The 71148-nt window shown below is 51.9% G+C and overlaps 3 protein-coding genes across 3 annotated transcripts; 2 read left to right on the forward strand and 1 right to left on the reverse strand.

Moving 5' to 3' along the window:
• The first annotated feature begins 19723 nt into the window (after positions 1-19723).
• On the forward strand, positions 19724-23749 carry LOC119092809 (uncharacterized). Its single transcript, XM_037215727.1, has 5 exons — positions 19724-19735; positions 20234-20240; positions 21302-21468; positions 23048-23382; positions 23742-23749. Exons 3-5 carry the CDS (start codon positions 21308-21310, stop codon positions 23747-23749), a joined length of 504 nt encoding a protein of 167 aa, XP_037071622.1. The 5' UTR covers positions 19724-19735; positions 20234-20240; positions 21302-21307.
• Positions 23750-30700: 6951 nt separating this feature from the next.
• On the forward strand, positions 30701-35163 carry LOC119092811 (solute carrier family 22 member 1-like). Its single transcript, XM_037215728.1, has 9 exons — positions 30701-30709; positions 32033-32107; positions 32156-32458; positions 33361-33464; positions 33651-33672; positions 33781-34005; positions 34042-34533; positions 34684-34731; positions 35023-35163. The coding sequence occupies exons 1-9, from the start codon at positions 30701-30703 to the stop codon at positions 35161-35163; spliced, it is 1419 nt and encodes a 472-aa protein (XP_037071623.1).
• Positions 35164-45939: 10776 nt separating this feature from the next.
• Positions 45940-53654, reverse strand: LOC119092812 (uncharacterized). The gene is made up of 4 exons (XM_037215729.1): positions 52895-53654; positions 50650-50828; positions 47128-47215; positions 45940-46082 (listed from the first exon to the last, which is right to left on the reverse strand). The coding sequence occupies exons 1-4, from the start codon at positions 53652-53654 to the stop codon at positions 45940-45942; spliced, it is 1170 nt and encodes a 389-aa protein (XP_037071624.1).
• Between the last annotated feature and the right edge of the window lie 17494 nt (positions 53655-71148).

The raw sequence follows: 71148 nt of genomic DNA on the forward strand, positions 1-71148 counted from the left end.
TGAAAGTTATACGAACGTGTCAACTGTCTCATTCTGGGCATACTGGCATCTAGTTTGGTGTGCCTTGAGCGTATATGTCCAGGGTAGGGCTTTGTTACTGTGATAGTTGACGTCCCCGCTGTCGCGAACGAAAGAACGTTTCAAAAAGTTGGGGGTCAAATTCAGGGTGTATTTCAGGAACTCCTCTGGAAAGCGAGCCCGGGGCGCCGGTAGTGTAGTGGTTAACGCCTTTGCGTTAACCACTGCACATCTGGGAAACCAGAGGTATGGGGTTCGATTCCCCGCGGTGCCCGCCCCTCCTGCCAGGGTGAGAGGCAGGCGACGCCATATAGCCTCAGCAGGTGAGTACGTCGTAAAGCCCCAATGACACACAAAGCGAGCCGGATGGCCGTGGTGGGGGAGTGGGACTAAAAGACGGAGACTGTTATCGTCCTTTATTCAGATGTCATGGCAGCTATGCTAGATATGCATCTGGAGCTGTTTTTCACTGGTACACAATCTTGCTTATTCGACTCATGTATGTCATTCGGCAAGTAAGCCTAGCCAGTTTCCCAAGATTTGTCGTCCATTTTAACACCGTCTTTCGCGGGGAGGCGAATTTCCACGGAGGGGTAGGCATTCTAGATCATTGAAGAGGCGTATGCCTTTACAGAGTAGGTACTAAAATACGGCCTGGACATAGTCTGATGAGAATTTTGAAAATGAATCGATGGCTCACAGTGCGACCGATTTGTCATGCGTCTTCATTTCGCTGGCTGCCTTCCAAGGGATAAGACTTGTCGCAGCATTTTAGGCGGAAGCAAATTTGGAAGCTTGAAGCTACCAAAAACAGTGTGACAAAAGCCATTAAACTGAAGATTCTCTTTTAAAAATCAAGTCACATAATGAAGGCCCGTCTGTTATATGTTCTTTATCTTGGCCCTGCTCCCTTCCGCCGTCGGTGGCCACTGCCCAGGTGCAGCTATCTCCCGCATGACTGACTGCGAACTGATCGCATAGCTGCTTTGTTGAGTGTTTCTGGATCAGCATTACTACTTATTGGTGTGTGAAACATATGCTGGACACCTGCAAGAGCATCTTTTTCCAAATATTTTCCCTTTCACACCACACAACCGCAGAAAAAAAACCTTCAGGAAGTTGCCCGCCTTAGGTATGAATTGGTCCCACTGACATAACATTACCTATCATTCCACACAGACGACTTGATCAGTTTTTGTGCAGGCAGGGGCTTACCAGAGCGTTGCCAAGGGGAAACACAGGGTTGGCAAAAGCCCCTCTTATGGTAAACCCCCAAGAAATCCCCGGATATAGCTCACTTGTTAACGAGGGACACGATTTTCTTCGTTTTATTGCTATTTCTAACTTGTAACCAGAACAGAAACCAGAAACTGCTGTGAGCTCAATTCTGTTTGTATTTTGAGGTCAATAAACTGTAGAATTCAGGCGATGAACGACTGCATGGAATAAATCACCAGCACCCTTAATTTACAATGGTTTGGTGAACTCTTTCTAAACCGATAGAATTCCGAAGCTTTGTCAGAATTTGTTTTTATCTGGGTTCTGAAGACATTATTAAGGACATCGCGAAAGTAGATTGTAGATCGATATGTTTGATCTAAATTCGAAGATGAAAATTGATTACAGATCAAGTAATCAACAAGGTGTATTACCATCGACAAGGCATGTTTGTCCGGAAATGTTCAACATTCAGTCAGAACCTATTAGTGATACAATTTACGTAACGCGGTTTTTTAACATGCGCGCTCGCAAATTTTAGCAACAAAAACCTCTACAGGCATAACCAGACGTTGCAGTCTCCATAGTTCGCGGAGCGTTAGCACAGTGGCTGACTTTTAGTCGTGGCCCGCCGGTGGACGGAAATGATAACGCCTCTGAAATTTAGTAAGACAAGTTATGTGACGTAGTTTTAAGTATGCGCACTCGAAAATCTTGAAACAAAACCTCAACGCCGGGCGTTGCAGTCTCCATGGGCCGGGCAGCCTCTACCCAGCAGCTAATACTGAGCCACGGTCAACGGGTGGACGAAAATGATAACGCTTCTGAAAGAAGTATCTTTGAACGCCTCATGACATCGAATCTTACATTTAGAAAGCGGTCTAGGCGCATTTGTCACGTGTGCGATTTTTGCACTGTTGATTGGAACAAATTAGCCCTTAAAGCACCGCGGAGTGGGGCTGGAATTTGGTGGCTGAACTGTAAGCGTAAAGATAGAATTTCTATATTTCTATCTATCTCATACGGAAACTGCAGCCCAGGCCATCGTTGTCATTGCTCTCTGGATTGCGGGCGGGTATGTTCAAACCTTTTGATATAATTTGTTTCACTAATCCATTCTCAAAAGATAAACGTCTCAGGGCTGCCTCCGATCTGTCGTCAGTACGTTTGTCAGCACAAATCACGCCCCAGTATTTGCACCACATCACGTCACGTCACCAAAAAGTCACGTGGCCTGTTACGTCACGCGCTGGCGGACGTTCATGGTATAATTTTTGTCAGCCTGTCAGCATGGGGAGAAAGCACTATCAGTTTAAAATCGCTTTGACCGAAGCGGGGGTTTCATTTCGTAGCTCTCGCATTGGCGAGTACGTTGGGTGTGGTGGGGCACTTGTCTCTAATTCTGGGTGAAATGCGGCGTGAGATAGCTATACTAAATTGAATTGAAATGCTATGGGTAACCGTAGAAAGATTAGTGACAGTGATTGGTGTGGTGTGTGGTTGTGTTGCCCAGTAAATTAGTACCGTTATAAGTAAACATTTGAAATGAGAGGGAAAAAATTGAAATGAATCGAAAATGGGAAGAAGCACGCAACATTCGGATGAGATAGATGATGGTTATACCGGAGCAGAAGCCACACCTCCCAACACCACTTGGTACGTAGTTTGTTGGTTGTCAGCCAGAGTTAGTGCGAGGCCTGAAGTAAAAGGTAAAGGAAGAAGGGAAAGTAAAGTTAAAAAACTTTCCTGTCAGCCCACTCATCGAACGCACCGTCAGGACGCGGACGTCACGCATTCCAGCTGACAAACGTGCTGACAACAGACGGAACGCGGCCCAGGCAAACATGGGATGACCTTGTTCGCTTAGCTCATTTCGACCCAGTCTACTCAACAATAATGAGATCTCTTATTTTCTTCCGGGCAAGGGGCTCCTTAATTTCCAACGTCCACCAATTTCATTTCACTTTTTCAGGATTAGGCTGTCGACATTAATGCTCAAATGGGGCACTGCGTCGATTTCTTTCATTGAATAAAGTAAGGTGTCCATTTTATGCAAGGTGGCATTTTTACATGAGTTTCGAGCGTATCCTGGTTCATCATATCTATCCTGCATGTTTCCGTTATGTGCATTTGTATGATAACGGAGTCATAATAGCCATGCATGATGTGTATTGCCTGCGATTAAGCACTACTAGCTACTACCACTGTTGATGAAAGGCGTGGGCAACCGATCCTTTGAAAACGCGTAAGGTCGTAAACGCCCTGAAAGTGCATCTCATGAAAGAAGAGCTGTTTTTAGAAACAAATGTATCCCTGGACGTTGTAAGTGTACCCGAGCATCGAGTCCACGACGATTTGTTTTTCCAAAACCAATTTTTTGAGCAGTGGTATGAAGCAGTATGCCCTGCAGCCCGGCTCAAAAGAAATGCCACGCGGGTAGCAATGGCTTATTTGATACCCATGCAAGATGTTTTCAAGGGTATGAGCTCCGGGAGTGCAGCGCCACCTCAACCGCCTCAGAATGCTCAGTATAAGTGCAAGTGACAACACAGAAAGATATTCGCCTCCGAGATTGGTTTTGCCTCCCTCCCAACGACGCATACACGAACCTTTATACATATACACATAGCTCGTTAAAACTTGTTTTCATGAGACGTGAAAATAAGTTATAACTTTGTTATGAATACCTGCGCTGGCAAGTTCTGAAACAGAAAAGACATCTGGTGTTGCAGTCTCCGTGAGGCCGCGCCGTGCTGGCCCGCTGATATTAGGCGGCGGTCGATGGATTGACGAAAGTGATGACGCGTCTGAAAAAGTAGCTCTGAACGCTGAAACACATCAGTTGTATTCTTGAAAGGAAGCCAAGGCATGTATCTTGCTATTACGATTTTTAGATTGATAAAAGGAACGGATGAGCTTCACAGCACCGCAAACTGGTATTAGGCTCTAGTGGTGAAACTGGTAACCAAAGGTAAAATCTTCCTTTTCGTGCTCATTGGACCTTTCAACTTTTTACACCCTCCAAATTATGCAGGTGAAATAACCGTCACAGTCTGATCATTAAATGGTAAGAATTGAGTTTGAAAGAGTTTTGGAAGCAGTATTTCCAGACGGCCGGTATGAGCTAGGACGACGGTATGTGGCGCATGGCGCCCGTCGCTCGGTGTTAGGTTTACCAGACAACGCCAACGGGTTTGATGGAAACCGCAACCCCGGCAATGGATGTCACTGCTCCTAAGGTTTGCAAACGGATTGGCTCACAGCCCTGCCATGTAACCTGTTTCTATAGTCGATTCTGTAAAGAGATGAGCGTCCTCGGCCAAACAAAGATCTTTTCCATTACTGGTATTTTTCTTAGCCAGAGACCTCATGTGTAGAACACTAGGGAGGCATTATCTTCCCTTATCAGGGACTGAATAGTTATTCCGTCCCATGGGGGGGTGCCTATCGATTACCATTCTGGCAACACGTGAAGGAGCAACCTGGTCACCCGGAGGCGCTAGAGGGATCCATTGGTCCTCCCCCCCCCCCCCCCCCTGATGCGGGAGACCCTCTCAGCCGAGAAATTGGCCTTGGATCAACCCAGGGGATTTATTGGCGTAAAAGTATCACTAATTGCCGCAGGGGTTCAATGATTGGAAAAAAACACTCAACTTCAGCCCGGGCTTTAGGCTTCAGCCTTCAGCTCAACACACGCCCGGGTGGCCGGCTAGATACCCTTCGCTCGGGTGGGGGGTCAATTTGACCCCCCCCCCCTCCCTGAGATCTGGGGAACTAAGAAAGTTTAGAAACACCAAATTTACAGGGTGTATTGACCTGTACGTGAACTCACTTAGGTCGAAGTTTCAGGTTCTAAGGTCATGACCTTCAGGTCAAAAAGGTCAAACAAGATGAAGTTTCAGGCTGGTCTCCAAAATGCCTCCAGAACCTAGATAACCATTTCTAGGCAAAGGGTTGCATGCTCCTTCAAGGTCAGTGACCTTGTTTGACCAGTTTGACCAAGGTCAGTGACCTTGTTTTGTTCCTGCTATCAGTAAATTCGAGATGAGCACCAGAAACTATCCCACACAAGCAAGCCCTTGAGAAACAAAACAGGTTAGTTTTGACCTTGGTGAGACCTTTATACCTGACCTTAGGTCAATGTTATTTGCTCATTAAACTGTTGTGTTGCCTAAGAAGGCATCTCAGAGATGTATGGCTTCGTCTAACATCTTGTTGTCGGATCAGATTAAATGATTCCCTACAAATTGCCTACGCTGAAACCATGGCCTGACTTTGACCTGCCATAGGTCAATGATCTTGCAAGCTACACCTAAATTGTGATGCCAAACTATCCGCTATTTAATTGTGTACAGCTGTGCAACATTTGGCGTGGCTACGGTGCGCCGTTCGGAAACCATTTGGGAAAAACCTTCGGGGGATCAATTCGACCCCGCCCACCCGAGCGCGTGTTAACGAACCTTGGTTGAAATGGGTGGGGGGGGGGCATTCAGCGCTGGAGCTCCTGGCTAACACGATGTCTTGCCATTGTCTCATTATGCAGCCCCGTCGTGCATTCTCATATCCCCACAATTTGAGGCTGATTTGAGGCCCTGAAGGGCCAGCGATGCTGGCCGGATGTCGTATCAGGGTTCCCAGTGCTGCGGTCCGGGCCCTCAAATAACATAATAGCACGCGAGATGCCCTCTGGCATTCGGGGCCTGGTCCGTGTCCCTGTTCTGTTCTCTGGCCGACATAGGAGCGTCTGAATGTTTAAGCGGCCCGACCGATGAAAATCCTGGGAAACGGCTTTGTCCCTACTTGGAAAGTAGGGCCCAAGGGCTCGGACCAACACTGAACCGACTTGTTTGGTTCTGACGAAACCTAACCGAATTGAATGCCCTTATCGCCCCACAGGGTCTCGATCGGCGAAGGGGATACAACCTCTGGTCAGCCCTTCGGACCCTCAAATCGGGCCCCTCATCGTCGGTCCCGGGAGCCTTTTACACTTCTTTTCGGGTACCTCGAACAAACACTCTCGTAGGCAAATCGGGGCTCCTTTTTAGAACAGGACCTCCTGTCAGGCACCGTGGGCCCCTGTCCAGCACAGAGGGGCTCCTTATTGATTGTTTCAGCGGCCGCGACCAGTCTAAATCGCGGACTGCATCATTGTCCCTGCTTGGAAAGTGGGCCCTGAGGCTCGGACCGACACGGAGCCGACTGTTCGGTACTGATGGTGACTGACCGACATAGGGACCCCATCGACTCAAGGGGCCCCAATCGGCATAAAGAGCACCCTGACTAGCATTGCAGGGCCCGTCCCGCAGGACTGTGAACCCTAATACGACATCCGGCCAACCCTGCTGCCCCTTTCAGGGCCTCAGAGCGGACCCACGTGTCCCCCCCCCCCCCCCCCACGCCACCGAGAAGATGCCCAAACTCCACTCGCCTACGCCCCTTTTCTCGAGCATAAAGGGAGTTGGAATTTAGTCACGCCGTGTCAAATAGGTTCTTAAGAAAATGGGTCATGTTCAGACTGCTGGACTTCGGACCTTAAGTGCTTGAAAGAACCTGTCAGTATGCACCAGCATGATAGTAGATGTCAGGTGAAGAGTGATTCGAGACGGCACCCTTAACATGTGTGGAAGCACGGCTCTGTTGTAGGAAGTCTTTGCTTTTGCAAATTGCGCCCAAATTCCAACACAAGACTTGAGACATACCGTTCTGACCTAGGGCGGACGATTGACGGTTGAAATGACGGGACTGAACTGACGGTACTGGATTGATGGTACTGGATTGCCGGCACTGGGCGGTGTCGGTGCAGTTATGTGAAGCGAGCTACATCGGGGTGGCCTAGCGTACCTCATCAGGCAAAGGGCGCCTCCAGTATTGTGGCTTAGGGCTCTGGTGCACCGTCGCAATACCTATGGGGTTATTCTCTGTCTGATATATCTACTTCTATTCAGCCTTAATATGAACCTTTTTGTAATCGACGAGGGTCCGTTTCCGCCCATCCCATTTTGCGGGGGATGAGCACAAATAAACAAACATGGATAGGACTAGTGAGAAATATACATTTCATCCGCTCAGCAGAAAGCTGTCCGCCTTTCCATAAGCCGGACCACATCCTGCCAGTAACTAGCATGAGCTACAGGATTGTGACGCGGTATTCATGGCATGGCGTTACGGTGATTGGAATCGAAAGTTGCTGCGTTTAGCTGGACTTTATCAGTTGTGCATCGTTGGGACTGGAAAGATGCTTTCGGGGTTCACAATCGTCCACTCGTTCTGAAACAATGGAGTTGGAGAAGGCTCCCGACAATCCGGACCAATAAATTCGATAACCCTTGCCACGATGTCACGCTCGGATTGTCAGCATCGACTTCGCGTGACCGCTGTGTCCTTCAAGCGACAAGCGGCACGATCTCATATTGCATGATGTGCGACTTATCGCACATGGGTGCAGCTAACACTGGGACGCGTGGCCTGGACGCCAGTGACAGTTGGGAAGCTGGGACATTCCTGAGATTCGACAATATAACACGGCCTTAAGGTAGACTGGACTCTCGCAGCCTCGAAGGTGTAGTTACGTTACGGTATACCAATTGGGGCAAAGGTCTTGTGGGAGGCTTCTCGCGGCAAAGTAAACTCAAGCAATACGCCCTCATCACGTTTCCAGATGTGCTGTCCAGGCTTCAGTATAAGGCCAAATGTCTCTCTTCGCGAGCCCCGAATCTGGAATATCCGCCTCGGACCCCGTGCTGCCCTGATGAGACAATGGCAGGCAGCTCTAGAGCAAAGCCACTGGTCACCAACTTCGCGCCTTGCAAATGCCGCTAGAAAACCGAGGTTTTTCTCCCAGTCGGAGCAATCAATCCTGAAGCTCTACATGCCGAGCGAGGTCCGCGCCCAGACACTTTGTCTACCAAGATTATGGCGGCTGTTTCCACACCGGCGTTAGATGGGGAATCCGGAGCCATCTTCTCGAACGACGTAGTAGCTCTGTAATATGCCCAGTCGAGTCCCAAGGGCCACAGCCATGGCGGTCCGATCTCAGCGCTCCCAATGTTCAAATAAACACCCAGTGCGGGCATGGCCGTCGAACTAGTGCACGACGGAATGAAAGATCCAGTGCCAGCGGCTCACGACCGGCACTGAATCTAGCTGGGTGAATTTAGCGGATGTGACGATGGGTATTTCACGGGCGGATGTCAGCACAGCTCAGACCGTGCTCGCGACTATTTCCACCCTACCAATCTGCTGAAGTGCAACACTTGTTTGGCTGGGATTATCGTACAAGTGCTCGGTGGCTGCCACGCATGTCGCGTCCACAGGCAACACCGGTCGTGACATGACCTGCAGTGAGACGGACACGCCGTTTCCGACGCGCAACAGGAAGCGCGCGAGCCGGCCGTGCGACCCACGTGGCCGCTGAAGAGGTCTTCCCTGTTCCAGCCGCCACCAGCCGTCACATGTCGCTGGATGGTGCCGAGTCGCTGTCCGAGCCGGATGCGTCCGAGGTCGGCAGCGCGACGCCGCCCGCCGCCACCCTGCGGCGCGCCCAGGAGCCTCGTCGGAGGAGGCGGCCGGCGCCGGCGCCGCCTCGACAGGTGGAGATGCTGTGGAGTTGACTGTCTGTTCTGACTCTGGAGGTGACTGTGGAGTTGACTGTCTGTTCTGACTCTGGAGGTGACTGTGGAGTTGACTGTATGTTCTGACTCTGGAGGTGACTGTGGAGTTGACCGTCTGTTCTGACTCTGGAGGTGACTGTGGAGTTGACTGTCTGTTCTGACTCTGGAGGTGACTGTGGAGTTGACTGTCTGTTCTGACTCTGGAGGTGACTGTGGAGTTGACTGTCTGTTGCGCCGGGCTGCGTTCGGGCTCCGCCGGCACGCTCTTTTCGCGACTGCTGCTTATTTATCCGTGGCCAATGTGCGGTTTGACCCTGGCGGTGCTTCGAGCCTCGCTTCGTTTCGGGCTCTGGCTTTCAATGCGTCATCGTTTCGGGTACTTTGCTGTACTAACCATCGTGGACATGAGGGCATGCACTGGTGGAAAATTGTTTGAAGTGCGAGGGATAACCCTAGCATGCCCCTTGGAGTCCTGTCCGATGACCTCCCACGCGTTACAGGTGTCGAAACATGTTGCGGCCAAAACTGCCAGAACACAGAACCAGAACCAGAACCAAAGAAGCACCCTCCGTGTTTATGGCCGTGTCTGCAGCAGTAACAGCTCGTGCGTTCACACGTCACACCCACTGTGACTCGCACTCTGCCCAAGGTTCCCAGACTCGGCAAGGATGTGTGCCAGCCCCTGATCCTCCGGTCGTGCTATCCGTCACCAGCAAAGCCGCTTACGCCGACAGCGGTCAGGTCAGCCAGGGGGAGGCTGCCGGAGCGAGCTTGCGACCGACGCCTACGACGGCGGGGGCCCGCACCACGCGGATGCGCCCGTGTCGGCTCGGCCCCGGCTCTCCGGCGGTGCCTCGGAGGGCTCCCGCAGGAGTTCAGACAGCGCCAGCCTCTACGACCTGGGCTCCAGCGGCCGTCCCGGCAGGTCGGTGACGTCATGCGTGCCGTGGCCGGGTGGCTGGCGCCGCTGGAGCCGGAGGCGGGCCCCAGGATCGGCCGCCGCGCTGCCACGGCGCGCTGCCTACGGCGCTATCGGCGGACTAGTGGTCAGAATGCACTCCGGACGAGCAGCAGATAGCGTGGACGGCATGCGACGGTTCACCGTGCGCTGACCTCTGAACCCGTGACAGGTGCACCCGGCGGCTCATGATGACGGTTGCAGGGATTAGAGCCCTCCGCTGCGGTGGGTAACTTAGCATTTCTTGTCCTCCGAGCTAGATGATTGACCCCGATCAAAAACGCTCGGTTTTTTACCGTGACGGCATGCTATGAATCGTTTCTGACGGCCCCGCAGCCAATGACCCGAGCAAGATACTCAACCAGATTCTTGATGCCGGCGAGGCCCTACTTCACGGTTTAACAGCGGCGATGTCACGCTCTGGACCGGACCCATCGGTGTTCAAGCCGATAAATATCGGTGCTGTTCATCAGATTATAGTGTGAGAAAAGAAAACCAATCATGTTTGTTGTTTTTGTGACAGGAATAGGGCTTACAGTTTAGAAAAAGTTGCATTTGATCACATGAATTCCTGTTTAGTGGTTTGGGACCGAGCAGACCATCGGCCACCTGAACGTTCGGTTTTCAACGTGTGCAACTATGGGCCCTGCCTCTGCCTTTCCGTCGACAAGGAGATTTCCTGGGAGTCGGCCGATCCACATGAAGGTGGGCAGAGCGTAGGATGGCGTGGAGCAATCCAGGCTGGATTCACGGACCTTCACGGACCTCCGAAACTGCGGAAAGCTGGTCTGCCCCTCGTACACGGTCGACGTCCTCTCCCAAGGACAATTCCACACTTATAAATGGCTGGTCAATGGCAGCATCATTCAATACGGCTTGCTTGGCTCCGCCAAGACCGAAAGCGCCTTCCAGGTCATGAAACCCTCCGAAGGGGGACGACTTGACCTTTTGACTTTTCATACGAAGACCGTAAAAACTTCTCAGGCATAGCGTTCAAGGACGATGGCTGGCGCGTTGTTCAGTTTCATCGCAGCAACCAAAGCAATGCAGTGAGGTACGCAGCGAGGGAAACAGTGAGGGCATCAGCGTCGTGACTGACGGCAGGACGCGAGCAGGAGGCGTGAGCTAACCGCTCGTCGGGAGGAAACGATGGGATGACAATCACGTGGCTTAACTGTCGGTGAGCATTTTGATCATTGTGTTTGGGTTACCTTAGTTCCGAATGTTCTATAAAGGATACTGAAATCTGTGAAATTAGTTGGTATCGGCGCATTTAAGTAGTGTCGATCAATGTGCTATGTTGTAGCCTAAGGTGGTAAACGGTCTTAAAGAATCATCAGAGCAGTATCTCCACACGACTGACATTCACCGTTTAAAATGTAAAGATTGTTGATACCTAAATGCTGAGACGCAGTGTATTTCGAATTGTTATATTATGTCTAGTAATCAAGCAAGTCTGCTACAGCGTCAAGCTAAATATTCATGTCGAATTGCTATCAAACATTTATCATAGTACCTAGAGACCAAAAATTATTCTTATTAATGGCTGCACGTTCCTGCCTTTCGTAAAAGCCGAGAGGCAGCAGTCAAAAATTTTAGTTCACATCGCGGGACTAGCAGGTTTTCAGTTTCCTCTTCAGTTCAAGAGCATGCAGCCTCCCCCCCCCCCCCCTACTTGGGCTCAAGCCCACTCCCCAAACTTTGGGAAGAAGTGATCCAAATCCGTAGAGTACCCTGTATGTTGACGTATTTCAGGGAATGTTTTGGCATTATTTTCTGCTCAGCCCTCCCGGCTCATTTCCCGATTCTACACCCCTTAATGGTTTATATGACAAATTACAAAAAGCAAAAATGTGGTGGCCCAATGGCGCCGTCGATTCCACCGAAGCGCATTTTTCAAGGCATCATACCCGTAATGCAAACTCATGACGTGCGTGATAATTGTGTCGTTGTCTTGCTTGGTTGGTGGGTAAATGTCGATGAACTTTGAAAACCCTTTTGCCTATCCGGGTTCTCCGTGCATCACGGCCAACCTCGCGTGCCAAAGCCAGAAGTGGAGCAATCTATGCCCGTAATGATCTCAGTATGAGTAATAGCACAGGCCTGTCACCGGGGGCAGCGGAAAAGGGAGGGGGGGGGGGGGAACAAAGCAGGCAGTTGCCACTTCTCCACCCTCCAGGAGCGACGCCACAGATTTCGGTTTTTTTGGCGGGGGGCAGTGAAATCCAGGGTCTGAGGCAAAAACGGGCTTTCTCACGAATACCGGTCTGGGTAGGATTTTTAAATTAGTCTCCTGGCCTAGATGGAAGGGAACAAGTGGATCCCACAGAACCCTTTTCTTATTCCGCATACTTAATCGGCCGTGCCTCCCGAACTGGGAGAGAGTAAACGGTTGGCATTTCTCAGAACGATTTGTAATCCTGGGAGGTAAAGATAGTTCATTTCTTTGGTCATTAGGGGGAATGAGAACTCATTACGATGACTACTTTGAGACGAAGATGATACTGACATGTAAAAGTGTTACGTTGATTAAAACAAACTATTTTTCGTCAGTTTAAAAGCTCTAGGTCATCAAAAGTAGGAGAGACGTTAAAAGTGAGTCTGGTTGTTATTAGCTGCTGAGATTGATAGCCGTTTAAAAGCCGTTTGATAGCCGATATCTGTCTGAGTCGTTTGATAACTACGACCACCGGAACGGATTTCTGTTTAGGGCGTGCATATTCAATCCCTGCCTCATCAGTTTCATTGAAGGTCGTACTTTTTCAAAATAGGGGCCCGGCTGCTTGGATGAATACAGGCCATCTGGTTTGCACCGCCCTCGACCTATGGTAAGGGGCGAGCCCGTTGATATGCTGGCTTATGGCCGTCTGGCACGCATTACGTAAAGCTATTTTAATAACGTAAAACACCACTTTACTTTTTAAAACCGGTTACGGACAAAAGTACAAGTGGAAAGCTTCGCGTGGGGTCAGGTACGTAGTGTGAGACGCTTGCCACGTCAAAAGTTCGCATTGAAGAAGGTTCGTTAAACATAAAGTTTGCATGTTTAATTATTTTTTGGGAGAAAGCATGTAACGAAAATGATTGTGCACGTAAAGGTCCGTGGGCAGATTCTCGTAAATAAGTGTTCTTCAGTGACAAATTTCGTACGGAAAGTACGTGCGCATAAGATAGCATGTAGAAGTTTATTAGCCCGATCATTTTTGAACGTTTTGTCGGAGAGCCCCACTCCATACGTCTTATATGGCCAACTTTTGTGCGTTGATTCGGAAATAGAGGTTTATTGTCCAGGGTCCCAGAGGCTGACTGCCCCAGGGGTACCCAATCCGTGCAGGAGGCCTTCTGAGTGAAGTTTAAGATCACGGCTCTACGGTTGGGGGGGGGGCCTCAATATGGCTACAGTCAGCCCCTGGAGCCCTTCAGTCTTCCAGTCTGGCCCTTGATTGTCACTCCCGAACACACGGGGACACTGGCCCTAGCGGCCGCTCTTCAGGCCTTCTCCAACACCGACCCCGTCTGACTCGGTCTCCTTTGTTAACACGGGACCCCCCTGTTTGGCACCGTGGGCCTTTGGATAGCATAGGGAGCACCACTGACTCATTGGCTCCGACAAATCACTGTCCGACAAATCGCTGTCAATCGGCAGTCACGTATCCCGGCCTTGTCCTCGCTTGGGGAAAGAGTCGTTAGGTCCAGACCGACACGGAGCAAGCTGTTCGGTACTGGTGGTGCCAAGGAAGGCGCACCGCTTTGAAACGTGGTGATGCTACTTCATCCCAACTTGCCATTAAATCACGTGACCTACCTTCCAGATCGTTCCCGTCGTGTGATAAGGTTGTGGGTAGCGCAATGACCGTGATAGTAAGAGATATGGAAGGGCAAGATATCTGAGTAAAGCGTTTCTCCATACATGCTGCGTCAGCAAGGTAGCTAATGAGGTCATCGGATTTACCCCAGTGCTGCAATCTACCCGAAACGAAAAGACGGTGTGAGTGGCGCAATCAGTGGGCTGAGGAACATGGAACAAGAACCAGTGAGCCAGTATACCAGCATATTAGTATAGGAAGCCAGTGAACTAGTGTTAACAGTGCAGCCGTGCAAAACCTCAACCAGTCTTGCCGGTGACAGCTGCTTAGCAGTACTGCCGCCGCTGCTGCCCCCCCCCCCCCCCCCCCCAGCTGCCGGATTATCATGTGAGGCAGACAGCCGTGGCGCTGAAGCAAATGACCCTGATTATGTGGTGGCTTACCGCCCGCCCAATGGAAAATGTGTGGTTGGCTCAATGACAGAGACTGCGAATGTCGCTGATATTGGCGCCCAAAAAAACATCCAAAGTACTGTCTTCTTCGTGACCGCAGTCGGTGAGAAAATACCGACAAAATGCGGAGGACATGAGACGCTTAAAAAGAGCAAACAGAAGATTCAGGGAGAGACGAGGTATGTCAGTGTCAGTGTCCAGTTCTTTTCCATACGAGCATATGTCTTAAACCGTTTCAAACACCAGGTCTGCTCCCCGTGGTCTCCTACAGAAACACGTGGATATTTAAGAAATTGTTGCCCACTTTATACCTATACTTAAGCACCGACACCATCTGGGTGGTTTTTCAGCGTTGTACGGTGTGGTAGTCGGTGCTGTAAAACACTGAGCAGTGCCTCAACACGCGCTCTGGCGGCGGCTGGTTGAATCCGATGGAATAGGGGGGGGGGGCCGGGGGGGAGTGATTTGGCCCCCCGAGATGTAAAAAACTAAGGATCTAGAGGCGCAAAATACATTGGGCAGGTAAAACTGTATGTGAACTCACTTATGACAAAGTTACACGATTCTTGGTGATGGCCTTCTTAAACATTAAGGTCAAACAAGGTCAAACTCACGATGTGTGGCCGAACAGCCCTGAGGTCTACTCATGCAACTACCTTTAACCTAGATGCCTCGGCCTAATTCGGACTTGCCATAGGTCGGCCACGCCACACCGCCCGAAAATTATGTCGGAAGTGGGGGTGCAAACTGGTTCCCACCCGAACGTGTGTTAAAATGCTTAATGGGAATGTTTCACATTTGAAGATATTGAGGTAAGCATCAGATATGGTGAATGAAGCCCACTCATGACTATTGGTATACTTTTAAGTGAAAAGCTGCTTTAGGCAACACAAGTTCTCTTCTTTGTAAATGCTCCTCAATAGTCGCTACAACGCATCGCGAGACATGAGCCGAGTCCGGCGTTGATCGCGTACACGTCGTGTTCAGCCTTTGGTGCACGCTGGAGAAGCTGCGGCTGATTCCGTATGCCGTGCGCTGAAGCTGACGGCTGACGGTGAACGGTAGTCAGCGGCGGTGATTGTTTTAAGAGATTGGTATCCATTGATTTATTTGCAGATCGGTGTGTACCTGTCGACAACCCTGAACTGTGGCTATATAGCCAACAAGTTCCCCAAAAGACGTATTTTCCCAATGTCCCCCTCTGCAATCACTGGAAGATCACAACAGCCGAAGCTGTTCTTGCTTAAATCTTAGGTTGTGGGAAGCTGTAATCACAGATCGTCCCTCGGTGCATGCCGAACGAGTCGCAGATGGCCCATTGCCTCAGACCTCAAACGCCTCAAGCTCAGTGTGCCCCAAACTTGGAACACTTAAAGCTCAGGGCACCTCGAACTCAGGGCACCTCGAATTCAGGGTTCCTCGAACTCAGGGATCCTCGAACTCAGGGCTCCTCGAACTCGAACACTTTGAACTCAGAGCGCCTCAAGCTCAGGGCACCTCAAACTCAGGGCCCCTCGAACTAAAGGCACCTCAAGCTCAGGGAACCTCGAACTCAGGGCACCTCGAGCTCAGGGCTCCTCGAATTCAAGGCACCTCAAACTCAGGGCTCCTCGAACTTAAGGCACCTCAAGCTCAGGGCACCTCGAACTCAGGGCACCTCGAACTCAGCGCTCCTCGAACTTAAGGCACCTCAAGCTCAGGGTACCTCGAACTCAGGGCACCTCGAACTCAGGGCTCCTTGAACTTAAGGCACCTCGAACTCAGGGCACCTCGAACTCAGGGCACCTCGAACTCAGGGCTCCTCGAACTTAAGGCACCTCAAGCTCAGGGCACCTCGAACTCAGGGCACCTCGAACTCAGGGCTCCCCGAACTCAGGGCACCTCGAACTCAGGGCTCCTCGAACTCAGGGCTCCTCGAACTCAGGGCACCTGGAACTTAGAGCACCTCGAACTCGTACACCTCGAACACAGGGCGCCTCAATCTCAGGGCACCTCGAACTCAAGGCACCTCGAAACTCAAGGCACCTCGAACTCAGGGCACCGCGAACTCAGGGCACCTCGAACTCAGGGCACCTCGAACTCAGGGCTCCTCGAACTCAGGGCACCTCGAACTCAGGGCTCCTCGACTCAGGGCTCCTCGAACTCAGGGCTCCTCGAACTCAGGGCTCCTCGAACTCAGGGCTCCTCGAACTCAGGGCACCTCGAACTCAGGGCTCCTCGAACTCAGGGCACCTCGAACTCAAGACTCATCGAACTCAAGGCACCTCGAACTCAGGGCACCTCGAACTCAGGGCACCTCGAACTCAGGGCACCTCGAACTCAGGGCACCTCGAACTCAGGGCACCTCTCTGGAAACTCAGCGGTCCGCTTGCGCCGCCAGCCGGACGAGCACGTTGTCATCGGCGGAGTCAACGGCGGGTCCGGAGCATCCGTCTGGGTCGGCAAGCCGCGGCTGGTGGCCGACTCCCCAGCTCCGAGGCCGAGGTCGCCCTTCGAAAGCAGCGCGCGTCCGAGCGGCCTCCAGTGAAACCCACGTCCGGTTCCGCTCTGAGACTGGCGCGAGGAGCGACGCCGCACACGATCCTCCGCCAATCAGGACAGGGACGCGCCTCACCAGGTGAGCGGAGACAGGGACGAGCCTCACCAGGTGAGCGGAGGCAGGGACGCGTCTCACCAGGTGAGCGGAGGCAGGGACGCGCCTCACCAGGTGAGCGGAGGCAGGGACGAGCAACACCGCGTGAGCGGGGACAGGGCAAACCTCAGCAGGTGGGCCAGGACAGGGGCAAATCTCACCGGGTGAGCGGGGACAGGGATGAGCCTCGCCGGGTGAACGGGGACGGAGACGAACCTCACCAGGTGACTTGGTACAGGGCGTACCCAACCGCGCAGGCCAGGACAGGGCAGGAACGTACCTAGCCAGGTGAGTCGGTACAGAGACATACCCAGCCGGGTGGACCGGGACAGGACAGGAACGTACCTGGCCAGGTGAGTCGGTACAGAGACATACCCAGCCGGGTGGACCGGGACAGGACAGGGACGAACCTGGCCAGGTGAGTCGGGACAGAGACATACCCAGCCGGGTGGACCGGGACAGGACAGGGACGTACCTGGCCAGGTGAGCCGGGACAGAGACATACCCAGCCGGGTGGACCGGGACAGGACAGGGACGTACCTGGCCAGGTGAGTCGGGACAGAGGCATACCCAGCCGGGTGGACCGGGACAGGACAGGGACGTACCTGGCCAGGTGAGTCGGTACAGAGACGTACCCAGTCAGGTGAGCCGGGACAGGACAGGGACTTATCAAGGCCAGGTGAGCCGGGACAGCGACGCACCCAGTCAGGTGGACCGGGACAGGACAGGGGCGTACCTGGCCAGGTGACTCGGGACAGCAACGTATCTCACACAGCAGTGTTATACAGGAACACAGACAATCGACACAAACTCGGCGACGGACCAGCCCGGCAATGGGAGCGCATTAACAGAAACGAGTGCATTATAAACACTCGGATGACGCGTTCGTGCGGGACCTTGGGTGTATGTGTATAGCATTTGAAATAAACAAATGTTTATGCGTTGCTCCTACAGCATTAAAATGCACGATATGTTTAGATTTCGTTCAAGTTTCTAAGCTGGCAGAAATCTAAACAGCCTCAGTCAACAACCCACCTCCCCTTATTTTCCACCGTCATCATCCTGCTCAACGACCCAGTATCTCAGCCCGCACTCTATGGTCGATCCCACTCAGACGAATATCTGTAGTTGAGTTGGATCCCCGCTCTCTTGCAGGCCTGTTTCGGAGTGGAGGGACGGAGCGCGCCCTGGCCTTCCCGCCGTCACAGCCTCGACCCCGCCAGCGGGGGCAACCCGAGTCGCGGCGGGCGGCGCCGCCTAGCCTCGAGGACGACGACGACCTGGAGATCGACGCGACCCTCTTTGCTATGGCCAGGAAGCGCCGCGCGCCGCCGCCACCGGAGCCGACTAGAGCGCCGCCAGTGCTGCCGATGCGGGCTACAGCGACTACGACACCGCGCACCCGGGGATTGCCACCACCACCCACCACTCCCGGGCCCGCTGAACCCCGGCCGACCGCACCGGACCCGGCGCCACGCTTCGTTCCGCAGAGGAAGCGGGCCTCCAACGCATCAGTACCAGAAGACGATCCTCCCGCGGTTGCGAGCCTACAGGAGCCGGCTCCTGTCTCATCAGCGACCGTAGCCACGAGCTTACAGGAGCCGGCTCCCGCTCCATCAGCAACTGCAGCTGCGAGCTTACCGGAGCCGGCTCTCGCCCCACCAGCACCAGAGGAGCGAGCCCCCGCTGCTCCGAGGCCACCGGAACCGGAGCCGTGTGGTCGCCAGCCGCCGGAGCTGGCTCCCGCTGCGTCGCCGTCTCCGCCGTTCTGGCACAAGTCGGGAGGCGCGTCCGCCGCGGGGTCGGACGACCTTGCGCGCGCTGGGGAAGTGGCCGCTCGTGACTCGGGGGCTTCCTCGCCCACGCCCGCCGGCCAGGCGCCGCGCCGGAGCGGCGCCGTCAGCGAGCCGTGCGAGCCCGCGTCGAGCTCAGCGTCGCCGCACGCATCGCGACCGAGCCTGCTCAAGGACGACGTCGCGCGCGCCGCTCTGGCCGACGGAAACGGAGGGGGTCACGCCGACGAGGCCCCTCGCGCGCCCCCGGCTGTCGGCGCCTACCGGTTTGCAGACAGCACTGCTGGCGAGCGTCGCACAGGAGACCCCTCGAGCGGTGCCGAGGGCGCGGAGGGCGACCGCGGCGCCGCGGAGGGAGAGGGCGGCTGCGCGACGCGCGGCGTCGGGAGCGACGCCCGAGGGCAAGTGAAGGGATTCAGAGAAGTGCGTCGCGAGCAGTCAGAGGACAGACCTCGTCGCCAGGGGAACAAGAAATATACGGGTGGACGGGAGCGGACAGGACTGGATGGCGACGGACCGCCTCTGGAGAAGGACGAGAGATGGCATGGCGTCGAGGACCTGAATCAGAGCGCGTCATCCGACGACGCGCTACTTGCTGTGGGTGATTTGCAAAACAGACACAAAGGTGAGTTTATTCAGATCTACATAGTGCGAGTATAAGCCAACGCTTGCAGTGGTTGTGCAGTATTTCCCCTGAGTTGATGGTATACGCACTGCTGTTCAAGCTGCGCTTACCTCAACGGTCGGTAACGATTAAGGCTGTGGCCTGCTTTCTTTTGTATGTAGGATTCATAAGGGTGTGTTATGCATCGGGTTAATCGGTAGCATTATCCCGATTGCTTGGGCCCACATACAAACGATTTTGGATATCCTCAGCTGCACCGAAATCCCATTATTTATCCGTGTGCATGGATACGCTTAAACTATCTCACGTTTTGGCTGGACCGTTTCAGAGAGCAACAGCGACCTACCGGCTGGGGACCTTCCCTCCAGCCTGACCCGAAGACATGCAGACGTGGCGTCTGTTCCTGGATCGGTGTGCCAGACCCCGCAGGGGGATGTCGTGCCACCGCTCGGCAACGGTCCTTCTAGTCCCGACTCTGCTGGTGAAGAGCGAACAGCGATTGGTAAATTCAGGCGAAGTTCGTCGTCCAGCTTGCAAGCGGAGGCGGCGACCAGGACCGCGACGCCAGAGGCTGAAGAGCAAGCGCCAATTTCGGACAGCAAGTACGGAAGTCTGCCAGCGAGGTGCAGGTCGAGGCACAAAGATCAAGTTGTCTCCAAGCCGGAGAGGGGCGTCTCCCCGGTAAAGCACGTGGCGCACAGTTTGGACGCCAAGGCGCGTGCGTCGGGAAGAGCATCGAAATCCGGCTCTGATTCCGATCGAGGCGCCAAAATAATGTCGCTCTCCACAGCGGCCTATGCACATGTGCGGCAGTTTAACGTCGTCGAAACACTGCCGGTGGTCTATACCCAAGACAGGGCGGTGTCGCGCCCGGCCACCAAGAGGGATAGGCTATCACACGGCAATGTGGAGGCCGCTCATCAGAACAGCCCAGTATTGCCTGGCGCTGCATACTCCGGGCAAATTCAAACAGGGAGGTCCTCAAGATTGAGTGAAGGCAGTGAGTCGAACGGTCAGATGGGCCACAGGAATATTATCAGCGATTCTGATAGCGCCAACACCGTCGTTGAACTGAGAAACATGTCAGAATCAGAAGTGACGAAAACCACACTGCTTCCCAGACAGCAGGTATGTGATCAGAACAAGGGAAGGATCTAGGATTTCGCCAAGGGAGGGGCCGCGCTTCACTGCGGTGCCTCCTAGAACTTGGTGCCCCCCCCCCCCCCTTGATTATCTCACCAAGAAGTTCCCGGCTTTCGGCCACTTTATTCTCAAACCCTATCTTTTAGTGGTAGCATATCTTACGCCAGAATGGTTCCTGGCTTTAGTCCACGCCATTTCTAGAAGTAAATTGTCTTTGGTTTTTTGTGTTCAAAGGGCCGTTTGTGGCGCCTTTGAACTTTGGTGCGTCTTGAAGACAAAGATTAAGCGTTCCTGAAATAAGGATTTTGGTGCCTCTTCACCACGAGACTGCGGTGCGTCTTCGGCCCAATGACGGAGCACGGCCCCATGTCCCCTCCCCCCCCCTCCCCCCCAGGATTCGCCACTGGATCAGATGTCTGACAACCTGTCTGGGGGCCTGATCCCCGAACGGCTTTGAGACATAGAGAAAAAAATAGAGAGCGCTTTGGGCGCTCTATTTTCTCCCAGCTGGGATGGTCTGCAGCCGGCGGCAGCTCCCGGCAGCTAAACACCAGGTGGCGGTATATCGGGCGACTAAATATCAGGTGGCAGTATATCAGGCGGCTAAATACCAGACGGCTAAATATCAGGTGGCAGTATATCAGGCGGCTAAATACCAGGTGGCAGTATATCAGGTGGCAGCATATCAGGTGGCAGTATATCAGGTGGCAGTATATCAGGTGGCAGTATATCAGGTGGCAGTATATCGGATGGCTAAATATCAAGTGACAGTATATCAGGCGGCTAAATACCAGGCGGCTGAATATCAGGTGGCAGTATATCAGGTGGCAGTATATTGGGCGGCTAAATATTAGGTGACGTCACAGTGGACCGTGCCGAGCATTGCGGCACGTTAAGCTTTCGCCGTGAAATTATACCTCTGACCCAGAATTATACGCTCGGAGGGTGGGGCTGGGGCTCGTGCAATATGTGCTACTTAGCGTGGGCGGTGATCCATAAAGACACAAAATCAAGGGGACTCCGACTAAATCCAAAAATGTCCGCAGATCGTGATGGGACATGCTGATTCCTCGGCCGTCCAGAGCGTGGGCAATGCCTCGCTGTCCGACCGTGGCCGCTGTACTCCACCGCGCACTCGTCCCAGCTGCGAGTCGGAGCTGGACCCGCCGGAGGTGCCACAGAAGCCAGCGGCAGCGGCAGCGGCAGCCGACAGGTGATGTATGGCCTGCTGCGGCCCGGTCGAGACGAGGTTACGGCGCGCACCAGCATTCGCAGTTGAGTGCGGAGGGGGTCCTCTGGTGACTGCTGCTCGATGGCGCTGCCACTGCCCAGCTCGCGCCGCCGGAACTTCCGGAACAATGGGTATGTGAAACCATCCATTAACGTCACCAATGTCATGGAACGATATGATGTAGTGTGCGTTAGTCTGTCAAAAAAGGGTCAGCCCAAGACCACTCAGCATCATTGCATTCAATCAGCAGGGTGGGCAAGAGGTAAGTATAAATTCGTGCTGCCAGAGTTCGGGTTCCCCGACGGCCTCCACAAGCGCAGTTCATTGGTCGCTAATCTGTTGTCCTTTGACCCCGAACCCTGATATATGGGCCGCGTTCCCTAATGGTAACGTGCCTGCCGGAGCTGTTACCTATGACGTCACAAGTGCCTTCGTCACACGCGAGCGGCTGCACTCCGAGCCGTACGAACTACTGTGACTCACTTACCTGTGACATCATAGGCTGCAACCTGTAGACGGCGTTTGGCGGTGGGAAACGCGGCTTTGACGTTCCCGACTGATTTAACAAGCCCGAGACGCCCTGAGGTTGTGCTGACCACTGCCTGGTTCGATGCTGATTGGCCGATCTTGAGCAAGAGGAGGAGCAACGGGCAGTGTGCTCCGGCCGGGGAATGAAGCATGAAAAACGTCTACAGGCCTGCCACTTCGTGGTCGAATATTGAAACACTGACCACACACTTGGTCCCTACTGCTGAGCTTGTGCCTCGGAGCGTGAGAGGCATTATAGTTGAGAAGCAGACGTGCTGACAAGCAGTTAGACATTGAGGGGGCTTGATGTTAGATAATTGTAGATAGCATCACAGTGCGATAGGAGGTGACCTCGAACAGCTTTAACGGAGTGGTTGTCAGCATTCTTCACGTCTTGGTTAAAGCCATGAGGTGCTGTTGAGATAAATAAATACATATATTCACTTATTTACATATGTATGTATACCTGTGTGCGTGCGTGCGTGCGTGCTGCGTGCGTGGGTGTGTGCGTGCGTGTGCGCGTGCGTGTGCGCGTGCGTGTGCGCGCGCGTGTGCGTGCGTGCGTGCGTGCGTGCGTGCGTGCGTGCGTGCGTGCGTGCGTGCATGTGGTTGTGTGGTGTGTGTGTGTGTGTGTGTGTGTGTGTGTGTGTGTGTGTGTGTGTGTGTGTGTGTGTGTGTGTGTGTGTGTGTGTGTGTGTGTGTGTGTGTGTGTGTGTGTGTGTGTGTGTGTGTGTGTGTGTGTGTGTGTGTGTGTGTGTGTGTGTGTGTGTGTGTGTGTGTGTGTGTGTGTGTGTGTGTGTGTGTGTGTGTGTGTGTGTGTGTGTGTGTGTGTGTGTGTGTGTGTGTGTGTGTGTGTGTGTGTGTGTGTGTGTGTGTGTGTGTGTGTGTGTGTGTGTGTGTGTGTGTGTGTGTGTGTGTGTGTGTGTGTGTGTGTGTGTGTGTGTGTGTGTGTGTGTGTGTGTGTGTGTGTGTGTGTGTGTGTGTGTGTGTGTGTGCGTTTGCGTGTGCCAACAGCACTTTTGCGATATTACAGGGTGAAGAGGAGACCATACGTTCCGCCGAAGGTTCAGCTTGGAGCGTGGACCGGCCTTGACCGAGAGGTGCAGCTGATGGAGGACAGCGACTACATCATCCGAGCGCACTCGGCAGCGGGCCCGGCACCCGTCTTGCTGCGAGGCGTCCCGAAGGTCCAACAGCAAGACGACTGCATGTCTGAAGAGCAAAGCCGCTCCCAGTCGAGAGAGCAAGGCCACGCCCGGTCCCAAGAGTGGGACAGTTCCCAGCCCCGGCAGGCGGACATCGTCGTCCGCCGGGAAGCCGACAGGTCGTCTGCGGAGCCCGGCCGCTGCGCGCTCGCCGGTGCCGACAGTACGGCTTCGGCCGCAGCCGCTGCCCGCAGCCAGCCGCCGTCGGCGCCGAGCCCCGAGACGACGGACGGCGCGGCGCTGTCAGCGGCCCAGGGGCGGCGCGGCGTGCCGGCCTCGGGCGCCGCGGGCAAGCAGCCGGGCTGCGAGGAGGGCGCAGTGGCCGGGCCGGGCCGGCTGGACGTGCAGCCCGGCCCGGCGGCGGCGCTGCGGCTCCCACACGCTGGCGTGACGCTGGAGCCGGCGGCGGCGTCGGTGACCCGCACGTCGCCGGTGGCGCCGCCTGCCGGATGGCGCGTGCAAAGGCTTGGCGCGGCGTGGGCGCGCGGCCCGCCGGCCGGCGCCGGCCGGACGGCGCCGCAGCGGGATGACGGCACGACGCCGTGTGCCGGCGCGCCTCAGGAACAGCCGGCCGAGGGACAGGCACGAGCCGTTATAGACCCGGCGGACGGCAAGACGACCCGGTCGGACGGGCCGCCTGTGAGACCGATGCACGGTCTCTTCAGGAGCGCGGGGGTAGCGACGCGTCACGGCATCGGCTGGATGATGCAACAACAGCCGATAGTTAAAGGTCAGGAAGGCTGTTATGCTGGCAGACGTGCCGCGCAGATTTTGTGGGAGTTCACCTTCAACAAAGCGTGTTAAAATGTGTGAAAATTCATAGTTATAGGGTAAGAAAAATATCGCGGATGTTGTTTTTTTTGCCCGTTTGTCTTCACTCCAGCTGTGAAGGGCCGCATTGTCCAATCACTTTTCAGGTAAGTTGTGTGGAGTCGTGGGCGTCGTCATGTGATATGTGCATCTGGAGTTGTTCCATTCATTCAGTGATATCTAGTTTTGCAATAACTGCTGAACTGGCAGCCTACTTGGAGCTCGTTCCGGGAATGAAAGCAAGTTGACCAGTCTATTCAGTTATTTTGGTTAAAAAGTTTTTTTACAATTATCTTTTGGCGTGTACAGCTTCGTTTACGATCAGCACCATGTTAAACTTGAGGAGGGCAGAGACGTAAAAACCGAATGAATAGCACGCCCCACGTAATGAGGCCGCTGTGCTAACCGGGGTGCCTGGTACGCCGCAGGGTTCCGAGCATTGCCGAGTGCTGTTGACCAGCCGGACGGGAGAGGTGCGGTGCAGCCCCACCCCGCGGGCACCGGTCCGCCGGCCGGGCCGCAGCGCTGACGACACTAGAGTCGGCAGGGCCGCGGCACTGACGTCACTCCGGCCTGCCGGGCCGCAGCGCTGACGTCACTAGAGTCCGCCGGGCCGGGCCGCAGCGCTGACGTCACTAGAGCCCGCCGGGCCGGGCCGCGGCACTGACGTCATTAGAGCCTGCCGACCGATCCAGCCCGCCCAGCCGCCGACGCTGCAGCTGGCCTGCCACGCCATGCGTGGCTGGTCGCCTCCCCGCCCGGTTACCAGCAGGGCGTCCCGGGGATGAAGTTGTGATGCGCCTCCTGGGCTGCAATTCCCGGACGCTGTTTTGGAATGTGTGAATATCTGAGTGCGAGCTGGTGAAGAAAGCGTTTGTTTCCGCGTGTGGCTCAAGCACCATTACCACGCGAGCTGTATCTCGGCAGTAATATTAGTTTTAACCCAGTTTATGAATGACTATCAAAGAATACCACTTTTTGTTTAAAAACTGACTTGCGTCCATGTAGAAAATATTTTGAGTCAGACGTTTAAATAGCAAGCTTTCAGCACCTGCCCATTTCGCATGATAGAAGCTCCATAAGAGAACCTTAAGGTATCGGAGACCAGCGTTTCTCAAAAACATAAGGTGCTTTGCTTTGCTGACGATTTTGTGCAAATTTCCGATGACTTGTCAAATATGGAAAGGTTGTGACAAGCATGGAGGGCCAAGGTGCTCCAAACATACCTGCGCATTTTTCCACCCATGCCTGCTGTAACCGTCTTCTTTGAAAACATGTGGGAACTATTCCATCACTTTTCACATGGGGGCTGAAAACTTCGCGAAATGCGGTGGGAGGCGGAGCTAACCAGCAACAACTAACTCATGCGATTACGACTACGCTGATTACGTTTAACACGCTAATATCATTCGCGTTACATCGAAATGTGCATCTTCGGGTATTCGTGTCTTTGTGCAATCTTACGTCGCAATATACAGATTGCATTGATTGTGATCCGAAAGTGCAATCTACGCGGGCCGCGCATGCGCGCATGAAGATGCTCAAGGGCTAGTGGCGATTGGCCGCCGCTGTGGACGCGGGTGTGCCTGGCGTGCAAAATGGTTTTTCCCATCGGTTTGGCACTGTGGGCACCAAATGACATTCGCGCAAAACTGGCAGCAAACGCTTTGAAAGGGCGGTGATCACTAAGCAATTAGCGGTCGTGGCGATAAAAATAAGCATATTATGGCGAGACATGGAACCTGGCTTGCCGGTGCCGGTGGTGCCGGGCTTGGTGTACACATTGTTGGCAGTGCCGGGCTTGGCGTGCACAATTGCATTAAGAATAAACTGGCCAGTCTTTCGATTGGTTCAGTATATGTTTTGTCTGACAGATCAAGAGCTAGAGCCAAAGGAGCTCCAGACGTGCAACTACCATCAACCATCTATATCTCTATCGACTATCTGGATATGTCGCCTACAAAAGTGCGATGTCTACTAAACTGCTCGCGACAGTAATCCGAAAGTAAGCAAACAAGGTGGCCTTTGAGGCACGTTCACGAGGGCAGATCGCTCTAGCCCTAAACATGTCAAATGTTGCCTTGACAATGATGCCACCGTGCAGTCCGAATGGACAAAAAGCCGTCCTCTTGCTGACTAGGTTTCAGCATACCTTCTCCATAGGCCAGTCCTGGCAGGGGTGCGGCCAAGGGGGACGTAGGGGAGGCGTTCCCCCTAAATCCCGGTTTTTTCCGTATTTCATCACAGGTGGCTCCCGACAGAAAAGTAAAAATATCGGCGAGATGTATAGCCAACAGCCCTGTCCGCGCCCCGTAGGAATATCTGGGCTAGGCCCACGCGCCATGGGCATTTTTACAAGGAGTGTAACTGCATCCTTTTTACATATGGACCCACGCACACAAACGTCCTTAGATGCTCCGTTGCCAGCATTCAGGAAGCCTCTCCTGTTTTGAAGATGGGTGAAGTGGAAGATCGAGAAAATGTCCTCCGGCTTCAGAAACGTGACACTAAACGGTTTAAATAAGTGAGTGGCATGGCCAGGCACGAGTAACACAGCTCACGCAAGAGCGACTAACCGCACTTGCGCTGAATTGCCCTCCTCGCTGTTTCCACCCATTGAGCAGCGTTTTTATTTCAATAGGCTTGGTGCAAAAATCCGGCTCAGGAAACGTGTCGGCTGGCTTTAAATAACAAGTGCCACGACACGCACTGATTCCGGTGCAATCGCCAATGGCATTCTTTACCAAGCGCATTAGTGGCGAGTAGGAGGGTGACCCCCCCCCCCCCCCCCCCCCCCCAGAAAAACCGCTGCATTGTACCCTTTTTACGACCGATGGCTCCTGAAACAAATTTAAAAATCGACGTGATGCGTTTCTTCCACCTCCTTCCCCTCCCCCTCCGCCCATCAATGAGCTCCCGGCTGCGCCCCTGGTGACAAAACACGTAATGCCGGCAGCATTAGCCTTGCCTTCACCTTGACCCTTGACAACGGCGGAGCGGCGCGTCTCCATTCCGTATTGCCTATTGCATGTGACGCCCATCCCTCAGAATAGCAGGTCGTCACGGACCTCTCACCTGCCGGCGGGTGGTCATGGAATGCGAGCCGTCACGCACATCCGTCACGTGCGTGACGACTCATAACTTTCTGTCGATTATTCCAGAGGGGAACACAAGGTGTGGGTTTAATCTATCCGTGCAGCGCGCCATGCCTCACATTACAAGTCAGATATAGTCATCGTGTTGGCAAAAGTATGAAAACCCACATCAATTGTTTCACACCTTCTGAAGCGCAATCGCCAGCGACTGCTGCAGCCGGCCTGCGTCGCGGACTGCACTAGAATGCATCCCAGCAGGGACGGAAAGGCGATCGTGACCCACGGCCGGAGCCTGCCGCGGTCCGCGGGCGTCGTATGTGTCCGCCGGAGACGGGAGAGCCTCCGCGCGCCCGGGGAGGCCCCGCGCGCCCGGGGAGGCCCGCTCCGCGCGCCGCCGGCAAACAAGATCAGCGTCGGCGGGCGTCCAAAGCGGGCGCGGCTCGCGGCGGGTCCCGGGGGCAGGGCGGTCACTGGGCCGGGCTCCGGGGACGGTCGCCGCCCGCCCTGACGGCTGGCCGGTCAGGCGGCATCCCTCCCTCGACGGGAAATCGTTAGCGACGTCAGGCGAGCGCCGGCCCGCCCGCCACCGGCAGTGTGTCATGGGACGCCGTGAGGGCCGACAGCCTGGCTCGGCGGCGCGCGGGCGGCTGGCCGTCGTGAGCGACGCTCGCGCCTCGCCGCCGGCGCCGGCGCCGCGGCCGCTGGCCGGCCGCACCGCGGGCCGGCCTCGGGTAAGTGCGGCACGAGGTGTGCGGTCGGTGACATACCAGTCGTGAACGCAACGCCGGGGTAGATGAAATCGGACTACGCGCTGAATGGGCTATGATTGGCCTTATTTTTCGGTGGAGTACACGCGGTAGAGATATTTGTCACTTCAGCTGCATCGGCGTCGAACGCGTGACGAAAGAAAAGAATGGGCTGCGTTTAGACTACGTTTAGAATCAAACTAGAGTCTGGTAAGTAGGCTTGCAAAGTAGGTGTGTTGTGATCATAAGCCCGGCATGAAACGTGAGTACTGTCAATATGACCGACATTTGCCCCATAACATCGTTTAATCGGTACGTTGCAGTTTTGCGTCTCTTATCATGGCGAATGTGATCCAAAAAGCGGTTCCATTAATTCCGTGGGTCCGATAGTGCAGTGGTTAGGCTGCTTGCCTGGAACGCTGGAGGTACGGGATCGATCCCCGCGGTGCCTGCCGTTTTTGTCAGGGTGGTTGACAGGCGACGCCATGTAGTCTCAGCGACTGTGTGCACCGTAGAAAACCACTGTCCAGCGTCCCTATCGGGAAGGTGCGTGGCATGGTATCCTGTGATGTTTGAATCACCTCTTTGGGAGAGGTCTTCGCCTCGACTTTTGTGTAGATTCAACCGTTTAAGAAGGGTTCTTCCAACCCGAGCATACCTACCCAAATAAGGTCACTTGTTGGCACATGGCATGGCCGCAACAAAACGTACATGCCAGCCTGAAATCGCCAGAAAAACGCAAAGCCTATTCCTGCCAAAAGCGCTTGTTCCGGTTGGACTGCCCTTTTAGGCCTGTTCTGGTGCATGGGAAGTGAGGACAAAGAGACGCGGATTATCATTCCAGTAATGATTCAGGCATTGTTAAGCTCCATTCCGCTCCCACTGGTTAGTCCCATTCTTGCTACTATAGACACCTGAATGCCTGATCAGGTGGGACGAAAGATCCTTGTTTGCTGGTTTCGTGATGGACAGTGATCGTGGCGATGTACTTGAATTGATCATGTGGTCCAAACATCGCCATTGCGGCGCGCTCGTGACGGATTTTGAACTTCCTTGTTACGTCTGACGTTCTGTGCGTCCTGTACCAAGCAATGGACTGTGATATGTTTCAACAAATCCTGCCACTGGACACCAAATGTATCGTTCTCTTTTCTCGAAAAGATCATTTGACACCTCTGCTTTCACTTGGTTTTAGTTGGAAGAATCCATTCACGACGAAGAAATCAGCATGTTTCAAATAATATGCGTCAACTAGTTCACTATGTGTGACACCTTACTCCACCACGGGCATGTCGACTAGCACCGCTCATTTCTGTCTCGTGCATTGCACCCCTTAAGGCTCTTCACGTACGAGTGGCTGTTCTCAGTCCAACGCCACGCACTCGAGCAACGTGGGACACAACATTAAAGAAATATAAAATCAAGCGGCAATTCGTATGCTGCTACCAACGGCCGTGTACACATTGAGCATGTGACTACTCAACCGCATACTCAATGGATCAAAGTACACCATGTAAAAATCCATATCAACGGGCACCAATGCGTGGCAGGTCAAATCGCTACGTTTCCGGAACGTTCTCAGTTTCCCTTTGAGTGCCTCGATTTTGGTCCGGGCATTTCTGTTGACATTCTGCTGAAGAGATATGGGCCAAGAGAAGCAAATTCTCGCTATGGGCGGCAGCTTATCCCGCCGTGGGCGTCTTCATTGAAAGTGAACATTGTTTTCCGAGAATCGCGTAAGTGGAGGAGGCTCTCCGACTCTCTAGCGCACTGCGGGAATGTGGGGCCGCTAGATGCTTGAAAATGAGCCAGCCTGGCCCCCTCGGCACGTCGAGTGCGTAGTCAATTTGTCGTCTGCCTGGCGCTACTCTCCCTGAGAAGTTCATTACCTTTAAGATCCCTTGCAATTTTTGCTGGAGTAGTTACCAAAGACACAAAGACAATGATGCGCATAAGATGCCCGTTCAGTATATTGTGGTTGATGGGCTGTTCTGGTGAAACTGGTGCCGAAGTGATGTGTGGTCGAAAGGAAGTCCAAGGTATTTCCGGTTGATATTAGCAATGTGAACATCTCACGACAAAAACAGGTCAAAAACAATGTCGAGGTATGGTACGACAGGCTCTGACTTGATCTCCCCGAAAGATGATGTCAATTGAGGGAACCCCTTTCAGGTTTTGCTGGGCGCCAAAGACCGTCATTTTCGTTTTGGCTGCCTTCACCATCAATGAATGGACCAAGCAAACCATCGGCAGACTAGAGTACGTGTCGCGCCCCGCAGTGATGACAACGCTGGTGTCACATTTTCGGCTGCATGCTGAGGTGGAGCCCCCGCCGAGCCCGACATCGCTCTGCTGCGACGGGGGATGTAGTCTGCGCCCGGTGTCGGGGAGGGGAGTGGGGGCGCTGACTGCGACTGGCTGTGTGTGGCTACCGAGGTAAGACTGAAGTATTCGGAGCCAACATAATGCAGACGCATTTTGATGAAAAACATGGAGCTGTAGGTCAAAACATTTGCTCAAGACAGTCATGGTTAGCAAAGGCATTTCAAGCCCATTCATCGCACATGAATGATATTTGATAGTTCGATAGTGATAATTGATCAGCGCTGTTTTGGCGCTGTGGTCTAATGCCGGGCTAGGACGAGAAGGTCATTCTGAGAGGGGCAAGGATCAGCCTCGCTTTGGACAGCCCGCAAAGAGATCATTATCCACTGCGACCACGGAGACGGATATTACGCTGGCTGTGCCGGAAGATGGACCGGCTTCATGGAGAAGGTGAACAGTGGCACACACACAGGCAGAAGGGGAGGTATCGTCTTTAAGGCAAGCGATGATGATGGTGAGCATTTGCTGACTAGGTGTGTCCAGGCGTAGTTGGCCCTATCGCTCCGAGTGGCTCCCACATATAGTTGCCTCATGCGTTTCGCAAGCGGCTTATCCTGCGCTGCAGTTTGCCACGCTCGGTAAAAGACAGCTTGGAGCAGCTCGTCGCACTGCAGGGTAGTTGACATACTTTCTTCGTGGAAAGCCCAATTACCAGCAGTTGCTCCTGCGCAACGTGTGATGCTACGCCGAGAAAATATTTTCCTTGGAATCGCAACAGATACAGCAAAAATAAGTTGTGGGGAAAATGTGTGGCTGCCCATGTTCGGTCCGTCCTCGACATTAGCAGGACGGCCCATGAGAAATCGTCGGTGCCAGCACCTCACTGTGTGTAATCAGGCTCCGATTGGACCGGCGTTGAGGCACTCTTAGTGGCGTCTCTTGTGAAGCAGGAGACACAGATGGCCTCATATCACCTCGCAAAGAGTGCCAGGCAGGCAGGCAAAGCTCATAGCTGCTTTGTAAGTCGCCCCGGCGCGGTGCCTTCCCGGGCGGGGATTATCTGTTGCCAGTGTGCCGATGAGTCGTGCAGTGTTTTTCAGCCTTTTGTCGTGTTAGGGCCGTCGTGCAGCGCCCAAAAGCTACGAGATATTCAAAGGATCTTGAACGAAGGGGGATAAACATTCGATGTGCTTTCCTGGCATGCTGCAAGGTCAGGTCAGGGCCGGCTCGACGCCGCCTTGCCTCGGGTAATGGGCCTGCGCTCATGGGTGCCGGTTAGGGCATGAGCTGAAAAACGCATCGTGGGTCTGCTGTTCCCGGCTGGTGAGGACGTCGGAGCACCGAGAAAGTAACCTCCTTGCTTTGGGTCAGTCCAGACTCTCAACACTTGAGAACTGCGCGTGTCGGATTTGCTTTGCCACATAGCCTTACTTCTTCCCAATTCACTGGATCGTTCATGTAAAGAACGTTGACTAAGTAACGCGTATTCCATACTGTGTGTGTCACCCCACCACAGATCTCTCCGTCTCCTGGGGCTTGCACATGGAGGTCCGCCTGCCCAGCCCGACCTTCACCCCCTCCGGTAGACGCGGGTGGCCAGCCACGCTGAGCTCCAGACCTCCGCGACAGACGTCCGACTCCTGACCTGCGGGCGCAGGCCTGCCGTTGAGCTCGGCGCGGCCCCGGCGCTCCCGCCCGGGCCATGACCGCGGCTCAGAGGTCGGCCGCGCCGGCGGCTGCGGCGCGGCTGACCGCGGAGCGCCGCCTCGCCGGCAGCCCGCCGTCGGCCACCCGCTCGGCCCCCTCGCCGTCGCCGGCCACCATCGCGGCCGTGCAGTCGCAGCTGGCTCTCAGCCGCTTCAGTCTGAACGACGCCGGGCTCGACAACGAGTTCGACCTGCTGCTGGGCGCGGTGGGCGACTGCGGCCGCCGGCAGCGGTGCACGTTCCTCCTGCTGCAGCCCGTGTTCGTGTTCCTCTGCTTCGTCTACTTCGGCCAGACGTGGCTGCTGCTGGAGCCGGCGCACTGGTGCCGCTCCCCGGAGCTCGACGCGCTCGGCTTCGGCCCGCGACAGGCGCGCCGCCTGTCGGTGCCGCCCGACGAGCACGGCGGTTACGACCAGTGCCGCATCTACGACGTCAACTTCACCCTGCTGGTGAGCAGCGGCAACTGGAGCGGCCTGGGCCCCGGCACGCCCACGACGTCCTGCCGACACGGCTGGCACTTCGACTTCGGCACCCTCTACCCCACCGCCGTGTCCGAGGTGCGTGGGTGTCCGGTGCCGTCGGCCTGTGTCGGCGGTGTGGAGAGTTGTGACGCTGCGGGCCTGGGTTGAATGCTGCGGAGCTGCATCGCGTGTCTGGGGCTGACAGCCTGACAGCCTGACAGCCTGACAGCTGACAGCCTGACACGTCTGACAAGGTGGTGTCACTTGGTGATCGCATCCAGGGCGCAGCCAGGATTCTTAGCGTTGATCTCGTGGAGTACGCATCACGCAAATTTTTAACGTCATGTCGGGAGCTATCCATGATGGAAAATACAAATGCAGACCTAAGGAAGACCACTCCTCTTTTCCCTTGCTGCGCCCCGGGTTGTGTCCAACGTCGTTGAATATCACTGCAGCGTAGTAATTCTGCCATCCCGAAACGGATGAAGTGTTTGTGCGAGTCATGGATCTCATTGACGTGTTGTTCCCCACACAATATTTCCAACGGTGATTTCTGCGCACTCTCTTTATTTTTTATTTTATTGTTTACCATTATTATTTTGACCGTTGCGCAAGCTGAGTTATCCAATATTAGTTGATCCTGGAAAGGACCTGAGCCTATTGGTCGTGTAGTTATGCATACTCATTCGCACCGCACTTTCGACAGCCTCTGGCGTGTCCGAGCTTTGAACTCACGTACTCGAGAAGTGATGTACTGTATTGCAATGCAACAATGCACGCTCCCACGGTCACGAGTCAGGCATTGTATTATCTTCGTACGCAACGGGCACATCTCTTGTATGCATGGTAGGCCGACCGAGCACCATCACGTCTGCCTTTAAATCGAGCACATCTTCCGGCCGGTGGTCGCATTTTTGACGCCACCTTTCATCGCTCACTTCTTGGCGCGCGTGGCAGCTGCTCCCGTACCCCGACACTGCTTCGCGCGCCTTTTTCAGTTCGGCTGGGTGTGCGAGAACGCCTGGCTGAAGCCCTTCGTGTCGTCCATGTTCTTCGTCGGCGCCGTGATCGGCACCATGGTCTTCGGCTACCTCGCCGACAGGTAGGCCGTGGCGGCTGCCCTGCAGCTGTCGGGTAAGTGGTCAGCTAGCGCGTGTCGGGTGGTGCGCTGTCGCCTCTGACCAGACAGCGCCGGGGCAGTTGTCCGGACAGCCAGAGATGGGAGCCCGCCGCGCCCGCCGCTGCCCCTGACCCGGGCGCTGCTCTGACGGACGACGCATGCCGGCAGGTTCGGCCGGCTGCCGGCGCTGGTCTCGGCAAACCTGCTGGGCTGCTGCGCCGGTCTGCTAACGGCCGCCGCCAGCGGGCCGGCCAGCTTCGCGCTGGGCCGCCTGCTGGCCGGCGCCACGTACGACCAGCAGTGCGTGCTAGCGCTGGTGCTGCTCAGCGAGTCGGTCGGCGCCCGCTACCGCACGCTCGTCATCAACGTGCCGATGGCCACCTCCTTCATGCTGGCGGCTGTCTGCCTGCCGTGGCTGGCCTCCGGCCTGGCGCACTGGCGCACACTGGCGCTCGTCACTGGCGCGCCGATGGCCGGCGCCGCGCTGTACGCCTACACGGTGCCCGAGTCGGCGCGCTGGCTGGCGCGCGCTGGCCGCACCGGCGCCGCCGTACGCCAGCTGCGCCGGCTGGCCGCTGAGAACGGCCGGTTCGTGCCCGACGCCGTGTTTGCGGCGTTCGAGGAGCGGGCGCGGCGGCGCGCGGCCCAGCAGCGGCAGTCGGCCTCCGTGGCCGAACTGTTCCGGCGGCCGGCGCTGCGCGGCCGCACCCTGGTGCTCATGTTCACCACCATGGCCATGATGCTCAGCTTCGACAGCAGCGTGCGCAATACCAACTTCGACATCGACATGCGCGTGGCGGCCAGCGTGCTCAGCCTGATGGAGCTGCCGGCCGACTTGATCGTGCTGTTCCTGGCCGAGGCCGTGGGCAGGCGGGCCACGTTCAGCGGCGCCCTGCTCATGGCCGCGCTCAGCTCCCTCATGCTGGGTCTCACCCTGCACGCGCGCACCCTGCCCACCGTCTCCACCACGTTCGCCATGCTGAACCGACTTTTCGCGACGGTGGCGGCCAACATCTGCTGGCAGGTGGGCATCGAGCTGACGCCGACCCAGGTGCGTTCGCAGGGCTGCGGTCTGATCCACGTGGCCGGCCACGCGGTCGCCTTCTTCAGCCCGTACATCCTGCACCTGCACCGGCAGATGCGCGGCCTGCCGCAGCTGCTGTACGCGGCGCTGGCGGCGGCTGGCGGCGCGGCCGTGCTGCTGCTGCCGGAAACGGCCGGCCGCCGCCTGCCCGACTCGCTGGACGAGGCCGAGCGCTTCGGCACCGAGCCGGCCGCCTCGCCTTGCCGGCCGAGCTCGCCGCGAGGCTCGCCCGCGCGCCGCCGCAGCGTGCCCTACCGGATCGCCCGTAGCCTGGACGGCCTGTGCCGCGCGCCGGCCGCCACCAGCCTGGAGGCGGTGGTGCCGCCGGCCGGCGCCGGACGCGCGGGCTGCCTGCAGCCGCCGAACGGCGCGGCGAGCCTGCGGCCGCTGGACGCCGCCGGCCGCACACCCAGCCACGCGCGCACCGTCAGCCTGAGCGCGTTCGGCCTGCTACAGGCCCAGGTGCGGTTCGCCGACGATAGCAGCGACAGTCTGAATGTGCTCGAGCCGAGCCAGCGGGGCGCCGCCGGTGCTGCCCCGGGCGTCGGCCTGCCCGCGAATCTCGCCACCCGAGAGTTTCGTCCGAGCTTGCTGTAGGCGCTGATGACCATGCGTGTAAAGTTAGTAGCATGGCGCTGTTTCAAGCGAGAGGAACCCAGAGGTCTGTCCTGGCCTCTCGAGTACAGTTATGACACAGACAGTTATAAATGAGTTGTGCAACTGGAGTTACTGTCGTTTTAGTTCGTGGCGTGATCAAATGCAAGCATAGAAAATGGCGAGTTCGTCGAATGACAATGTTAGGAAGCTACTGCCTTGGTGCAAAAAATACACGACGCTCGTTTTTCCTGATGGAAGCATCAACAGCCGAGGCAACCCGACGTGTCCACAAATCCTCAAGGTAATACACTCCACCATCTCGTACGGAGTAGTGGAGCACTGCTGAGCGACAAGACACTGGTTGGGATAGCATCTCACCCATAGGCGTAGGAACGTTCCAAAAAGTGGGGGGGGGGGGCCAAGCTCAGGGTGTAACTCAGCAACTTTTTCTGGAAAGCGAGCCCGATGACCGGGGGGGGGGGGGGGGGGGGGGGGTAGGGATGGAGATTGTTACCGCTCTATATGCAAATGTCATGGCTGCTATGCTAGATATGCATGTAGAGATGTTTCTCGCTGGTGCACAGTCTTGCCTATTCGACCCGTCTGTCATTTGGCAGATAAGGCTATCCAGCCTCCCAAGATTATTCGTTCACTTTAATATTATCTTTCCTGAGGAGGCAAAATTCCACGATAGGGTAGGCATTTTGGGTCATCGACGAAGCGTCTGCCTCCACAGTGTGGACGCCAAAATACGACCGTTATATACGTATATCTATATATATATATATATATATATATATATATATTATATACGTATATAATAGTACGGCCAAAATATAGGCTGATGAGAATTTTGAAAGTGGATCGATGGCTCACAGTGCGACAGATTTGTCAAGCGCCTTCACTTCGCTGGCTGCTTTTCGAGAGATAAGACTTGTGGCAGAATTTTAGGCGGAAACAAATTCGGACGCTTGAAACTGCTAGAAACAATGTTACAAAAGCCGTAACAATGAGGATTCTCTTTTGAGAACCAAGCCACATGATAAGGCCCATCTGTCATATGTACCTTATCTGGGCCCTGCTCACGTCCGCCGTCGGTGGCCACTGCCCTGGCCCGGATGTCTCTCGCATGCTTTGTTGCATACTTTTGGATCAGCTTTACTACTACATGGTGTATGAAACATGTGCTGGACACCTGCAACAGCACCTTTTTCCGAATTATCCTCCCTGACATCACACCATCGCAGAAAAATAGCCTCAGGGAAACCGTTTCCATTAGGTATGAATTGACCCAACGGACACTACATTGCCCATCATGGAACGTATACGACTTGATCTGCTTTTGCGTGTAGGCAGGGGCGTAGCCAGGGCCCTGCCAAGGGGGAACACGAGGTTGACAAAAGCCCGTCTTATGGTGATCCCCCCCCCCCGCCAAATCCCCGGATATAGCTTACTTGTTAACAAGTGACACGGTTTTCTTCGTTTTATTGTTATTTTTACCTTGCAACCAGAACAGAAACCAGAAGCTGCAGTGAGTTCAATTCTGCTTGTATTTTGAGGTCAATAAACTGCAGAAATCAGGCGGTGAACGACTGCATGGAATAAATAACCGGCGCTCTTAATTTACAATGGTTAGTTGACTCTTTCTAAACCGATAGAAGGCAAAAGCTTTGTCAGAATTTTTGTCTGGGTTTTGGAGACATTGAGGACATCGCGAAAGTAGATTGTAGATCGATATGTTTGATCCAAAGTTGAAAATGAAAATTTGATTGCAGATCGAGTGGTCAACAATGTATATTAACATGGCCAAGCCATGTTCGTCTGAAAATATTCACCATTCAGCCAAAATCGATCAGTGGTACAATTTATGTCACGTGTTTTTTAACATGCGCGCTCGCAAATCTTAGAAACAAAAACCTCGGCACCAGGTGTTGCAGTCTTCATAGTCCGTTGAGCGCTAGCCCAGTGGCTAACTTTTAGCTGTGGCCCATCGGTGGACGAAAATGATGACGCTTCTGAATTGATTATCTTTAAACACTTTAATTGACTAGTAATACAAGTTATGTGACGTAATTTTGAGTCTGCGCACTCGGAAATCTTACAAACGCAAGCCTCGACCCCAGGCGTTGCAGTCTCCGTAGGCCGCGCAGCACTGGTCTAGCAGTTATTACTAAGTTATGGTCAACGGGTGGACGATCATGGCGACTCTTCCGAAAAAGTATCCTTGAATGCTCCATGACATCAGTTCGTACATTTAGAGGGCAGTCTGAGCGCATATTTTACGTGTGCAATTTTTTGACTGGTGAAAAGCACGGATTGGCCCTTAAAGCACCGCGAAGTGGGGCTGGAATCTGGTGGTTGAACTGGAGGAGTGAATGTAGAATCTCTGTTTTTCGTGTTTCCGCAGCTATTCATCTATCCAGAAGACAGATTAACACGGCGTCCGCCGCTTGGTCGCACTTGCAGTGGCGGAAACTTTTTGGTTTACGGAAGTTGCAGCCCAGACCATCCTTATCCTTGCCCTCGAGGATGCGGATTGGCATGTTCAGGCCTTTTGATATAATTTGTTTCAGTAATACACTCTGAAAAAAATGAACGTTATCAGGCAAACATGGCATGACCCTGCTCATTTTTAAGCTCATTTCGATCTACCCTATTCAACAATATTGAGACCCCCACTCTACTCAACAATAATGAGACTCCTTACTTCCTTCCGGGCAAGGGAAGTAGAACACCAGGGGTATATCACCGTTTCTGAAGGGCCATTCCGTCCCATCGCAAAGTGTCTTCTGGCTATCATTCCGGTGACATGGAGCGGGATCTCCTGGTCGATCCAGAGGCCATAGTACAGGAACCCTCATTGACGCAACAACATCCTTGATCACCGCAAGAAGTCCAGTAATTGCCACATAGATTCCAGCTCCGTGTTTTTCTGTGTTCTTCGGAGATATTAAGTTCTCCCTGACCGTAGATTGCAAATGGAATGGGGTTCCTAATTTGCATTAACATGGCTAACCCATGTTCGTCTTAAACTGCTCAAGATCCTGTCAGAACTGATAACTGATAAGAAAACTACGTAATATGGCCTTGAACATGCACGCTTGCAAGTCATAGCAACAACAGCCTCGACGGCCGGCGTTGCAGTCTCCAGGCCGTGCGGCGTGGGCCTTGTCCCTGTAACACTGAGAGATGGCCAATGAGCAAACGAAAAAGATGACGTATCTTAAGCGAGATGGCTGGCGAAGTAGACAAATCGATGTGCGCGTTTATTGTAGTGCAAAAGTAAGCCAAATGCAACCTTAATATGAAAAGTGGGGGGGGGGGCAGTTAACATTGCTGCCCCCCACTTTGAAAAATGGAGGGGCCATGGCCCCCCTGCCCCCCCCCCCCCCCCCCGGTTGCTACGCTCATAATCTCACCTTTACTTGGTTGGGAGACAAATGGAGCGCCAGTGATGCGTTAACTGGTACTTAGGAAGAAGATATCATGAAATGAGACCAATCAAGTCACTAAAACTGGGCATCGAGATCTTGGCCCATGCCTCTACGCAGCCCCGGGATATGTGGAAAAGCCGTACTCAACGAGTGACACTGTGTTGGGAGGTTGTTAGTGTTTGTCCATTTCCTTCATCTGAGTCACCTTGAAATACCTTTGCGATAAAAAGAGATGCATGAGCAAGAATGCGGGGGTAAGCAAGCTTTTGTGTCACTGTGAGCTTTTTGCCCACATTTGGCATCAGGTGAAGCTCCCATTGTCCGACATCTGATGAGTATTAATTTAGTTACAGTTGAGTCTTACAGCTAATGTAATATTCTGACCAGACGGCTCCGGCTGCTGACGATGTCTCGTTTGACCTTGAAAGTGTATTTGCCTTTGCAAAGCGGCCTGAGCACGTTGAGAGGAACATTTTATACTGATTGTGAAGTCACGCATAATTTTTTGCCTTATTGCTGCCAGCAAACAAAAAAGCATTGGCTTGTAAAATTGGCCTTAGAAACCTCCAAAGATGAAGGTATGTTTCAGTGACCTAACGTGACCTTGGGCAAATTTGTGTTACAACACGTGATAAAGCGATAGTATCCTCACAGACGGCCGAATTTAGTACGTTGCTAATTATCCAAATTTTGCGGTCTTCGAAATGCTGGTTCTCGTCTGCCGAGGCTCAAGCGTATTCTTCCGCAAAGCTGGTTATCCAGCCCAGTGGCACAAACTTGGGAAGCAAGGGATTGTTCTGCCCGCGAGGATGTACTTGTACTTGTACTTGCATTCGAGCATGCACTATTGTGTAGACGGTGGTGAAGAAGCATCGCTTAAATGCGTCCGTCTCTTTGCCACATTCGCATGGGTACTGAGACACAGGTTCTGTCTTGTAGCATCGGTAGGCTTAATTACATCGCACATGGCAGCACACTGCCTGCAGCCGCCGACCTCTCGTCGGCCCGCCCCGTCCGCCGTCGGTCCGCAGACTCGATCCGCATGTTCAGCGGTAATGACGGCCAGCGTGGCAGTCCACGCCTGCCACTTCATCCCTCCCGCAGTTATCGCTGCTGCTGTGGCTGCATGCCATCAGGTAGCTCTCGGAGCCGGTGCAGTCGACGTCATCCATGTAGAAGTTTTCTGGCCCCCCGGCGCCGTACTCGGAGCAGCAGCGGCTTGCTCCCTCGCTGAAATATAGATGACGTGTTAAAGAGACTTAAGGCGACAATATTTGTCTCACAGTTGATCTGGTGATTTTTTACACATCGTCTTTCATGATGCTGGTTTGCTTTCTGCTTCGTTGTCTGGGGTGAGGGCTCGAACAGCTGAGGAAAATTCAGCTTCCCTGAAACCTTCATGGACATCTGGTAATCACTGCCTACCTAAAGAGAGTTATTGTTTGCGTTATTAGATGGGACGTATAAGACCATATGGTCGTACCTACTTTTTCAGATGTGAAGGCTCATATGAAGTGTGTATCCCAAAGGCACCTTTCTCAAAACGTTCTCAAGCTTCAAGCACAACGTAAGTTCTGGTCTTTTCTTATGAAGAAAGCGTTCTTTAACGCGGTTGATAAGCCAGTCAAGTGGCTTTAGAAGCACAAAGCAAACACAGCAAGGTGATCATATTACAAGAAAAAAATGATATCAAATGATTGCTGAAAAGCTAGCATACTCCTTGTGCTGTCAGTTGTTACTTTCCAGTGTGGTAGCCCTATATTAATATGTCTGCTAAATGGTAACAAAAGATTCTTGTTGACCTGGACTTGTGATTCACTGATGGCCAGCGGCTGAGATCGAACACTTGTGACAACCACTCCATGTAACCATTCGCCTTGTTGCCCGCACTTCTCCCTCCGGTATCCGGACGGTGAGCACGGTAGGAAATTACGCCGGCCGCAAACAACAATGCCGAGACGCAGTGCGACATATGTCGATATGTCTATAAGATGTGACAGATATAGCACGGCCGCACGAATCCGATGTGTTTCATCGCGCGAATGTTATACATAAACTTTAGCCCTTTCTTTTAAAAAGTTGGTGCCAATTTCAGCTATTGGTTTAAATATCCAAATTCAGCATGAGAAGACGAATCAGATCACACAAAAAGCGCAAAATGGCCAGAAATGGGCACATGCGGTTTTACCTTTGGACGGCAGAACCACATATTCATATATATATATATATATATATATATATATATATATATATATATATATATACAAGATTCTGCCGTCCAAAGGTAAAATCCCATATGCGCATCTCTGGCCATTTTGCGTTTTTTTGTGTTATCTGATTCGTCTTCTCATGATGAGTTTGAATGTTTAAACCAATAGCTGAAATTGCCACCAACTTTGTAAAAGAAAGATTCGTGAAAATTTCGACTCATGGTTTAGATAACCGAATTCAACATGAGTAGACGAATCAGATGATGCAAAAAAGCAAGAGGGACAAAACTTGAAGTATGGTTTTTTTGGACGACGGAATTATACCGACCTTCATTTTTTCCAGACGTTCGCTTTTTTCTTACATTTTGTCCGGGGAACTCTAACGTACAGGTTTCCTGGAGCCTCATATAGAGATTTTCACTGGTGGGAAATTCGAGGGGATTTAATCTGGGCAGAACCTTGAACCACGCCTGATCTACACCCTTCACTAACGCTTCGCATGCTCATATACATGGCAGCCTTTGGCTCAGGGCGTTCTGTCTCAAACGCAGCACGATCGCGTTAAAAAAAACTGGACATCACCGGTACATACTTGAGGGTTGTTTTGAGATGGGGAAAGCATTCAATTTACATGTGTTATTGTTTTAAGACATTTAAGACATTTAAGGCAAGACACTACGTTTTATGATGAAACTGCATCATTTTGCGTTGATTGCTTTCGTTACGTCATACTAACTTTTTTAAGGATTTAATCCGAATCTTCTGGATGGATGGATTCGTGGGATCAGAGGTCACGCTAAGCGGTGCCTGTTGTGTAAACCCTGACCCCTACCATCCGATCGCGCAATCTCATGTCAACGGCAGGATTTGGTGGCGAAAGCTTAACGTGCCGCAATGCTCGGCACGGTCCGTCCAGCCCTCTGACGCCATCTGACCTTTATCGCGGTCGCTGCCACCGGCCGCAGGCCACATCGAGCGCCTAAAGCGACTTGAGCCCACCCCGCCAAGGGGAGGGGGGTCAGAAGGCAGCCGCTGTAACCAGCTGAGCCATCGGGACGGACAAAACTTACCTAATGCAATATAATCACGCCCTCAGCAAACCGGCATTTGTTTAAGTAGGAGAGAATATTTGTTGTGTGAATAAACTGTGTACATGCACATAATGAAGGCACATTTCTGGTGATTCCTCTTTAGTCGTTAAGGAAGATACGCTAATGCATGGTGCATTAGCACGGGCAATTAAATTGGCAATTTCAATCAAGAATGAGCAAGAAGCAAAGCTTAAGCTCGCGGGTTTAAGCACACCTTTTCAGGGAAGTCATTTTGACAAGCGGGACGTATACTCAAACCTGAGCAGCGGGACAGGGCAGCTTTCAGCATTGAAAATGTGTCAGCTCTAGTGCCGAGGTCAGTGTTGCGGCCATTTAAGATTGAGGCCATGTCAGCTTGTCTTGAAAACCGCATTGTAACGCATCATATGTACCGCAGCACTCATCGCCGCAGATAAAGTTCGAACGCTCCAGACACTCAGTGTCAGGGTCATTGGAAGCCATTGGATGACGTCAGATCTTCCGAAACGGTTCCCTGGAGGCAAATGGTGGCACGCCCTGACCTGTGTCAGATTTAAGCTGCACCCTCCTGCAAGGCCTGTCTGTCTGGTAACTCACTGGTGAGAGCACAGGACCTTCCCGATGGCTCACGTGTGAGAGCACGTGAATTCTCCAGTAGCTCACTTGTGAGAGCACGGGACCCGTCCGGCAACTTACTAGTGAGAGCGCAGGACCCCTCCAGTAGCTTATTTGTGAGAATACAGGACCTCTCCAGTAGCTCACTTGTGAGGGCACATGGCCACTCCGGCAGCTCACTTGCGAGAGCGCAGGACCCCTTCGGTAGCTCACTTGTGAGGGCATATGACCCCTCCGGTAGCTCACTTGCGAGAGCACAGGACCCCTTCAGTAGCTCACTTGTGAGAGCTTCGGACCCCTCCGGCCGCCGTCTCGCAGACGTGTGGTTTGGCGTCCATAAAACCGCGCTAGGCCCTTGCGCATGTCGACAGCTTGTGTTGAACTTTTTGGAGAGGCAGTGAGGTCAGCGACGTTTCGCTCCATCCCGCGCGTCATTTACGAAACGCCAGACGTTGACGTCGTTGGCGATGACACCGGTGTGCCGACACCTCCTACGCTTCCAGTTGTCCCCTTCCAGCTGCCCTTTACCTCCTCATTTCGGCACAAGGTGCTTTACTGTGGTCGCTGTCGTTGCAGCTGCATTAAGACACGTCAGATCTGATGTGCCCGGGTTCCAATGGTCCCAGGACCCACACTTACCGCACTTCCTGTGAGTGGTCTCAAGATCTTAGTAACTGGCGGGTAGACTCGGTCCACTGGGCTGAGATTTTTACGTTTCTGCTATGGCCTTGCTGTATACTTGCTGTATATTATGGACTTGCTGTATATCATCGAATATGAGAGGTGCTGGCATCTTGCATGTCTCATCTGATCTTCCCCACTGCCGGTACCAACTGCTCCCGTTGGTGCATCATCACCCTCCACATTTGTCATTACGGGTGGAGCCGGCCATAACCCATGTCCCCAGACGGCTCCGTGCCACTATTGGCAGTTTTAAGATATTTTAGTCGACCTGTAAAACCTTTAGTGACGAGCACTGCCGCGAGTTTTGGCGCTATCGCAGTTTTACAGCACCTTCGCTGAGGCTGGGCGGCACTTATTCCGTATAATGGCCCTGTGAAAAATCGTGGCCAGATTTCTTAGCACCTGTGGTAGCATTCAGCACCCGCTATCCACAGTGGCGAATGAGCCCCTGCCATGACTGGTCAGCCCGTTGCCACCCTCGATAGAATTCGTCCCGCTATCTGGCCTGATGGGGTTACTTTCGTCTTACATTTTATGCTGCGGTCAGTGCCCGATGCGCTCTCAGAGAGCCCCCTTTCTCAGCTGCCCCAAGCAGACCAAACGCGCTTGGGGAATTATGTGCGTCACTTGCAAAATGAACGCGGTGTTATCCCTGCACGCAGAAGGCCGCTGAATTGAAAATGCTGGACCGTGGAACGACAGCCGTCCAGGATATGAGTCGGCAGAGCGTTGCACGCCTCACTGTTAGGCTGGTACATTGTTTGCCCCTGGCGTCCCAGAAGATAAGAGAGATTTTGTGGCTTGTAAAAGACTGTCAACTGGCCGTAAACGTCGGCGGACGGGCACGGTGCGACCGTGTCGTAACCATGCATTGTAGGTTAGTCTCGTTCGTAGGAACCAGTCCCCAAAGCGAAATATTTGTACTGACTATGCACTTGCGGGATAACAGCCAAACGACGTTGTGAAGCAAAGATTGATTTGCATTGTGAAAAAGTATACGTTTTCATACAGTGCTCATGATCATTTGTGATTATTCTATATGAATAACACACTTCGGTGATCTCGATGTTTCTAGTGTTCATGGCCACTCGTGGCCATGTGTGCTATATATATATATATATATATATATATATATATATATATATATATATATATATATATATGTATAGATATGCATTTTCTCCCCACAAGGTCGACTAAGCGGTGCCTCCTGGTATGATAAACATCACTTATAATACAAAATCCTGGACTGTCTATGAAACAGGAGCTCAAGACCTTTCTTGCGCATCAGGTTGGGCTTATAGTCTTCATAAGCTTTTGTTAGCAAACATGATATCAAAAACTGTGTTTAAAAACGTTCGACCACAAAAATGACGTCACAGTGTCAATCTTGTAGTTGGCACAGACCAATTAGGTTAAGAAATTAGGCATAATACTCACCTAAATCCCAATGATCGGCAGAGTACATCAGCACTGGCACCATTCCATCTGTCGTCGCAGACATAACCCCAGGCGCCGCCGAGGGGTCTGAGTTCAACCCGGCCGTGATCACAGGAAGCACCCCCAGCCAGCCGGTACTCATCTGAAAGGTCATCAGCACCAGCAAACCTTAATTTTTCACTCGGGATTCGCAGTGAATGTCGAGTAATTCAGTTGGAAAAAGTGAGTTTGAAGTGACCAAAGCTTGCGAAATAAATATTGAATCATTTTGAATCCTTGCGATATTGAGTCTTGCTCCCGCGTAACTGAGCATGAAGTTGTCCCGAACCCGTTGCCAACTGATGCGGTCCCTTATTGTTGATATGAACTCTGCAGCTTATTATGGCAAATGCTGACCGCGTCCAGTGCCCACTTCTGCCAAGAGACGTCGCTTGCTTGTAGCGGTAGGCTCAAAACTGGAAAAGCAGTTTGTGCATAGGGGATATAGGGGAAAGAATATGCTTTGCTCAAGGCAGGGGAGGAACCGCATGAATGCATGTTGCTCTACGCTGCGCACAGAGCAGGAAAAGCTGCGAAAAGTAGCCTAAGACTCGCTGCATTACAAGGCGAATCATGTTAAGCAAATTATTTGAGGCGTTTCGACCACCAGATAACGAACAAACTGGAAAATACGTTACATGCAAAACGCTCAGAAGTACTATGCAGTCAATGGAAGCAGAATGAGGGGAAAATGGTACTTCTGACCAGTACAACACAATTTTTATAGGAATACTTCAGTAAAAGAAACCCCATACAATCTGTTGCATACGTGTTATCATAGTCTACAGGAAATACACGTTGAATACAATGGCACTGCATGGTTTTCCAAACAGCTGTGGAAGTTTGAATGTTAAGTGGGTGTTTTCTGGATTGGAACATAACACACGCACGCACACACACACACACACACACACACACACACACACACACACACACACACACACACACACACACACACACACACACACACACACACACACACACACATGCACACGAGCATGCACGCACGCACGCACTCACGCATGCACGTACGTACGCACGCACGAGTTAAATGAGAGCGATCTTGATTAAGGAAGCGAGAAGCCTCCTCATGGATGGCTGAATGAATGAAAAGATAATTGTAGGCGCCAATCGACCTGTGGAGTTAAATTAACGTTACAATAATTTACGTTATACTTATTTACGTTATACAATCGAGGTGCTTAATCGAACGACAGCATTAAACCACGTCGTTCGCATACTCAAGCTCTGTAAGAAAAACGCAGTTGCCCTCTCTGGGTCATTTCACTGCGAACTTTTCCACTTACAGCCTTTAATCGCAACAGCAGGACAGACGCGTTCCGTGCACGTGCCCGAGCTGCAGGTGATGTTGGAGCGGTGCAGAGAGCAGTCCTGTTCGAAGGCGCATGCTTCACCGATGTCCACAGCTGTAATCAGCCATACGTGAGTTGCGTGACTTTATCTGGGCTCATGGAACAAGGCACGGAAGAACAAAGGAATTTTAAAGCTTCGGAACGTCGAAGGGCTTAGGGGTCCAAGGTACTGAAAACCTGGCTTTGCTGGTGCAGGCACCAGTTTTTTCAGGTGCACTTACGAGTTTTTTCAAGCTTTGCGACACATGAACGGCCACCTTTAGAACAAACCGTATCAACAAACTGTCTCCCACTTCTTTCGTACTGCAGTAGGTCTGAAATGGTACTATTGAATCAGTAGTTTCCATTTCAAGGCTGTCCACTTCCTTGTTCAGAGTTTTCTCTTCCACGCTAAGCCCCTTCGATGTTCCGAAGCAGTTAGCGAAGCCTCTTGGTAGGCTCGGACTACCACAGCCTTAAACGTGAGATGGTCAGCCTCCTCACGAAATACCTTCGATTTCTGGGAAATCATTTAGCGACAGGCTCCTTCATAAACATCAGGATAACGTTGCTTAAATGTCGCGAGTCGACTGAAGCTTATCAGTTTCGTTGTGCCTCGTGTAGAGGCACAACTCGTGTTGTGCCTCTACACCGAGGGTGGGCAGGTCGGAACTGACAGTGTTCCGTATATATGCATATATGCAGGGATCTATGGATCCTTTACCCATTCCTTATACATGTGTATATATGTATATGTGTATAAATATATATATATATATATATATATATATATATATATATATACACATATATATATATATATACGTATGTATGGAATATACGATGTATGTAAATATATATGTATATATCATATTATATACATGCATATATATATATATATATATATATATATATATATATATATATATGTGTATATATGCGTATGTATGGAATATACGATGTATGTAAATATATATGTATATATCATATTATATACATGCATATATATATATATATATATATATATATATACATATAGGGATGGGTAAACGACCTCACCCGTGAAAACCTCTTATCGATAATAAATCCACTTCATTTAAGTGCGGAGGCCGGGCCTGACCTTGGCGACACTCCACGTTGTCTCGGTTCCAGGACCCTGGCCTGCAGCTGCAAAAGCCATGGGTGCACACAGAGAGCGTCGTTTCAATCTGCAACAGGGTGAAGGCCATGGTAAGGAGTGGAGTAATACGCCTCCAACAAATTCTTACTACATAGTTGCTTGCTGGCGATGTCACCGGTACTACCTCCTGCGCCGGTTCCGCGGTAAGATTATGGTGCCGGTTTCCAGTCGATCCACGTGCCACGTGGCAAGTGGCACGTGCAGCGTGACGTCAGCCGGATGTTTATAGAATTCACATGATCAGAGGTGCATATTAAGCGGGGGTGCCACTGGCCCAGGCCGGGTGGCCGCTTGGGTTCCATTACGGGGAGTGCTTAACGGCGTGACCCGCAGGCGCGTGCAGAGATTTGGACTCTCGGTCCTCCGAATTCTAGAAACAGTGAGCTAATCACATGCAGTTATAGTATGGTTGGTCAAATATTAACATTCCATTAAAAGCGGTTTGCCTTTTCGATACAAATTGTCTACCCCATTTTCACATGCAATCTGCGTTCACGAGTTTTCTAATATTTTTGTGGAACCCATACAAATTATGGTGAATTCCCTCGGTGCTATCCGTCCAGAACGAGTCCATTGGAGACTAATTGAGTCCAGAAAGTCCAATTATAAGCTTCCTATAATCAGCAGTTAATTTCATGAGTCCCGTAACGCTTGGTTCGTTCCGCATTTGGACTTAAAAATGCAAAACAAAATTGCATCTGATGGTGACTTCTGGCTTCTGTTTCGGGACTTTGGTACGGCGCATTCATTCGGCACGCAGTCGGCTCGGGACCAAATTTCTAGATATGTTTTTATCAGAGCTATGCAGCGCCACTGCCATCGGCGTGTAGCACTCGATGCAGAAATTCTGAAGAAACCATCTGTCGGCACAAACGTCATGTCAGTGTCAGCGGACGCTGCCACCTGGTTCGGTTCGGAAAGACAGGCGGATACCCGCCAGATTGGAGAACAAGGCTGGATGAGGTAGTGCATGATGTTTCAGTTAATCTGGGCCGCCTGCTGGTCCACTAAGAACAGCATTATTTTTTTCGTTTTTTTATATATGATGAGACAGGTGATCCATTGGTTAGTCCAGTGTTGCAGGGGCCGGATTTTGGCACAACCCATATTCGCGTAGTCCATGGCCGCTTTGTGGTACCGGCCTTGTCCACCAGATTCGATGAGGATCTGTTCACATCTTTTGCGTCGACCTTCAGCCAGTTGTTTAGATGACGGGATTTCCCTAGTTTTTGTGTGTTTAGATGATGACGTGCTTAACTTGTTAAAGGCTGCTTCTTCTCCGATCTCTTTTTCCGTCTTCGAATACTCTCTAGGATTTGCATGCCAATGACATGTAACTGCCACAGCCTTCGCGGCCGTCTTCCTTTCGATGACAATGCAAGAAGTGCACCAGAGTCTTGGTCCTCGCCTCGTGCTTGTCCACAGATAATTTAGCAGAAGGTCGACTCCACAGTCATAGGACCATTTTCACTTGCCCCCATAGCCCCGCCAGTATGTCCTACACTTGTCAAGGTCAATGAAAATACCGATTGCGGCGTCGTGGCCGGTGTGACTGGATGAGTCGGCTAGGCCCACGTTGTGTAAGTGAGTGTGGCCGCTTGTGATGCGACTCTAAATGAACAGGAGGTGCGGCTAATTTCAATAAGTATTACGTTCAGGCTCTTAGTTGTCCCTGACATTTTCCAGTGAATAGCTTCTAGCTCCCCTCAACCCATCATTGGGGCCGCGTGCCCTGGCCGACATGTTAGGTTAGCGTGCCGACTTGTGCTTGTCACGGGGTCCAGTAGATACGAATCAGGCAAACCATGAGATGGCTATGCCGCTATGCTAGCAAGCATACGAAGCATGCTAGGTGATATCAAAGTGTCCACTCTGCCTTATTTCCTTACGGCCTACGGCAGGGGTTTCCATTAAAAGGAATGTTGCACATTTTGATATGCTGAAGCAAGCATGAGGTATAATGTAATAAGCTCAGTTGCAACTATTAGTATACTTTTAAGTGGCAAAGCCTGCTCTCGGGAACACAACTTCTCTGTGTAGTAAATATGCTCCTGAATGCATCATTGTTTGATTATGTCGTCATATCTCACACAACATCGATTGAGAGTCAATTGAGGGCAAGTGTATCTGAAAATCGTGCTCACGAACGCCAGATATTAGTGATTCGACTACTATCTCTTCCCTGCGCTTCATCACCGCATGGCTAATGGAATGGTAAGATTTGAATGGTTATTTTGGTGTCATGGGTGCCCGGGTGACCTTGGAGTAGTCCTCCCGAAAAAGTCTGCGCAGGAGTGTAGCTCAGAAACTAGATCAGCTTTGGTCTTATGAAGGGCAAGGCTGTGAACTGCACCAAATGCTCTTCAAGATGGCTATTTTAGTTCAAAATTTCATACAAATTTAGAACACACCCTTTTACGTCGCCATGGTGGGCCGGTTTCTCGCTTCTCGTCACGACATCCGCAATAGCAGACATGAACGCAGCGGGCTTATTCCGGACTTCTCGGCCAGCTGAAAAGAAAACTGTTCGGACGTCGGAGACTGGGTCATTCGGGTGACCCAGACTGGGTCGCGCTGGCGACCCAGACGGGGTCACTCTGGCGACCCAGACTGGATCACTCGGGTGACCCAGACTGGATCACTCTGGCTACCCAGACTGGATCACTCTGGCGACCCAAACTGGATCACTTTGGCGACCCAGACTGGATCACTCTGGTGACCCAGACTGGGTCACTCTGGCGACCCAGACTGGGTCATCGGCGGCGTTCTCGCATTGGGTGACCGAATCGAAGACTCCGTTCGAATGCAGATGTCTGCCACGATCTTGATGCCATGTGTGCCATGTGATTTAGCGCCGATCCTAAGACAGGACCTGCTCTTCAATCTCCTGGGCAGCAACTGCACGGGAAGAGGCGGCCGACGTTGAGTTTGGATTAGCTTCTCTTGCCTGCTACACATGCGCGCTGACAGACTGCGTCGCCAGCTTACCAGCGTGAGAGCTGTCATCATCACGAACCTAGATATGGTTCAGGCATAAAAACTCCTTTTTGTAACTGGTTCTGATGCATCAGTATATATCACCTGTATGTCTCTGAGCATATTAGGCTCACCTAATAGTTTTCACTCGACGTGCAGGGCTCATCTGACAGCTCTCACCCCATGAACAGGACTAACCTGACAGTTCTTACTCGACATGCAGGACTCACCTGATAGCCCTCACTCGACGTGCAGGACTCACCTAACAACTCTCTGTCGACGTAGAGGGCTCACCTGACAGCTCTCACTCGACGTGCAGGACTCACCTAACAGCTCTCTGTCGACGTAGAGGGCTCACCTGACAACTCTCTGTCGACGTAGAGGGCTCACCTGACAGCTCTCACTCGACGTGCAGGACTCACCTAACAGCTCTCTGTCGACGTAGAGGGCTCACCTGGCAGCTCTCTGTCGACGTAGAGGGCTCACCTGACAGCTCTCACTCGTCGTGCAGGCTTCCCCCAGACGAGGCATCTGTGCGCACTGCGCACGTGAGTATTGTCTGAGGCCTTCAGCGCACGTGCACGTGCCGTCGCTGCCGCAGACCGAGTCGGGTAGTACATCAGAGCAGTCGGTGTCGTTTATGCAAGGGTCGCCGAGCGCTCTCCCTGCCAGAAGAGGTCAACGTTCAGGCCGCGTCGGTGGCGACGGCGTCGCTCTCGAGCCCCCACCGCAGCGGCAGCACAGCATCACTGCCATGCCACCCAACCAGGTGCGAACGCTATGCCCGTGACGGGCGTGCCATCTGAGGTGCGTCCGAACATGGCAGAACGTGACAGGGCGGGCGAGAGCGAAATGACCGGCAGCCTGTCACTATCTGGAGGCCTACACTCGAAACGGTGAAGATGGCTTCAGCCCAACATCCTATCTCTCGTGCCTTATATGGATGGAAGGCCAAATACCGATCGTTATCTACGGCTTTTCCGCACGTCCTGAAATAGCCTGATGGACTGTGTTTATAGTAATGCATTGCGACGGGCCCCAGACCAGAAACAGATTATATATATATATATATATATATATATATATATATATATATATATACAGTGAGTACAATTGCACCCTCTAGTAAATGGGAAGATTTCGTTGGGAATATTCGCATCAGACACCAAACAAAGCTATCGTGTCTTCTGCTTCTGATGACTGATCAAGCAATGCATTTAGTCAGAGGCGAAACTGAGATTATGTTAGGTAATGCCAGGCGGGGTTAGGCAGCTTTTTTCAAGCTGTCGTCCATTAGCATGAACTCTGGCGGTATTATCACCAGATTATCGTATAATTTACTTACGGCGGTGGGTGTACCTTTACCGGAAGATGAGCTATCAATGCTTCGGTTTTTAACATAGGCACCACAATAATGAATAGCATGAATTGCCTTCAGAACTACAAAATGTTGCATGAGCACTCAGGTAGTTTTACAGGGGCCTTTCTGGTTATAAGCTATGAAACATTTAAGCATCGAAATGCAAAATTTCAGGTGAGTACCCATAATGTGACCTGATATGAGCCTGTGTTTGAAATGGTAGCTATGTATTACGAGCGCGACCTGTCGCGCCGCGTGATCAATCACGTCATTACACCGTGTTCGTTGCGATGCTTTTTAAATGAGTTAGTGTCAATTAATAGCGTGCATGTGTTCACGCAAGCGTCAATGGCTGCATAGCGTTACATCTGCGACTAAATATCACAAACCACTGCGCAGAGGACTTCTGATAAGCCGATAGATTCGTGACCTGGCCTACGACAAGCACTCTGTTGCTCTTAACGTTCGCAAAATGTATCATCTGACATGCATTTACTTACCTAGTTTTGATATACCCAGCCTGGTCTGTTATTCGGCTGCTTAGATCACGCATACATTTCTAAAAATTCCGGATAACTTTTAGATCGGAATCGAACATCGAAACTATCAGCTCGATGCGATGAGTGTGGCCGACTTGATGTAAGCTTAAGCGGCCGCAGGTCAATGAAATGTCCGCGAACAACGTGCCCAGGAAAGAAGCCACAATCCATGGCTGATAAGCGGCCCCTGTCGGTCGTCATTGTGGTGCCAACCACTGCCCGATCGGCCGAGGAAGCCATGGTGTCGGGGGGGGGGGGGGATAAGCGGCCCCCGTCAGCCGTCATTGTGGTGCCAACCACTGTCCGATCGGCCGAGGAAGCCATGGTGTCGGGGGGGGGGGGGGGGATAAGCGGCCCCCGTCGGCCGTCATTGTGGTGCCAACCACTGTCCGATCGGCCGAGGAAGCCATGGTGTCGAGGGGGGGGGGAGGGGCGCGGAGGGTGACCGTTCGTTGCGTATGGACGCAGAAGTGAAGCAACCCAGGCATGCAGGTCTAAGCGCGCGAACGTTTCTTATTACCCTGTTAATGACACGGTCCGCTTTCAATATTATTTAAAGAAGCACACCATAAAATCATTGTCAGTCTATAGAATAGTCTATAGAGAAGTCATACATAAATATATATATATATATATATATATATATATATATATATATATATATATAATAGTCTACTTGTTCCCGCTAAAGTCGTCCCGAAGGAAGCCGTGTGCACGGTGCATGGCACTTAAGAGGGGGATCGCATTAGCTGTGGATCATGAAAACTAACTTAAAACCAACACAGTTCAGCATTTAACGAATTTGGGCGCCTGTTCGTGCCTATATAATTACATGGGGTGCGGTTGACAGCAGTCTGGATGTCCTGCAAGCGGTCCGACAGAGCCTCCGGTATGGAGGAGATTGCTGCTACAGACTTCTCGACGTCGTCCAGCCGGTGGGAGACTAAGCTCTGGGAGTTCTGCGCAGATTTGAGCAGAAGTATTGAGAGCGTGTTCTCCGCCTCCTGCATAGAGTCTAGCCGAGATGACACAGAGTCGAGGTGGGATGAAATTGAGCTCTGGGTCTCTTGTACTGAGCTCAGCCATGCGGAGATAGAGTCTGGTACCTCTTGCATTGAGTCCAACTTTGCGGATACAAGACCTTGGACCTCCTGCATTAAGTCCAACCTTGCGGATACAAGACCCTGGACCTCTTGCATTGAGTCCAACCTTGCGGAGACAAGACCCTGGACCTCTTGCATTGAGTCCAACTTCGCGGAGACAGATCCCTGATCCTCTTGCACTGAGTCCAGCTTTGCGGAGACAGACCTCTGGACCTCTTGCAGGGAGTCAAACCTTGCAGAGACAGAGCTCTGTGCCTCTTGCAGAGAGTCCAGCCGGGAGACAACGGATGCTAGTGTCTGCTTGATCTGGTCCAGGCCTTGAGCCAAGCTCTGGTGGGACGGATCGGCAGCGACCCGCGCGGAGGACTCGTACAGTGTGGCCGGCCGCGTGAGCACCTGGTCCACAGCGGCGTCACCCGCGGCTGGGGCGGGCGACGCATCGCCCCTGGCCTGGCCGAGCGACAGGACCAACAGCAGCGGCAGCAGCATGGTGCGGCGAGGTCCGGTGACGCGGCACGACTGGGACCGGATACGGTGCGACGCTCATGCAAGGGGCAGCCCGCAGTGTTTATCATACGGCCTAACACGGCCGAGGACCTCCAGAGTCCAGACCTTCACCCTGTATATACAGACTCCCGCGGTGCCCGCGCCACGGCTGCCGCTTCGGAAGGCCCAGGACGAATGGAAATGGTATGGGCGGAAGTGGGTGGTTTTTGCATGCCACGCCCTATGGGGAGATTTTGTCAGGTGCGCACTAACTCCGTTGGTGAGTTTCGGGGATGCGCCATTGCCGGTTTCTAGCTCGTCCAAACTGTCACATCCTGACGGGGCCTGCCGGTAATGGTCACGGATCTGCCTGGATACGTCACTAGGGTCATCGCGACAATCACGGGCAGAGGATGCTGAACAGGGCTAGTGGGACCAAACTTCCAAAATGGGTATCTTACGGAGCAGTGATAAAATTGCGTTCATTTTGACCAATGTTGGAGTACATGCTGGCACGGTGGCTACAATCTCCAGCTTAATTCCCATTCTTCTTCGCCTTTGTCTTCATCGGCAGTCAGCTTGTTTGCATTTGAATGTGCATTTCTCATCAAACGCAAAAATTTTCGTCGGTCTGGTGCAGGCTTCAGTCAATCCCACCTCGGCGCCCCGTACCATTATCCTTACTGAGATAAACGGCGAGTGCTTCGTTTTCGGACAACGATGAACTTCTTGAAAGAAGGTCCTTGCGCACTTTGCACACACGATTTTGCCATGTGCGACTGTGAATAGATTCTGGACAAGTTGTACGAGGAAAGAGTCTAAGTCACCCGTTTAGGAAATGGCGTCCTTGACGAACAGGTGGTTCGCGATGTTACCGCAAAATATATGCAAGACAACACCAGCGTTTCTAAAACAGCTGTAGGCCGCTATTTTCAAGGAACTGGATTTGCCTGAGCGTCTATTTATACTGTCTTTAAACACCAGGAGACTTGAGGGCATGTTCGGTTCAAAGAAGGCCGAAGGCTGGTGAAAATGACTTCAGAACTCGGGCGACAGCTGGTAAAGACCACTAAAAGTAGAGTTTTTATATCGCAGTGCCTGCTAGCAATTGTGCTCGCATACAGCGGTCACAAGCCTGAAAACACAAGAGAAAGAGGAGCTAAGGTGCAGAAAGCGAGCAAAATGATCAGAAGCTTCTCGAGGTCAAAAAGGTGTAGGATGCGTCGGATTGGTTCTCGTCATCCGTGATTTGTGTCGAGGATCGACGTCCGGCAGAAAGGTCAAAGATACTGTGATGAACGACAGGTCCTACTTTACCTATCTGACACTCAGCCGCCGGCAAATTTAGGTTTTTAGACACCCGCTGAAATGTATGTCGCCCTGATGTAAGATTCAAGCGAGGAAGCAAAGCAGGGGAGAGATGGAAGAGTTGAATTAGTTTTTATTCGGAGAGGGGCTTTTTCTGCAGACAGCTACAGCCCTCAGCTTTATATGTAGCAGTAAATTTTTGCAGAACACGTCTTGTTTTTCGGGTGGGGAATGACTTGGGAGCGGCCTCCTTTCAAATGAGACAACTTGTCCTACCCTGGGATAAATTGTATCACGTGGTGGGGGAAGTTGCGCGCATGTGTTTTGTCCTGGAGCGAGCTGTATCGCAAGCAAGCTGAATATGTTACGACATGTAAGACAAATGCACTCATTTGTGCTTCTCTGTAGTTCGTCGCGATTGCTCAAGTAGCAGAGAAGTGCCCCGTTACAGTGAAAGAGGAACTAAGGTGCCGTGCTCAGGTAGTAGTAAATTGGTTGTAGTTGTTAAGGTAGAAATTATAGGTCTACACAGGTAATTCAATTCTTAACTTGTTTTCTAGATGGCATTAAGTCATGGTAATCATGTCAGTCAATCATTGACAGTAAAACAGTCAACCGCATATCATCGGTACGTTGTATCACTGATCCATCATGCCTCAGGCAAAGCTGATGCAATATGCACTGCTCTAATGTTGTTTTTAGTGTGTAATACAAATGTACTTCCCACCACTCATTATTACATCAAATCGGTTTATTCATGCCGTAAGGCCTAAAGCCCACATTTTCACCGTTCACTTTCATAATTCACACTACGTTCATAGTTCAACGACATGCAAAAAAGTATCTTTGTCGCAGTCATCCCAAGACCCGTGCACCATCCGTTTCATAGATTCAGAAAAAAACTGCCCGACGCTACTTGGAAAAGATGTAATTCACTTAACTCTCCCCTACCCACGCGATTTGCTGGTGAGGCTCGTCATCACCCCGCATGGATGATGGTGATGATGATGATGATGATGGGGTGGACGATCACCCGGCCGGTGACTGTGCCCAGCAGGAGGAATGTGGGGGGGGGGGGGCAGCATACTGTCACAAGAGCATGAAGGAGGTTTTCGCTTGCCTTTTTAAGAACGATGGCTAAGGCGGTGATTAGTACAGCTCGTGACCAAATCTTGCCAGCGCACATTGCGCGAGTGAGGTCCTGCAACTGCTTGAAGACACCAGTTTGCATTTGTACCTCGAGAGCTGAACCCAACGTGCACTTCCCAGCTCCGACCTTCAAAGAGCATGTTGGGTATGATCAAGGAGGCAGGGTATGCGGTAGGTTGGTAGGCGAGATCGCACAAGTTGAAGGCCAGGATATGAAACACCAGCCGTGGACTTACCCGGAAGCGCCGCGCAGGATGATGGAGAAGGTGGCCGTGCAGGCTACCTTCCGCAGGAGAAGGTGGCCGCGCAGGCTACATCCATGCCATCCAGCTGTTATCTGTGTTATCCTCACACCATTGGGCGGCAATACGAGTGGCTCGTTTCTGCTTGTTCAGCCCACCCAGCAGCCGGCAGTCAACGAGCGGCGAATTTGCGAGCTGGCCGGCCCGCGGTGTGGCGCCACCAGCGTGGCGCGAGGTGGCAGCAATAGCGCAGCAATCTACTCTCCGCAGAAAGGGAGGAAGTGCTCGAGTCAGCTAATTTGTCCCAAAAAGGCCAGTTGCTGCAAAGCTGAACATCCTCCCACACCTGTCCATCCGCTGCAGGTGACTGACTGGTACGCCAGGATCATACATATGCCATGTAGCCAACATTCCAAACATGTTAGCCGCGTTTGTCTTTTCACCAGGGAGTTCACTCGTACGATTCCGCGCACCAGATGCATGTCCACCCCCGTTGGCATACGATCAGGGGTGCTGGACTGTCGGAGCTGACGCTATGCAGACTGTGCTGTGCTGTGCTGTGCTGTACAGACAGTGCCGAATGAAGCAGCCACCTGAGCGCTCGTGCGGACGTGAGGCGGTTGCCTCCCTACGATATGTTTGGCAATCTTGCCGAAAATGGGTATTGCAATGTACGATAGCATTGCAAAACAAGGTCTGTGGCTATCTTCCTCCAAAAACGCTCAGTCTAGAAGGATAAAACCGTGCTCCCTATGTCCCATTATTTTCAAACACACGTACGAACGCACGCACGCACGCACGCACGCACGCACGCACGCGCACACACACGCATGCCCGCACGCACACACACACACACACACACACACACACACACACACACACACACACACACACACACACACACACACACACACACACACACACACACACACACACACACACACACACACACACACACACACACACACACACACACACACACACACATTTTGAGGTTTAAGTCGTGTCAGCTCATCTGACGATGCTACTTTAGCTGGGGTGTGTCAGACGAAGTTGCGCGTTCACGTGCATACGCTGAAAGGAAAAGGTCCTAGCGAGAACAATGTTTGGTTTTTCCGACTTTGCAGTTTCTCAGCTCGCGGGTAACATTTTTAGCTGGGGTGGTTTGGGGGGTAAGCAGGTAGACATTGCTTGCCCGTAAAAGTTGCTAAGACTGCGGGAAACTTCTGTTGCCTTTGGTATTTCCCATAAAGGCATATTCTTAGCATTCTACAATGCTGAGTATTATAATAGCAAACCATTATTCGTTGGTCGGATATACAACGGAAAGCTAAGATGGCAGAATTGCCTGTCATGAAACACGGAATTCTGTTAAATTCTGCTAGCGAAAACATATGACCTGACTGGGGTTGCGGGGCGGTCAACATTTGGGGTGGGATTCAGAGCTTTTTGATACATTCGTACAAAAGTTTATCAAAAAAGCTGATTCTGGAAGAGAATTGCTCACTTTGGTAATCAAACTCTCCGCTTGCAACTGATGCATACTGTCTACTAATATGTGGTTGTGGCTGGTGAAAATTATGCTGTCAGGTGCAGGGTAGTACCACCTGTTAGTTGCGAAGCCACTGGTAACGTGGCAGGCTCTGGTGTGACGTAATGTTAGAGCCCTAGCGGCGAGCAGCTGGTGGATGAACTGTTCAAGGAAGCAAAATAAGCCACGTAGATGTAGCAAAGAAATTGTAAGTACCTGAGGAGAATTTGTCTGCACGGTTCGACAATTTCTGTGCCGATTCCCGTGCAACGGATGCGTATTGAAACGTCCAGAGTTCATAAAGTCCAGTGGAAAAGTCCAGAATCGCAGTCTCCAGCGTTCATAAGATCCAGGCAACGTCCAAAACGCCTGGATCGAAGAGAATCATGAAGTCCAGTGTTCATAAAGCCCAGTGGCCATAAAGTCCGGTGTTCAAAAGTTCAGCGTGCGTGAGATCCACGGTTTGGGATGCTGTCCCACTTCCTCGCAACCCTTCCCCTAATAGTTTGGATATTGCCCGATAGAGGGCTACCGGAGCCGATTCCGCTCGCCTCAGCCGACGAGTGACATGCGGTACAGCGCTGCCCAGTTAAACTACTGTGCATGGATATGGACAACGTTTTGTTTCAGCGCACAAACTTTGCCGCGTTAGCACGCCCTTGGCAGCAGGCGCATTAAAGAATTCAAAACTTTGATCCCTGGCTCGTGGCATCGGAAATAGCTGGTTATTCGGCAGCAGCCGCACGGTAATCGTGGAAAGCACATGTTGGGTTGCCCGCTGTTTGGTATTGTGGGCTATGGATAAGATTCTCTGCGGCATTTGGTTCCGTTATTTACTGTATGTGGTGGTGATTTTTTCTCATTGTTTTAAGCAGCTGATGACTGATGTGTGAGGTTGACTGATCTGATGTCTGCCCCAGGTAGGCGTACATATAGATATCCAGCTCCTGGCACGCTAACCTATATTTTTAGTGATTTTATTTGACTGATTTCCCTCCCTCCTCCAACAGTACATTATAGCAGCAGCATATTATAGAACAGCAGTATATTGTTCTGAACACGACTTCACGATTGGATTAGTCACGATTTTACAGAAAACCGCACTTTGTAGCTTTATTTTATGTTTACGAGAACAAGTCTTGCATTGACACGAACCTTGAATTGGCGCGTGTCTTGTTCAATTCTGAGTACATTATGTAGCGCAATTATTTTGCCGCCCGCCGCTTGAGCCAGCGATAGATCACCGTCGAGTGCTCACCACAAACTGCCACCGCTCCGAAACCAGAAAATCTAGGAACACGTTTTGGTATCAAAACACGTGCCATAATCACCACCCGTCATGGCGAGGGTTAAACGTTTTGCTAATAATGTTTTGTAAATTTGTTGGCTCATTTTGCTAATAACTGAAGTCATAGCGGACAAAACAGGAAAAACAATGTTTGTTTCCTTCCATAATTGCTTGCTCCTAGCTTGACCTCACGCTGACCCCGTCCCAAAAGACCAAGTCTCTCACAACAAGTTGTGCTCAGTCCATGGGCTGGCGCCAAAAGGTTCCGATGCTCACGAAACTTTCCCCGTCCGAACAGCCAGAACATCTTCACTGACGCTCCAGACTGTTCGCACGCGCTTGGCGACAGGCAGGTTGGCGCGAATGAAAGTGGCGCGAACGATAAGATGATCGGCCAAGGCAACCGATCGCTGTTATCGCATAAGACGAACTGCAGTGAACGCATAAGACCGAAGGAAATATGACAAAGACAAGGGTACGTAATTTGAATATGATAATAATAGTGTTCAATATGTTTAGCTCCTTTCACCGTTTCGCTAAGTCTTTGATGATGGATGTAGGAGCACACAGTGCGTTTGCGGCAAGCCCAGTGAGTGGGGCATGCTACAAATGCTCTTGAGACGGGGAGTGCAAAAGTGCAGGCGTTAGGCGACAAACAGCCGATCGCATATGGGAACACCGAGACAAATGTCTGAGCATCAAGTTATTGTCGGTATTTAGCGGACACGCGGCCGGTAGGCAGTAGAGTGGCGGCAAGTTCTGCCATTTAATTTGATTTTTCCATTTCAGGCGGAGGCAGGTTTTCTCTGATGCATGTCTCGGTTAATATGACAGCATGCCGTGCACTTGTGTTTCTTTTCACATTTTTTTCTGGTCTCCGTAATGTCATGCCTAGTTGTGAACGGAGTTATATAATGGGAGATATGTGTCACCAGAATTAGAGAGCGAATGTGTGAATTCATATCATGTGATGCTTAGAAATATGTGTTTGATGGTGATGTCCCTTCTGCATGCGTTATGTCGTACGCATGTGTAAGTACCTACTTTCGCTGTCTTACACATTATCTTATTGCTGCATTGGATATCGGTAATGATGTTTCGTGAAAACATGATCGCTATTTTGTCGACAATTGTAACCACGTGAGGCAAGAATGTTTGCTTACTTTCATATTTATTTGCTCCTTGTTTCATCTCACACTGAGCCCGTCTCCCAAGACCGACTCCTACGCGACAAGTCGCAATCTGTCTGGGGTCCGGTGCTAGACGACTACGGCGTTTGAGAAATTCAAAGCGGGAAACGTCCCCGTCCGACCAATTACGAATGTCATTAGAACACTTTCATCCACGCGCCGAACTTCACGCGCATGACAACAGGCAGGCTGGCGCGAATGAAAATGGCGTGAACGATCAGCTGATCGGCCAAGGCAACCGATCGCCGTAACCGCGTAACTCAGAACTCAGTGAACCAGACTTCGCAAAAGGCCAAGGGAAATACAACCACGATACAGGTATATATATATATATATATATATATATATATATATATATATAGTTATTTATTTATTTATACTATGGATATGGTAACTATAGTTCTTAATATGCACAGGTCGTTTCATTAATTTGCTACGTCCTTGGTACCGGAGGTAGGAGCACCGTGTGCTCGGGGCGAGGGCAGCAGAGAGCACTTTCAACGGTGCTTATTGCAAATGCCTTTGAAACGGGATGAGCGATGCAGTAGACAATAGGCGTCTTACAGCGGGCCGTATGTAGCAACATAGCGTTCGTACCTGTTCGCGTACGTACCTGAACCACTAGTGGGTATCTGTTGACTTGAAGGAAACATGCGCTTGGAGCCTGCGTGGGGAGAGGTTAGAGGTAACATGACCCATTACACATGTCTCGTGCGAAGAAGGCGCCAGCTACGTAGCATGTACGGACAACACTTTTCGGAACATACAATTGGGTTTTGCAGTCATAAAAACAACACGGTATATATTCAGATCCACACCAAAGTGACATAAATTGGGCTTATGCGTGGAGTAGAATGACAAACTGGGAAGAAATAACGGGCTACGCTTTGAGGCGGTGAGGCGATGAGGTGCGTCTTGTCAACCGACCTTGACCAACGGCGGATCCAGAGTGGTAGGTGGTGGGGGTTGGATGGGGCTATGCCCCCTGTCTCTTCGGGTGAGGGGGCAATACAACATCACGATGAACGGGCAGTAAAATCTTCATTTGGTATACATATAACCTTTATTTTCCAGAGGCCTCAAAATCTCACGGGCACCACAAATAACCACAAATATTTATTTTCGATAGGCACTGAATTCCGGGCACACCAGAACCGGCTCAAGCCCTTCATTTTCTGATAGCACCAAATTTCAGGGATACAGCAGCGTTGTGCCTCCTACCCTGACGAAATCCTGGATTGGCCCCTTGGGCTAGGGGGCACCAAAATGGTCAGTTTGGAGCACGATAGCTTTCATTTCGCGGCACCATATCCTTCGTTTTAAAGAGCCCCTCTATCTAAATGGGCAATTTATATTTCCCAAAGCTTTAATTTAAAACGGCGTTCAAACTCCATGGACATTACAACATCTATGCCTTTCACTCTTGCAAATTTCTCGATCTGCCTGTTCCACGAGAGAGCATCAGAAAAACTTCCTTACCTGGTATCTTAGCTTTTATTTTCCGGAGGCACACACTTCCTGAGGCACCACAGAGCAGGGACGGGTCCAGAGGGGGAGGGGCCATGGGGTCATTCCTCTCCCCCTTGGGCCCAGAGAGGTTTGGACGCCCTGGGGAGGCACCAAATCTCATCGCAGAGGGGCAACAATACCTTCATTTTGGAAGCGCATAACCTATATTTTTATGAGACACCAAGTTGCAGGGGCACCGCGACGTTCGTGCCGTGGTCTCGACGAAACCCTGCGTCGGCCCTTGCGGTGAGGGAGCACCAAATCCTTCATTTCAGGCCAACATAACCTTTATTTTTTTTCAAGAAGCACTTAATTCTAGAGAACACCAGAAAGGTTCCCAATCCTTTATTCTGAGAGAGTCATTAATTCCAGGGGCATAACTATGTGGAGTTTCCCGCCCTGATAAAATCCTGGATAGGACCCATGGGCAGGGAGGCACAAAATTCGTCCTTGCGGGGCGACATCATCTTGATGGCCAAGGGGTACTTAATCAGAGCGGGTCATTTACAAAGCCCAAAACCATAATTCAAAAAGGTGCCAAAATCCAGTGGCATTACAATTGGTGTACCTTTTACTTTCTTTTAAAAAATATTAATCGAACTGTTCAGGGAAGGGGCACCCTGCTCAGCGAAACAGGCGTCAACAGCCTCCGTTGTCATTAGGGCTTTACGACGCGTCATCACAATACCCGGGCCTCTCCATTAACGAAATCCTGCATCGGCCCATTCGGCCAAGCGACACCTTTCTCTCGGACCTCCACTGCATTTATTTCCTTGAGACACCAAATGCGAGTGGGCGATTGAAAGAGCAATTGAGGGAGGTCCAAAACTCCCTTTCAAGGGGCACCGAAATACAGGGGCACCCCAGTTCCCCTGCCTTACACTGTTGAAATCCTGGTTCGGCTCCTTCGGTGAAAAGGCAGCAAGAACCTTGATTGCGGGGCATCATAACATTTATTTCTTTCAGCCCCCAATTAAAATTGGAGCACCATAATCGGCCCAAACATTCATTTTAAGGCGATGCAAGATTCCAGGGGCGCTTAAAATGGCCCCTAGAGCTTAATTTTCGCGGGGAACCGAATTAAGCACGACTCCCCTCCCCCACTTTCCCCTTAGGCTCCAAGGGTCCCATGGGTTCCGAAGGTCCTTTTTCGGTCACTTGGGGCCGAAGATCAAGAGCTCGATTAAAGAGTCCGAAGGGCAGGCCAGAGGTCGTATGGAGGGATCATAGCCTGAAGGCCGGACCCTAAAATGTAAGAGAAGCTCTAGCACTGATCGGAGACCCGTGTGACTGTGTCTCTATTTGAAGCCACTGACTGAGAACAACCATATCGAACAGTCCGTTCCGTGCTATTCTGGGGCGTAGAGGTTATTTAGCGAGCAGAGACAAGGCCAATATCTCTAAATGCCAATTAAAATGTATTTTACATTCGTCGGGACACCTGAAACAATGAGGGACCCACATTGCTGGTCAATGACCACAGTCCCTAGTGAGAGACCATGTGTCGGCAATGAGCCCCAACCAGAAGCAGCTGAATAGGGATGATGATGAGCCCCCCTATGTCAAAAAGCCTATTGTGCTGGTCTGAACCCTCCTGACAATGAAAGCATTCATGAGAAATGGCAAAAGAGGGTTCTCATGTACAATGAGACAGTGGAGAGGCCTGTGCAAGCCAGGGACACCAGAACCGGACGAGGGATCCACTGCACCATTTCAACCAGGGACCGATAAGGCGAATAAGTGTCTCGATGCCAATTATTGGACTTCCTGTGCCAGTACAGAGTCTGTTCGCATCAGCGAAGGCCCCTGCGCCGATCCGTTGCTGGATGTCTCAGTTAGAGGGCCAGCCGCATCGAGGAGGGCACCGGCCGTGATGCATCCTCCTGAGGGTCTGCGTACGGTTCTGGGGCTATCACCAGCCTAAAAGCCCCAGGATGGGACGTAATGCCTTCAGCTGCTGACCAGAACGCTTAGTTGGCTGACCAGCTGATTCTCTGAGCGGGTTCAGCAGTTGCAGCATTACGAGCAAGAGAGATTACGTCATTGCGTCTTCCCAATGCGCCTTCCCGCAATCCGTCCAGACTACCAACCTACGGCGAGGGGACATATTTTACAAGCATGCCCGTTGACTTCATAAAGCGTTGGAAAGTACCCATTTCGATACGTGGTCATTTCCACCCTTCTGTTGTCCGCTGCCAGGTGTTGCTGCAAGATTCCGTATGATACAATGGTGTAACTACAACATTTCAAACACGGCGTTCGCCCCCGAATGTGACACACTTTCGCATAAAAATTGAGTGATGCATGGGTTCCCAGACTAAATAAAAAAACTACACTACTGGCCTGCTGTTTACTGAAACGCGACATTACTTCAACTGTCTAGTGCTGAACGACAAAACTAATGTTTCGGAAGTATATGCCACCATCGCGATTTTGCTACCGAAACTACAGGTTTTGGTCATACGTCAGGAATGACAAATCGACAAAATAGCGTAACATAATGCAGACTTTTTCGCATCGGCATCGCAACCGTTTATTTGCCGTATTGCCTGGCTGGTGTTGCCTCAATACCTCAGAATTATTCTTACACATCTTGTAGGTGTCCACGCATATTGGAGTCTACAGAACTTGTTAGCAGTTGAAGTAATGCTGTGTATGCGTGAAACTGTACAAGCTCCTGCATTAAAAGTAACGGCAGTTATGCATGCTTGGAATCAGAAGTTTTTTTCGTGTAGCACAATTGTCGCTAATAACTCTTTGCAGCATAAGTAACTTCGTGTGTGAGCGAGGGCTGTATACGTTTTTTGCAGTGGGGGAAATGGCTGGTATAATTTTGAACATATAGAAGATAGTGCTGTTAGCCGTATTCCCCGTATAATACCTAGAAGAAAGGTGGCTGGATGCGCTTCGGTTATATTCCTTCACCGAAACAAACATCAGTAGTAAATTCAAAATTTCCGGCCGTCACACATGATTTTTCAATACGCTGAACAGCTCGAGACAGGTTGAGGCAGAAACAAACCTGTTTTTTACAGAACTAAAATATCGGGTGGGATCAGCATGAAATTTTGAATTTGCTGCTGAAATTAGTTTTGATAAAAGCATGTAACCGAAATATCAATGCATCTATCTCGTTTTCCCCTGGTTATTCTACGAGGAATGAGGCTTGCAGCGCTGTCTTATCTGCATGCATAATGCGCCTCCCAAATGCACTTAACTGTATAAGTTTTTGAAGCATACCTCAAGACGCGTAGAATTAATTTCACGTATGTCCTACCAGGAGAGCCAATGTCATGCATAAGAAGTGACTGCGTACGTCTTTGCAGCAGAAGTAATGACGGATGTACCTTTTGGAAGCAGAAGTAGTGTCGTGTGCAAGTAATGACTGTCTAAGCGTTTTCAGTAGAAGTAATGGCGGATACACAATTGATCAGCACAAGTTTTGTTGCGTAGCACTTGTGTCGGGTGTAAGTACCACCAGTAGGGGCATCGTGGCGCTCCTGTCAGCAGGAGTTTTTGGCTGTAACACTTGTGTGGGTATAAGCACTACCAGTAGGGGTATCGTGGCACTCCTGTCGGTAGGAGTTTTTGGTTGTAGCACTTGTGTGGGGTATAAGCACTACCAGTTGGGGTATCGTGATGCTCCTGTCGGAAGGAGTTTTTGGTTGTAGCACAAATGTCGTCGAATAGTTAGCCACCACACGACATGCAGGCCAGTGGTATTTAGCTATACGCTGCCAAAGGGTAAATTAAACCAAACAAAAAAACATATTGTCGACTTACAAGAGATCTGTATTCCCGCCCAACAATACTCCTACGGCGGCTTCGTGTGTGCAAGGTTGTACGTTCTGTGCACAAGAAAATCATCTCGAATTCAACGCTGCAGCTGTGCGAATCACCGCTCCCGCCGGCCCCCAAGCAAATAACAAGTGGTCGACAGAGATAAAGGCTGTCAGGGATAAACATTGAACCGGAAAGAAGTTGAATGAGAAAAATTTGAAAGGGAAGAAATTCGATAAGGATGAAAGTCAAATCGGGAAAAATTGGAGTAGAAAGAGTCGAAAGGTTTATTCCATTCGAAAGATTATTTCCTTATTATATAAGGCCGAACAGGAGAAAAGTCAAAACACAAAAATTCGACAGCGAAAGAGTAGAGACGGAACGAAACAAATCGGAAGACCGAACAGCGACCGAGATTAAGTTCAACTCCGATATGTATCTAAAAACATCAAAACTTAAGAATGATCGCAAACGCAAAAGTTGCCAGGCTTTGGCGCCTGGTTTTAAGGCCGAAAAAACCGTCCTCACGGGAAGGAGCAAATGGGACTGGATTGAACTGGATGGTACTGGATGGAACGGGACGGGGAAGTGTGGGACCGCATGAGATGAGACTTTACCAGAAGGAACCGGGCGAGAACAGCGACATGGGACCGAATCGGATGTGGCTGGACGAGACCAGAGGGTACCGGATGCGACGGCACAGGACCAAACCGGACGACACCAGAGTGGACCGCGCATGACCGGACGCGATCAGACAGAGGAGGACGCCACCGGACGTGGTCGAAAGGAACCGGACGGCATGGAACGGGACCAGACGGAACCAGACGGCACCGGACCAAACCGGACGACATCAGAGTGGACCGCGCATGACTGGACGCGATCAGACAGCGGAGGACGCCACCGGACATGGTCGAAAGGCACCGGACGGCATAGAACGGCACCAAACGGAACCGGACGGAACCAGACAGAACGGCACGGAACCGAATAGAGCAGGATGATGTCAGACGGGCCTGGAATTGTCAAAAATAATGCAGGTTTCTGCAGGCGAAGCGACGCAAGCTTATGAAGCTGACAAGGTGGTGAGGAGTCAAGTTGGGCCCAGTACGTGATTGTAAAGTCATCTTCAAATCTGAGCAGATCGCTATCCTGGTCCTATGATTTTGTCGCTCGATGTATTGTAAAAAGATGCAGAGTAAATAATTCTGCAAGGTTGGCAGACGTGAAATCTGGTAGTTGGCTTGTTTGTGATTGTTGTGTGAGGCGCATAATATCGCGCATCCAGTGTGATTGTAACTTCTGGAGCCATCGGCATAAATAACTTGACAATGTAGAAAGTTGACAACCATGCGATTGAATATTTGTTCAAGGAGGCGGGAAACGGGGGTGGGGGCAGTGGGGACAGTTTGGCTTCCCCCAAATTGAAAGCTGGGTAGCAACGTTCCCCCCTCCCCTCAAATTGGAGGGCCTGTAAGGGGCTCATTCTGGTATCTTAATGGCTGATTCTGAACTGTAAAGGGATAGCGCAAGCCTGTATAAGTTCACTCTGATCTGTCGAGGACTTCTTCTCTGGCCTATTTGTGATCCGCTCTGACCAAAAGAGCTGAGCCTGCTGGAGTCCATTCTGGCCTGAAAAAGGTCTATTATTGACTGTGGGACCCATTCCAGACTGTAGAGGCTCATTTTGATCTGTAGACAACCCATTATTGACTGGAGGGACCATTCTGATCTGTAGAGGGCTCACTCTGGCCTTTAGAGGGGCCCATTTGGCCTGTAGATAGTCCAGTATGGCCTTTAGATGATCCATTATGGCCTTTAGAGGGTCCATTATTGATTTCGAGGGCCCAGTCTGGCCCGAACATGCTCACGCCGACCCGTGGAGGAGCCTATTTAGGATCGCAGAGGGTTCATCATTGGCTGGAGATGCTTTCACTCTGGCCGGTATGGGATTGGTTTTGGCCTGTGGAGGGCCTATTATTGACTGTGGAGGGCCAATTTTGGCCTGTTGAGGACCCATTCTAGCCTGTAGAGGACCAAGTCTGGCCTGTGGAAGGCCTATTACCGACTGTGAGGGGCCTTTTATAGCATGTACAGATGTCCATTTTTGACTGTGGAGTGGCCATTCTGGCTGGTGTAGAAGTCATTATTGGCTGTGGAGCACCCATTCTGGCCCGTAAAGGCGCTGATTCAGGCCTGTAGAGCGCTCATTCTTGCCTATAAAGAGACCATTCTGACCTAACCTGGGCCCCATCTGACCCGTAGAGGTCTCAATCTGACCTGTGGTGGACCTATTCGGACCCATAGAGGGTCCGTTATTGAGTGCGGAGGGCCTGCTTTGACCTGCAGATGACCTATTCTGACTCTCTGGAATGGGTGCAGGAACAAGGGACCAGAGGGTCATCCCATCCCCCAAGTTTCAAGCTGGAAAGGGGGTAACAGTGTTAACTTCCCGATGTTTCGGATCTATTTTCGTTTATTTTACTTTTGAACTACCTTAAACAAACATGCCGAATTTCCTAGTTCACCAGCGATCTCCCTTAGACCTCGCTGAACACAGCTGCTTTGTGTGGGAATTAATAGCATATTATCCTATCATGTACGGTGAACGGAGATATTTAGGGGCAACCCCGCAATTCTTTAGTGCCAAAGAATCCATTTTGTCTCTTTATATGACCTTGATTCTTCTGAATGGCCACTTATAGTTCATTCAACATATGTTCATGGAGTGTAAGATCGTATGTGTGAGGGCCTAGCGGCCTCCGGATCGACCAGAGGACCCCCCCCCCCCCCCCCCCGTGTCGCCAGAATGGCAACCAGAATGCATTCCGCGTTGGAACGGAATGGGTCATTCAGACCTGGGCCGGTAATGATAATGTGCCCCCTAGTTTTCTCACGGACCCCTTGCCCGGCAAACGTAAGGGGTCTCAGAAATGGTCAATCGGTTGGATCGAAATGAGGCGAAAACTGAAAAAGGCCTATCCATGCTCGGCTGAGAGTGTTTATTCTTTTACAGATTCAACAAGTGAAACAAATAAAAAAACCTGAATACGCCGCACGCCGGCAATGTCGGGACCAAAAACAGCGATGGCCGTGGTTGCAGCTTTCGTAAAACCGAACGACCTTGACCGCCGCAGGTAACACCGGGCGGCAGGCGCCTTGCGCGCGAGGACGACCGTCGTGAGAAAATGCTTCCAAAAGTATTTCCAAATAAATTCGAACTGTTCAAAGGTTAGACTGGGAAGTATTTTCTTTAAAAAATTTGGGCATGTCCTTTGATCAAATTGGCAGGCACATTAACACGAAAATTGATATTCTACCTTTAATCTTCCAGTTCCACCACCAGATTCCAGCAGCACTTCGCCGCGTTGTAAAGGCCAGCTGTCATTGTCATCAATTTGAACAGCGCGCGAGTGAAATATACGCCCGGACTACTTGGCAATCGTACGAATATGTGCCATAAAACGGTTAAATGTGCTACTTTTAGATCCGTAACCTTTTTCGTCTACCCGTTGGCCACCGTTTAGTGTCAGCCACGGGGCAGACGCCGGGTGGCCTATGAAGATTGCAACGCCGGGCATCGAAGTTGCTAAGATTTATGAGCGGGAGTGTTCAAAACCCTGTTATATAATTGTTCACAGTAATCGATTCTGGCTGAATGTTCAACATCTCAAGACGAGCATAGATAAGCCCTGCCAATGGAAATTTTGGACCCCATTTCGATCTGCAATCTACGTTCAGGGGCCCTCAACGTCTCTGAAAAACCCAGAAAAACATGGCAAAGCTTCTGAGTTCTGTCGGCTAAGAAAGAGTCCACTGAGCCATTGTAGAACCAAGAGCGCCGGTGACATATTCCATAAAGTCGTTCAAAGCCTGCTTTTTGTACTTTATTTCCAGATCCCCGCGCACCGCGCCCCCGGTCGCCTGCGTCGCCAGAGGCTCCGCTCCTCCCCGCCCCACCGCACCGCGCCCCTGGTCGCCTGCGTCGCCAGAGGCTCCGCTCCTCCCCGCCCCACCGCACCGCGCCCCTGGTCGCCTGCGTTGTCGGAGGCTCCGCTCCTCCCCGCCCCACCGCATTGTGCCTCGTGCTGCGTGCGTGCCAGGAACTGCGGTGTGAGAGTGGTCGTCCGGTGACGTAGCGTGTCGTAGATTCCGTGACCAATTGAAGACGTCGACGAGGCAGTGCTACTGCCGCGCCCAAGATGCGCCGCGATCTTGCTAGTCGCCTGGTGCTCCTGGTGTTGACTTAGCTGCTCGTGACGGCTGCGGAACCAGCACCACCGCCACCACCCCGATACGGGCCTGCGCCATCGTCACCGGCGCTGTCCTGCAGCGACGCTCCAGCCCATCAGTCCTGTCGACACGCTGGCAGATTTCGAGACGACCTCGTCCTGCACCCCTGCCACGGTGACCTTGACCGTGACCTGCCTGGGGCCGCTCGCGCTGCCCGGCGCGGCAGGCGCGGTGCCGGCACCAGGCGCCGAGGCTGCAGGGGCGGTCAGGTGTGGCGGCCCTCTCCTCCGGACGGTCGTCGTCAGAACCTGCTAGTGGGACTGATCAACATCCAGTCCTTGATGCCAAAGATAGTTCCACTTCAGCATGATCATCTAAATCGGCTGCATTACGATTTTGTGTTGTTACCGAGACGTGGCGGCGGTGCCGGTAGTGAAGCGGTTAACGTGTCTGCGTTAACCACTGCGCGTCTAGGAAATCAAAGGTACGGGGTTCGATTCCCCAAGGTGCCCGCCCTTCCTGCCAGGGTAAGAGGCAGGCGATGCCATATAGCCTCAGCAGCTGAGTGCGTCGTGAAGCCCCAAGGACACACACACCGAGACGTGGCCTCGATGTGCCACGGCGTTCAGGCTGTCCACAGCCCCCGGCTATGGGGACTGTGAACACGCCTCCAGGCTGTTCACAGTCCACGGCTATGGGGACTGTGAACAGTCTGGGACTGTTCACCGTGCAGACCGGCCAGGACAGGTCGGCTATGAATGTGTGGGGATTTTGAGCTGCGACTGCTACGAAGCCGCTGTCGTCCCACGACGGCATCTGAGCATCCGGACTGTCGGCCAGAGTCCCTCTGGCCGCGAGTGAGAGATCGATGATGAGATGATGATGATGATGATGCTGATGATGATGAGTGATGATCGATGATGAGATCGGTGTCCGGCCCACATTTTATCATGGTTGCGGTCTACCGAACCCCGCGTCGCGCCGTGGTTGCCCTCCAGGTGGACTTCAACAAACTGGAGCGGCAATATCAGCAAGCACTTCTACAGCTGCCCGACCCCCTGCGAAGAACGTTGGAAATGACCGATTAAGTGAGATGATCCGATCGTGTCATCTGCTCTTTTTTGTTAGATAGTCCACCTCGTCGTCTGGGTCGCTTTAAGACGCGGTCATTTCTAATTTAAATTACGTCGTGCAATGTGTTGGAGCTTTCAGCTGCGCTTTTAGCCCTCACCATTTTGTTCACACGCTCTTAGTTTTGCCAAAGCGTCGTGTC

The sequence above is a fragment of the Pollicipes pollicipes genome, unplaced genomic scaffold, assembly GCF_011947565.3.
Source record: "Pollicipes pollicipes isolate AB1234 unplaced genomic scaffold, Ppol_2.1 Scaffold_3457;HRSCAF=4064_pilon_pilon_pilon, whole genome shotgun sequence".
NCBI lineage: Eukaryota > Metazoa > Arthropoda > Thecostraca > Pollicipedomorpha > Pollicipedidae > Pollicipes > Pollicipes pollicipes.

Excerpts from the sequence above, each read along its gene's own strand:
- LOC119092809 (XM_037215727.1), top strand. The coding sequence starts at position 21,308 with ATGGGACATGCTGATTCCTCGGCCGTCCAGAGCGTGGGCAATGCCTCG. Across the intron at positions 21,469-23,047 it reads GCGGCAGCGGCAGCCGACAG|GGTGAAGAGGAGACCATACG; the intron begins GTGATGTATGGC and ends GCGATATTACAG.
- LOC119092811 (XM_037215728.1), top strand. Across the intron at positions 32,108-32,155 it reads TCGACCTGCTGCTGGGCGCG|CCCGTGTTCGTGTTCCTCTG; the intron begins GTGGGCGACTGC and ends CTCCTGCTGCAG. Across the intron at positions 34,534-34,683 it reads TCGAGCTGACGCCGACCCAG|CTGCTGCCGGAAACGGCCGG; the intron begins GTGCGTTCGCAG and ends GCGGCCGTGCTG.
- LOC119092812 (XM_037215729.1), bottom strand. The coding sequence starts at position 53,654 with ATGCTGCTGCCGCTGCTGTTGGTCCTGTCGCTCGGCCAGGCCAGGGGC. Across the intron at positions 50,829-52,894 it reads TGCTGTCAACCGCACCCCAT|GGAGAGCGCTCGGCGACCCT; the intron begins GTAATTATATAG and ends CTCTTCTGGCAG. Across the intron at positions 46,083-47,127 it reads CAACGTGGAGTGTCGCCAAG|CTGTGGACATCGGTGAAGCA; the intron begins GTCAGGCCCGGC and ends GGCTGATTACAG.